The sequence below is a fragment of the Salmo salar genome, chromosome 03 (assembly GCF_965601325.2).
Source record: "Salmo salar chromosome 03, fSalSal1, whole genome shotgun sequence".
NCBI lineage: Eukaryota > Metazoa > Chordata > Actinopteri > Salmoniformes > Salmonidae > Salmo > Salmo salar.
Genome location: NC_138293.1, coordinates 14,660,583 through 14,712,073, shown reverse-complemented (window position 1 = coordinate 14,712,073; position 51,491 = coordinate 14,660,583). Strand labels below are relative to the sequence as shown.

General features: G+C 42.4%; 3 protein-coding genes and 1 pseudogene across 4 annotated transcripts; 1 reads left to right on the top strand and 3 right to left on the bottom strand.

Moving 5' to 3' along the window:
• Positions 1–2,849: 2,849 nt before the first annotated feature.
• Positions 2,850–28,620, bottom strand: hs2st1a (heparan sulfate 2-O-sulfotransferase 1a). Its single transcript, XM_014189918.3, has 7 exons — positions 28,171–28,620; positions 9,450–9,694; positions 9,003–9,088; positions 8,125–8,263; positions 7,799–7,896; positions 5,369–5,526; positions 2,850–4,929 (listed from the first exon to the last, which is right to left on the bottom strand). The coding sequence occupies exons 1-7, from the start codon at positions 28,292–28,294 to the stop codon at positions 4,703–4,705; spliced, it is 1,077 nt and encodes a 358-aa protein (XP_014045393.1). The 5' UTR covers positions 28,295–28,620; the 3' UTR covers positions 2,850–4,702.
• A 184-nt stretch (positions 28,621–28,804) lies between these two features.
• LOC106598901 (selenoprotein F-like) lies at positions 28,805–43,879 on the top strand (annotated as a pseudogene). Its single transcript, XR_014391843.1, has 5 exons — positions 28,805–29,104; positions 32,132–32,299; positions 41,967–42,030; positions 42,779–42,828; positions 43,139–43,879. The product of XR_014391843.1 is annotated as a selenoprotein F-like (transcript).
• Positions 43,880–44,688: 809 nt separating this feature from the next.
• Positions 44,689–47,469, bottom strand: cldn18 (claudin 18). Its single transcript, XM_014189917.3, has 5 exons — positions 46,902–47,469; positions 45,853–46,017; positions 45,402–45,546; positions 45,193–45,303; positions 44,689–45,049 (listed from the first exon to the last, which is right to left on the bottom strand). The coding sequence occupies exons 1-5, from the start codon at positions 47,461–47,463 to the stop codon at positions 44,947–44,949; spliced, it is 1,086 nt and encodes a 361-aa protein (XP_014045392.1). The 5' UTR covers positions 47,464–47,469; the 3' UTR covers positions 44,689–44,946.
• Positions 47,470–49,263: 1,794 nt separating this feature from the next.
• LOC106598900 (transcription factor Sox-14) lies at positions 49,264–50,309 on the bottom strand. Its single transcript, XM_014189919.3, has one exon. The coding sequence runs from the start codon at positions 50,005–50,007 to the stop codon at positions 49,273–49,275; it is 735 nt and encodes a 244-aa protein (XP_014045394.1). The 5' UTR covers positions 50,008–50,309; the 3' UTR covers positions 49,264–49,272.
• Between the last annotated feature and the right edge of the window lie 1,182 nt (positions 50,310–51,491).

Sequence of the window (51,491 nt, the reverse complement as noted above, 5' to 3'; positions counted from 1 at the left end):
GACTGGGAGGGATTTACCTGAATTTGTCCAAGAGAAACTCCAAACAGTTGCAAAACGTTCCATTGTGAAACAGAATTGTTGGAATGAATACACCCCAGGGCATTACCTGTTGAGACAGTTATGGGAAAAACAGACAAGTAACTCTTAGAAATAAAGATGCTATCTAGAACCCTAAAGCTTCCAGGCAGAACCTTTCCACCCTACGAAGAACCCTCAAAGAACCTTTTACAAAAGAATAAGGGGTTCTACAAGAATTCCATCAGGACTAATTGTGGCTTGGACAGAGGGTAGGGAAACCCTTTTTTATTGTGTCACATGGGCAAATCCAGGAATCTGTTGTAGGCTACCTAACGATGGGATTACTGGGAGATTGGTTCAGTAACTGATGACTAGCATAAGATTACCTGGGCCTGGCTAGGTAGAGTTTATTGGAACCCTGGGCCTGGCTGGGTAGAGTTTATTGGAACCCTGGGCCAGGCTAGGTAGAGTTTATTGGAACCCTGGGCCTGGCTGGGTAGAGTTTATTGGAACCCTGGGCCAGGCTGGGTAGAGTTTATTGGAACCCTGGGCCTGGCTGGGTAGAGTTTATTGGAACCCTGGGCCTGGCTGGGTAGAGTTTATTGGAACCCTGGGCCTGGCTGGGTAGAGGGTATTGGAACCCTGGGCCAGGCTGGGTAGAGGGTATTGGAACCCTGGGCCAGGCTGGGTAGAGTTTATTGGAACCCTGGGCCAGGCTGGGTAGAGTTTAGTGGCACACTGCTACGACCATAGAAACATTAATTAATTATATGGCTTCAACAGTGTGTACCAGCAGCCCTGGGTTGGTGCCATTATTTTCCCTAGTTTGGAAACCCCTGTGTCTCGATTATGGATTTGAACCATGGATTGCATTTTATTTGATTTATTTTTACATATTTGGACATATATTTGATCTCCATTGCAACACTGACAGATAAAGGTAACCTAATTTAACAAATAACAACACTAAACAATTATATTTGCAATCATCTATTCAACAAAAATCAACAGAAATGCAATTTCCTTGTGCAGAAAAAGATAAATACACCCCTAGCATGAAATATCGTCATGTAGGCGTTTCTTGTAACTGTCTATCAGTCTCTTCCTTTGACTGGGAGGAATTTTTGGTCACTGTTCCTTACAGAATTGCTTCAACTGTGATGTTTGAGGGATGTATTGCATGTACAGACCGCTTCTAGTCCCCCCACAGCATTTCAATAGGATTGAGATCTGGGCTTTGATTCGGCCATTCCATAACCCTCCATTTCTTATTTTTGAGCCATTCAATTAAGGATTTGCTGGAGTGTTTTGGATCAATTGTCCTATTGCAAGATCCATTTTCAGTTCAGCTTCAGCCTTTTGACAGATGGCCTCACATTCTCCTCAAGTATTCTCTGGTCCAATGCGAATTGATGGGTGACTCAATGATGGTAAGTTGGCCAGGCCCTGAAGCAGCAAAGCAGCCTTAAACCATAATGCCCGCTCCACCATGCTTTACGGTTGGTATAAGGTTCTTCTGTTCAAAGGCAGTGTTTTGTTTTCGCCAAACATGACGTCTGGCATTGCGCCCAAACAACTCCACCGTTGACTTGTCTGTCCAGAGCACATTGTTCCAGTAGTCTTGTTCTTCACCCAGGTGTGGTCTGGTAAACTTCAGTCGTCCATTTTATATCATTTTTTTGAAAGCAGAGGCTTCTTCCTTCCTGACCTCCCATGTAGGCCAAGTTTGTGCAGTCTCTTTCTGACAGTTGACTCATGCACTTAGACATTGATTGTTGCAAGATGCCTGTAGATCCCTTGATGTTGCCCTGGGGTTCTTAGACTTCTTTGAGCATCTTTCAGTCGGCTCTTGGGCTGAATGTGGTGGGACGGCCTGTCCTAGCTAGACTGCCAGTGGTCTGGAATTTTCTCCATTTGTAGATGATCTGTCGGACAGTGGAATGATTGACTTCAAATTGCTTGGAACAGGCTTTGTAACTCCTCCCAGACTCTAGTCATCAACAATCTTTCTTCGGAGGGCCTCAGAGAGCTCTTTTGATCTTGGCCTATTTATTTAATTAGGCAAGTCTATCACACACCTGTATGGTTAAGACCAAAACAGACCATGTTTCTGATCTTTATGTCCCCTCCAAGTTACTCTGATGGGGTTCTAATCATTTGCACCTGTTTTGGTGCACCGGATTCTAATTTTTTGCCATTTGATGGGATGATACTGGTAGGGGTGGACTAACATTTTCCACACAAGGAAAATTGGATTTCTGTTTATTTTAATTTCATAAATGATTGCAAAGTGTTATTTGTCACTGTTAAATGTTCATTTAGGTTACCTCCATTTGTCAATAGTTTGAAATTAACATTAACTATCCATATGTCCAAATATATCAAAGACATACTTTTTCACAGCACTGTACATACACAATTGCATGCATACCTCATAACACTATTGGCAGTTGCCAGTGATGTTATAGGGAGGGTTGGATCTGGTCTACACTAACAATACAAGCGTTGCAGTGGTGCAGTCATATGACCTCAACCTATGGAACAAAGATTTGAGGCTAAAGCTATTTTGAGTAGCTGTTTTTTTTGTAAGGGGAAGCACCTAGCCTGATTCATCTCTTTTAACTTACAGTATCCAAGTGTTAATTTGCTGTTTCCATCACACACACCACATCACCATGGACTGGATAATGTCTCCAGTAGATGTCTTCACTCCAGGCATGGTGAAGACACAATAGCTAATGAGCTCCCTCTACAGTATGCAGCAAGAACAGCAGCCTTTAACATTTCCATCGATCAATGTACTAATGAAGAATGACATTAAAAGCACGCAGTTATGGGCATTTCAGTTTTTAAGTGTGTGTGTGTGATATAACAATAAAAACATGAGAACGACAGAATAACAAAAACATTGAGGTTGACATTCCAGCAGATAAATCTGCAACAGACAGAGGGAGAAACAATGTTTTGGGGTGTCTAGGGAGGAATACACAATATGCCATGTAACAAAAACTACAAGACTTTCTGTTTAACAGACCTTAAAAAGGGACGCTTCACCACTTTTGAACCTCACATATTCATTACCTCTAGCACCGTACAGTAACAGCGTTCTGTAGTAAAACAAAAAAAGATGACTCCTGATGTCACATGGTGAAGTGCCTCTTTTAATGACATGAGAACACAAGCAATGTGTCCGACAGGATCTCAATGTTTGGTTTTTACTGCCTGCCTACCATCCCAACTCACCTCGGGGACTCGACCTCTCTTTTATATAGTCCCCTGTGAACAAAATCCCTTTGCTTTTAGTACTTCTGCTGCCTCAATGTCTGGGCTAGGGCTTGATTAGTTGGGAAAGTCACTTCTTCACAACACTTTTGTAGGCTGTTCTAGTGCTCCAGCACTGCAGTCACTGTTGCAGGCTGAGTCACAGAGATGATCTGATCAGTGTCTGTATTAAGGCCATCAACAGACGAACCGAAATTGGCATTAGCAGTGTCAGCAGTTAGCAGTGCACGCATGGGTAAGGTTATAGTCTTACATAATAACCATACACATTTAATGAAAATGGATTGCAAGTTATGATCCTACGGGAAATAGCAAAATAACATCTAAATTCAGTCATCAAATATCGTGTCAAGAAATTCAGCAAGTTCATGAGTTTAAAGCAGCAAAACAACAGCTTTGGGAGATCTTTGGGTTATGACAGTAAAAGCACAAAAATTAAATGGTATCTTGCCAATATAGAGAAAATAACAAAAGCTGAGAGAAAAATCTCTAAATGGCTCATTAACTAAATGTGTTATACCAGAGCTGAAATAAGTGAATAATAGTAAGTCCTCTTGATATAGAATAACTGTTTGAAATTAGTATTATGTACAGCAGCTAAATGGTCGGTGTCTGTCTTCTTCCATAGTTTAATGAAATCATGTGTAAACACTTCACATTCCACCTAGCAATAATCCAACTGGGTGAAAGAGTCAGAAAAACAACTAAATAAGTATAGTATAGTATAAAATACTGAATAGTAGTACCACAGTCTGCCACTCAAGTCTATGGAGGTCACAGGATTTAGATTTTGGAAAAACGTCTGCAGTTCATATAGGTAAACTCCAAGGTAACATAGTAGTCAACTTTTAAGTTATTAGTGGGAGGGTTACAACATAAAAAAAATGACACCCTCTTAACGTATAAAACTAGGTCGACAATGTTCCCATAGACGATGATAGTAAAGTAGAATAAACCACAAAAACTAAACAGAACAGAACACGGCCAATAAAACCCCTCCCCCTGGACGTAAAATATAAATCATGTGATCAGAAAAAAGAGAACATGGGCAGCTGCCAAGTAGACTCGTCTCCTGTCGTGTCTGTCGACAACTCCTGTGACCTTTCACCAGGAAGTATAAAGGGAGTCCTGGACCTGGGATGCTGGTGGGAACATGACCTATTGGCATTATCTCACACCAGGAAGAGGCCACTTCCTAGTTCTGTCGGCTACTATGGAGACGAGGAGGAGGAGTCAGTTAAGTGGGTGACATTCAGAAACTGCTGACTAACGTCCAAATAACGTCCAACACAGACAGTTCCACAGACCCACTGATTATATTAGTCTTCCTCTTCTCCTCTGTCCAGTGTATGTGACTACGGGATGAAGCCTAGATGAATGGTCCATCTTCCATGTGCATTAGTTAGTTCGTTTTGGGGTAGATCTTCTCGTAGAAGAAGTTCTGAGCCAGCAGGTAGAGTTCCCCGTCCTTCTCCCGGACAGCGTGAGCCCGGACAAACTGGAACTGCTCCAGGGCAAACTCGTAGAACTCGTTCTCCATCTTCCAGATGGCCGACTGCTGCAGCTTGGCGATGGACTCCTTGGTGGGCGGCTTCTTCTCACTCGTCTTCCTCAGATGGGATTTCTTCCCTGTGGGGGAAAGGGCATATGGCATCACTACCAATCCAGGTGGCCCTTGGATTTTCGTTTTTAGTTAAAAATGGTATATAAAAAATATGTAATAAATGTAGAGGCACTTGCATATTTTTAGAGCTGTTAAAAAGGTGAGAATTGCTCTAAGGGGAATAACAAGTGAAAGTGTTGTTTTGTTTGCACAGCAAATCACCTTTCATGTGGCAAAGTTACAGCTAAGTGCACGTTCAGAAATAGGTATGTAATCATTCCACATACGATTTACAAAGACTCAAAATACATATTAATCTATTTGAGTATGCTGACACTATAATTAAAAAAAAAGCTTTAAAAAGACAGAAAACAAATAAATCATTTTCTGCTTGGTTGACAAAGTAATGAATAAAGTCGATGTAAAAGGTCATCAAGAGGCATGGTGGTGTCTCTGGTACAGTACCTGTTCTGTAGAGCTCTGTGGCGCCCCTGAAGAAGCGTGGCAGCGCCGCCTCCAGCATCATAACAAAGTCCTCCAGCTCCTCTGTCACCCCCACCAACAGGTACTCATTGACCAGGTTATACTTGGCCTGCTCCAGAGCCCAGTGACTGCCCACGTTCCTACAAGAGATGTCATTCAATCATGTAATCAATTAAATGCATTTATAAAGTCATTTTTTCATCAGCTGTACATCAGATGTTGTTTAGATCGAGCAAAAATAGGCTAGTCTCGCATTCTCAACGGATGAGATGGAGAGAGGAGGATGATACATATCACAAGAGAGAAAAATCATTTCACCTTTATTTAACCAGGTAGGCAAGTTGAGAACAAGTTCTCATTTACAATTGCGACCTGGCCAAGATAAAGCAAAGCAGTATGACACATACAACAACACAGTTACACATGGAGTAAAACAAACATACAGTCAATAATACAGTAGAAAAATAAGTCTATATACAAAGTGAGCAAATGAGGTGAGATAAGGGAGGTAAAGGCAAAAAAGGCCATGGTGGCAAAGTAAATACAATATAGCAAGTAAAACACTGGAATGGTAGATTTGCAGTGGAAGAAAGTGCAAAGTAGAAATAGAAATAATGGGGTGCAAAGGAGCTAAATAAATAAATAAATAAATAAATAAATACAGTAGGGGAAGAGGTAGTTGTTTGGGCTAAATTATAGATGGGCTATGTACAGGTGCATTAATCTGTGAGCTGCTCTGACAGCTGGTGCTTAAAGCTAGTGAGGGAGATAAGTGTTTCCAGTTTTAGAGATTTTTGTAGTTCGTTCCAGTCATTGGCAGCAGAGAACTGGAAGGAGAGGCGGCCGAAGGAGGAATTGGCTTTGGGGGTGACCAGAGAGATATACCTGCTGGAGCGCGTGCTACAGGTGGGTGCTGCTATGGTGACCAGCGAGCTGAGATAAGGGGGAACTTTACCTAGCAGGGTCTTGTAGATGACCTGGAGCCAGTGGGATTGGCGACGAGTATGAAGCGAGGGCCAGCCAACGAGAGCGTACAGGTTGCAGTGGTGGGTAGTATATGGGGCTTTGGTGACAAAACGGATGGCACTGTGATAGACTGCATCCAGTTTGTTGAGTAGGGTATTGGAGGCTATTTTGTAAATGACATCGCCGAAGTCGAGGATCGGTAGGATGGTCAGTTTTACGAGGGTATGTTTGGCAGCATGAGTGAAAGATGCTTTGTTGCGAAATCGGAAGCCAATTCTAGATTTAACTTTGGATTGGAGATGTTTGATGTGAGTCTGGAAGGAGAGTTTACAGTCTAACCAGACACCTAGGTATTTGTAGTTGTCCACATATTCTAAGTCAGAACCGTCCAGAGTAGTGATGCTAGTCGGGCGGGCAGGTGCGGGCAGCGATCGGTTGAAGAGCATGCATTTAGTTTTACTTGTATTTAAGAGCAGTTGGAGGCCACGGAAGGAGAGTTGTATGGCATTGAAGCTCGTCTGGAGGGTAGTTAACACAGTGTCCAAAGAAGGGCCAAAAGTATACAGAATGGTGTCGTCTGCGTAGAGGTGGATCAGAGACTCATCAGCAGCAAGAGTGACATCATTGATGTATACAGAGAAAAGAGTCGGCCCAAGAATTGAACCCTGTGGCACCCCCATAGAGACTGCCAGAGGCCCGGACAACAGGCCATCCGATTTGACACACTGAACTCTATCAGAGAAGTAGTTGGTGAACCAGGCGAGGCAATCATTTGAGAAACCAAGGCTGTGGAGTCTGCTGATGAGGATGTGGTGATTGACAGAGTTGAAAGCCTTGGCCAGGTCGATGAATACGGCTGCACAGTATTGTTTCTTATTGATGGCGGTTAAGATAACGTTTAGGACCTTGAGCGTGCCTGAGGTGCACCCATGACCAGCTCTGAAACCAGATTGCATAGCGGAGAAGGTGCGGTGGGATTCGAAATGGTCGGTAATCTGTTTGTTGACTTGGCTTTCGAAGACTTTAGAGAGGCAGGGTAGGATAGATATAGGTCTGTAGCAGTTTGGGTCAAGAGTGTCCCCCCCTTTGAAGAGGGATCACCCCAGCTGCTTTCCAATCTTTGGGAATCTCAGACGACACGAAAGAGAGGTTGAACAGGCTAGTAATAGGGGTTGCAACAATTTCGGCAGATAATTTTAGAAAGAAAGGGTCCAGATTGTCTAGCCCGGCTGATTTGTAGGGGTCCAGATTTTGCAGCTCTTTCAGAATAAAGGCCTCTAGAAAAGAAAGACATGCAATATAGCATGTCTAATGGAGGTAAGTTATATTTGAAAGGGGTTCATGTTTGGTGTTCTACTGTTCATATATAAGCCCATTAAGAAGTGTGTAATGGGGTTATAGATTAAGAATGCTTGGTGTGGATGAAACGTAAAGAGGGGTACATACCAGCACTCAGAGTAGTGACCACAGAAGAAGGGGATCTGCAGCCACAGCTTTTCCGGGGCGCAGTCTGAGCCTCCCGCCGACACACACTCATCAAAGGTCTGAAACACAATGACAATCAAAGACAGAATTACCTATGGAAGCGTGTTCTACTGTTCAAATACATTGTATATATAATAATAGTTTGCTGGGATTTTTTTTCTCACAGATTGTAGCTTTAGTGTAGGCAGCAACGGCCATCTTATTTACAATAATTTTAACAATATTTTACAGTGTTAATCACTAATACACTAGTTGGTACAAAATAATCAGGAGGATTGCAGACTGACCTTCTTATCCCCCTGTTTCCGGCGCCGCAGGCCGGGCCGGTAGTCGTCTCCAAAACGCAGGAAGTAGTAGTAGGACACCAGGCGCTCGATGGGGTCACGGATCACATTGATGTAGATAGGCTTCTTCTTTACTCCAAACCTGGGTCAAAACAGAGAGCTAGCGTAAGAATAGACGGTATAATGAAACGCCACCCGCCCGTTACGATGCGCCACCCGCCCGTTACGATGCGCCACCCGCCCGTTACGATGCGCCACCCGCCCGTTACGATGCGCCACCCGCCCGTTACGATGCGCCACCCGCCCGTTACGCATATCACAAAAATCATGTGTCATTAAATCTAAGATCTATGAATACACAAGATGTTAATCTGGGGCCTGTTCAATAGGACCTGGATCAAAAGAGAGAGATAAGAATACAGTACATTTTATTTAACCTAGAGATCCTTTAATGACATTATATCAAGATGTGAATCTGGGCCCTGTTCAAGAGGGCAGTGTTGCAGATGTAAAGCTTCAACCTGCCATGACACCACCTCTTTTCACATGATTTAAAGACATATTCCTTGTATAGAGAGTTGCATTCTCTCTGTTCTGAATGTTGCACTCTGATGTTGCCTTCCCTGTAGCTCAGTTGGTAGAGCATGGTGTTTGCAACGCCAGGGTTGTGGGTTCGATTCCCACGGGGGCCAGCACAGAAAAAAAATGTATGAAATGAAATGTATGCATTCACTACTGTAAGTCGCACTGGATAAGAGCGTCTGCTAAATGACTAAAATGTAAATGTTGTATTAATGTAGTATTCTATAAGACCACAAGGGGGAGACAGCAGCAAAAGTCTCTCTGGTAAGATATGTTCTGCAGTGGAGGAAGCCACTCACTTTGTAAAGTCCAGGAAAGAAACATGACCGTGGTAGAACGCCGGCTTCATCTCCCTCCACTCTGTCACGTTTTTCACAAACCGCACCTGAGCAGGTAGACAAGACAATTAATACATGATATGTGCCAATGCAATCCCTTCTTCAATATCACCCTCCCACTCGCTATCTCTCCCTGTCTCTCTCCCTCTTCCACAGAGGTCAAACATTGCCACAGTGTGCGATCAGTGACGGCTGGTGTGACATTAAAACAGAGGACTGGCTCATTTTAATGGCTGGAATGGAAGAAACCCATTGTTTGACATCTTTATATTCATTCCATTCCTGCCATTTCAATGAGCCTGTCCTACAATTTCTCCACCCACCAGCCTCCACTGTGTGCAGTATTTTCTCTAATCAGCTACGAGTGCCATTGACCGTTGAGATTTGCCTCTGGCCTACCCCTCTCACCTGGTCCTGCATGGACATGACCGGGTTGTTCTTGGTGGTGTTGATGTGCAGCACGTGGTAGTGGTTCTTGCCACACAGGTCGTAGGCGATGTTGGTGAAGGAGGTGCTGGCCGTCTTCGGCACGCGGTTGTAGATAACCACCACGTCCTCGCTGTCGGCCGCCGAGGGGGCCTCCCGCTCCCGTAGGCCGTCCTGTGTGTGCCGCTGCTCGATCTCACGCACCTCGTGCCTCGCGATGGCCCGCTCTGCACAGAGGAAGAAGAGTTAAAGGGATAGTTCACCCACATGAGGACCTATATTCTGTTAGCAACAGTGTGCTAACAGGGGCCTTACAGCTTCCATTGTCTCAGGCTCAACTTTGCCAATACCACAGTGGCAAAAAAAAAACATATCTTGGGTATATACTGTAAATAGGCCACTTTAGATCTATAAAATGGGGTGCACTTGTAATTTAGGCAAATTATCCTTTTACCAGCCTCCTGAACATAATATAAAGAACAGAAAAAAATAAACAATCACCAAATTCACTGAGAATACATTACATTGTATGAATAATACTCCAAAGCTTCAATATACCTATCAAACATAGAGAACTGATACTGTGTACTGGCCTTTGGGGTGCGCTTGGTGTGGGGTTTGACCATTTATTTAGATCCCTCATGTCTTAATCATTGTTAAAGAGATTCTCCGGTACTTTTGTATACATTTTAGCCAGTAGTTTTAAAAGTAGAGCTCATGAGCCAAAAGTGGTCCCCAACCTCATCAAAATAGCATTTCAGGAATGCTAATCTTATGTTTCTAACTACAGAAAAGATTTCAGAGCAATCAGAGATGGTGGGTGTCAGACTCCACTTTCTTGTGGTTTTTGGAGGTGGAGTCCTTTGTGTCACACCACAGCCTGGAGTCTATCCCTGTTAAATCTCACCTCAGTGTAACTTAACAGATGTGTCTGAGCACGAGGCCTGTCCTCTCTATATATATCATTTAGATTCCAGTCATTTAGCAGACGCTCTTAACCAGAGCGACTTACAGCAGCAATTTGGGTTAAGTGCCTTGCTGAAGGTCACATTGACAGATTTTTCACCTGAACGGCTTGGGGATTCGAACCAGCGACCTTTAGGTTACTGGCCCAATGCTCTTAAACACTAGGCTACCTGCTGGCCTTACAGTAGCTGTATCAGATAGAAATGTATGTGACTAACTGTGAATAAACAGACAACGCTGTAGGCCTGAGCCATTTCCGTTTGGCTTTCCTATCCCAGGTCTAAATCAGTCTCAGATTGACTAGTGGTGACATCAAATCACATTTTTTGTCACATACACATGGTTAGCAGATGTTAATGCGAGTGTAGCGAAATGCTTGTGCTTCTAGTTCCGACAATGCAGTAATAACCAACGAGTAATCTAACCTAACAATTTCACAACAACTACCTTATACACACACAAGTGTAAAGGAATGACGAATATGTACATACAAATATATGAATGAGTGATGGTATAGAATGGCATAGGCAAGATGCAGTAGATGGTATCGAGTACAGTATATGAGATGAGTAATGTAGGGTATTTAAACATATAAAAGTGGCATTGTTTAAAGTGGCTAGTGATACATTTTTCATCAATTTTTCCATTATTAAAGTGGCTGGAGTTGAGTCAGTATGTTAGCAGCAGCCACTCAATGTTTAGTGGTGGCTGTTTAACAGTCTGATGGCCTTGAGACTGAAAAACAGCTTCTCTCGGTCCCTGCTTTGATGCACCTGTACTGACCTCGCCTTCTGGATGATAGCGGGGTGAACAGGCAGTGGCTCGGGTGGTTGTTGTCCTTGATGATCTTTAAGGCCTTCCTGTGACATCGGGTGGTGTAGGTGTCCTGGAGGGCAGGTAGTTTGCACCCAGTGATGTGTTGTGCAGACCTCACTACCCTCTGGAGAGTCTTACGGTTGTGGGCGGAGCAGTTGCCGTACCAGGTGGTGATACAGCCCGACAGGATGCTCTTGATTGTGCATCTGTAAAAGTTTGAGTGCTTTTGGTGACAAGCCAAATTTCTTCAGCCTCTTGAGGTTGAAGAGGCGCTGCTGCGCCTTCTTCACCACGCTGTCTGTGTGGGTGGACCATTTCAGTTTGTCCGTGATGTGTACGCCGAGGAACTTTCCACCTTCTCCACTACTGTCCAGTCGATGTGGATAGGGGGTTGCTCCCTCTGCTGTTTCCTGAAGTCCACGATCATCTCCTTTGTTTTGTTGACATTGAGTGTGAGGTTATTTTCCTGGCACCACACTCCGAGGACCCTCACCTCCTCCCTGTAGGCTGTCTAGTCGTTGTTGGTAATCAAGCCCACTACTGTTGTGTCGTCTGCAAACTTGATGATTGAGTTGGAGGCGTGCATGGCCACACAGTCGTGGGTGAACAGGGAGTACAGGAGAGGGCTGAGAACGCACCCTTGTGGGGACCCAGTGTTGAGGATCAGCGGGGTGGAGATGTTGTTAACTACCCTCACCACCTGGGGGCGGCCCGTCAGGAAGTCCAGGACCCAGTTGCACAGGGCGGGGTCAAGACCCAAGGTCTCAAGCTTGATGACAAGTTTGGAGGGTACTATGGTGTTAAATGCTGAGCTGTAGTCGATGAACAGCATTCTCACATAGGTATTCCTCTTGTCCAGATGGGTTAGGGCAGTGTGCAGTGTGGTTGCGATTGCGTCATCTGTGGACCAATTGGGGCGGTAAGCAAATTGGAGTGGGTCTAGGGTGTCAGGTAGGGTGGAGGTGATATGGTCCTTGACTAGTCTCTCAAACCACTTCATGATGATGGAAGTGAGTGCTACGGGGCGGTAGTCATTTAGCTCAGTTACCTTAGCTTTCTTGGGAACAAGAACAATGGTGGCCCTCTTGAAGCATGTGGGAACAGCAGACTGGGATAAGGATTGATTGAATATGTCTGTAAACACGCCAGCCAGCTGGTCTGTGCATGCTCTGAGGACGCGGCCGGGGATGCCGTCTGGGCCTGCAGCCTTGCGAGGGTTAACACTTTTAAATGTTTTAAATGTCGTGGTCAGCTTTTCCGAAAGGAGGGCGGGGGAGGGCCTTATATGCGTCGCGGAAGTTAGAATAACAATGATCCAGGGTTTAACCAGCCCAGGTAGCGCAATCGATATGCTGATAGAATTTAGGGAGCCTTGTTTTCAGATTAGCCTTGTTAAAATCCCCAGCTACAATGAATGCAGCCTCAGGATGTGGTTTCCAGTTTACAGAGTGTCAAATGAAGTTCGTTCAGGGCCATCGATGTCTGCTTGGGGGGGAATATATGCGGCTGTGATTATAATCGAAGAGAATTCTCTTGGTAGATAATGCGGTCGACATTTGATTGTAAGGAATTCTAAGTCAGGTGAACGAAAGGACTTGAGTTCCTGTATGTTGTTATGATCACACCCTGTCTCGTTAATTATAAGGCATACACCCCCGCCCTTCTTCTTACCAGAAAGATGCTTGTTTCTGTCGGCGCGATGAGTGAAGAAACCAGGTGGCTGTACTGACTCAGATAGCATGTCTCGAGTGAGCCATGTTTCCGTGAAGCAAAGAACGTTAGTCTGTTATGTCTCTCTGGAATGCTACCCTTGCTCGGATTTCATCTACCTTGTTGTCAAGAGACTGGACATTGGCGAGTAGTATGCTCGGGAGCGGTGCGCGATGTGCCCGTCTCCGGAGCCTGACCAGAAGACCGCTCCGTCTGCCCCTTCTGCGGCGCCGTTGTTTTGGGTCGCCGGCTGGGATCTGATCCATTGTCCTGGGTGGTGGACCAAACAGAGGATCCGCTTCGGGAAAGTCGTATTCCTGGTCGTAATGTTGGTGAGTTGACGTTGCTCTTATATCCAATAGTTCCTCCCAACTGTATGTAATAAAACCTAAGATTACCTGGGGTAACAATGGAAGAAATAACACATAAAAAAAACTAAATAGTACATAGTTTCCTAGGAACGCGAAGCGAGGCGGCCATCTCTGTCGGCGCCTAACACTAACATTGGCTCAGATCTGTGCTGGAACAGATCAACACTCCAGCATATAATACTCATGGGAACGCCAAGCCAAGCCAGGCCAGGCCATGCCTAGCCATGCTGGCAGCTTGTACAGAGAATAAGATGTCATCTGTGATCACACTGCACTCCCAACCCCCCTTTGCCATCCCCACATACACAGCCCCCCCCCCCCCCCCCCCCTTCCATTTTTACACCCTCCCAGGCAGCTGCTAATGTCCCACTAATCAAAGCTAGCGCTAACCAACCGTGCTAGCAACTGGTGCTAGCCACGATACTGGGCTGTGACAGGTGGCAGTCTATGGTCGTCTGTCGTCATGATGAACATAGATAAATATGGTCATAAGTAACACCCAGAATGTATAGCTAGGAGAGACATCTATCCACACGTCACCTAAAGCACAAAGCCATAAAAGAGCAGTTATCATTTTCATATCAGTGTTGATCTAGGATCGGTTTCACCTTTTAGATCATAATGAATTAGATTATATAGACAGTTGGAGACCTGTTCCTAGATCAGCACTCCCACTCAGATGCTAAGGCTGCGTTCAGACAGGCAGCCAAATTCAGATTTTTTTCACCAATCAGATCAGCTCTGAAAATGTTCAACTAAAAATTGGGATGCTTGTCTGAACGCAGCCTTATGTTGAGCCCAGATGTCTAGGCCTAGACCTTAGCGTATTCCCACAGCGTGTCCTAACATTGGAGACAGTAGTCACGGTCTGTAACAACTGAATCAGGATCAGCACTCCCTAGCCCTAAAACATAATGAGCTGAACTTAAACAGGCCCCAAGCCACTAGTTCAGGGCATTGTGTTCAGTGCCAACAATGAACAGGGAGGTACAGTTTATTGTAGTCCATTGTGTTGAACAAGCTTAGTTAAAACCCCACTGTGTCCGAGCAGAGGGCGCCACACACACACACACACACACACACACACACACACACACACACACACACACACACACACACACACACACACTTAAGCTAATGGTCGAGTCTGAGGTCATTTAATTAGTGGACAAAGACCCGCTCTGTATTGATGAATCACTCTGGCCACACAGTGTGCTTCCATTCAGTCACCATTTCCGTTGGTTCCCCCTCGCCATTTCCAGCTAATTATGACCTATGGTGGAACTAGCAACACAGTCTTAAACACTACAACAACTAAGCCAATGCCTATTGTTCTGAATACATATTTTAAAACGCCAGCCGAGATAGCAATATTTACTAAAACAATTTCACGCTAGATTAGAATTGCCCATTTCCAATCATCATTCGTCTTCGGCGGGAAATCCGAGAATATGACAGTTTGTTGTGTGTCATGGTGTCTCATACGATCTTATGGGATAATAAAAACAGGGGAGAGATGATCCTTTCTCCAGGCAGCTCATACATCCATCATACTCTGCAGCTCTTCATCCCTGAGCGGGTTAGCCCCTCCAGCACAAGCCTAGGCTGAGGGGTAATAGAGAGCCTGAGAGCTAGAAGCCTTGTATGGTTCTGCTTCAGTAGCACTGGATTGCAAAATCAATGGAGTACGACAGGGAGGAGATCTAGGTTGCTGCTGGAAAAAAATAAATATGAAGTGGTATTTTTTATTTATATACAGTAAGCTTCGATGCGGCCTGTGGCACCTGCAATATTTGTTTACCAGAGTGCATACACAGCCAGGTGGTAATAGGAGTGTGTGATTAGTAATTTCAAGCATATTGTACAAGGGACCCTTGGGCTAACCTTTCACAGCTGCAGCAACTGGGAATTCAAAAGGAGCCTGTTCAACTAAATGCTTCATCAACGACTGTACAGAACTACTGTTTCAAACAAGTGTATGACACAGACACCTCATCACAATCTGCTGTGTTTGCAAATAAATGACGGAGGCACCATGAGTTACAACTTAATTCCTTAAGTGCTCTTTTTAGGACAGATTACCGTAGCTGGGGGGATTTTCCTGGCTTGGAGACAACGGCTGCATTGATGGTCCATGAAAGCTCTCATTCACGTCTAGCCTGGCGGCTAAGGTGTAGACAGCTGGGAGAGAGACGGCTGGACCGAGCCGGGTGAGGACACAAGGCAGAAAATGAGAAACGGCACTCGGATGGCTAGTACAGCTTAGCCCAAGCAAGTGGAGATATTTCGCTGGCATCAACAGAGGTGCAGTGGAAACTGAGTAACTAAGCACTCACATGCTCTATTTCCACATGCCAATCAATATAAATCTGTATGTGGAAGCAGGCCATTTCTAAAAGACAAGGTATCTTGTTAAGTAGCCTATTTTCCTCATGGGAGAATACACAAGCCTCTATGGTCAGTGAAACCAGACCAAAAATCTTGTCAGCAGACAAAACTTGCCATCTGCAGTCAGTTTTTAGGGAGGTTCTTGATTGGGACTGACTACCTTATTACAGCATCAATACGAGTATCACAATAGAGTGCCATTGGTCACACCCCGTGGTAGTGGACCTGACCAATGGCACGGTATTAGAAGCCCTCTTGGCTGAAGAGACAAAATGTTGGGGTTTTTAAAGCAAATTTCCTGCAATTCTACACATTTTGCCATGGCTTATGCCAGTGGTCACCAACCGGTCGAGCGATCGACTGGTCGATCTTCTGGGCACTCCTAGTCGATCACCAAAATGTCTGTAGAAAAGCAAACGATAAAGGCTCCTTTATTTTTATTTGACTTTGTGCTTTTGGCAGAAGGTGCACTTGATTCAGAAGCCCTGCGCGCCGGAAAGGCAGTGTTCCTATTTTTAACCATTTCATTTGTCTGAAGGGACAAACTCCACCTACCCGGCGGACCAGGAGAGCTGTAGTTAAATCAAGTGCGCCTACTGCACTGGCCAATCGGATGGCTCCAATCACCATGCCTATAGCTTCCAAGAACCCACAGTTTGATACTAGCCCGCATGAGATCTCATAACTTTTAAAACCATGACCAGAGAGAAACTGTCAAAGAAAAAAGCATAGAGCTGCTGTTTTTATGAGTGAGTTATTTGTTTTTATTCAGCACTGTCAACACTTTTTTCCCCCCAACACTTTCAAAGTATAACACTCGCTTCTCACTACCTCTTCTTGCACCGCAGCTGCAAGTAATTAGTAGCCAAGTGTATTGATAGGCTTGTGTTTTTAATATCAAGGAATATTTCACTTTCTCTAGTCAAAGGAACAACATGAATTTGTGTATGAGGCAGAAGTAATGTGGTGCAATTCGAGTTGCCATCAGGAGGAGGAAGGTGTCCCCTCGCTGGTCAGTCTCACCGGAGGAAAGGAGAGAACAGGGACAGTGAGAGGCAGACCCTCTCTCCCGCCACTGAGACTGACCATCAGCTGCAGGTACCATCATTCCAGTAATATAAAAAAGCTGTGCATCGCAAGTGATACACCAACTGATATATTCTGTTATCAAAGCTTGAGTTATGAAATATAATATGGTGTTAGCAGAACAATATTAGCAGGCCAAACACAAAGCCAATATGCTGTGACAACTAAGTTTATTCATGTTGCATAGGCTTACATTATTTTAAGTCTGTTTTTTTGTATCTATTTTTTTAATCTGAGTGGTAAATCTCTGCTTGCTTTTTGACTGTGAAAGTGATCTTGACTCAGAAAAGGTTGGCGACCACAGCTTATGCCATCTGAGTGACTCAAACATAACAGAAATCAATGGGGTCCCCATGCCATGGCATTTTTGGAACTGTAGATTCTCCCGTCTAGTGGTGATTGTTAGTTCTCAAAGATGATCTTAATAAAACAAATATATTGTTCTATTATAATTTCTGCATACTTTACATCTGGTTTTTAGTTTTTACCATCCCAAAAATTATTAGGGTTAGTTTATGCTACACTGAACAAAAATATAAAACACAACATGCAACAATTTTAAAAAGAGTTACAGTTCATATAAGGAAATCAGTCAATTTAAATAAATTCATTAGGCCCTAATCTATGGATTTCACATGACTGGGAATTCAGATATGCGTCTATTGGTCACAGAAACCTTAATAAACAAAAAGTAGGGGCATGGATCAGAAAACCATTCAGTATCTGGCATGACCACCATTTGCCTCATGCAGCGAGACACATCTTCGCATAAAGTTGATCAGGCTGTTGATTGTGGCCTGTAGAATGTTGTCTCACTCCTCTTCAACAGCTGTGTGAAGTTGCTGGATATTGACGGGAACTGAAACATGCTGTCATACACGTCAATCCAGAGCATCCCAAACATGGTCAATGGGTCTAGTGAGCATGCAGGCCATGAAAGAACTGGGACATTTTCAGCTTCCAGGAATTGTGTACAGATTCTTGGGACATTATCATGCTGAAACATGAGGTGATGGCGGCGGATGAATGGCCTGACAATGGGCCTCAGGATCTCATTACGGTATCGCTTTGCATTCAAATTGTCATTGATAAAAAGCAAACGCGTTTGTTGTCCTTAGCTTATGCCTGCCCATTCCATAACCCCACCGCCACCATGGGGCACTCTGTTCACAACGTTGAAATTAGCAACCCGCTCGCCCACACGACGCCATAAACACCGTCTGCCATCTGACCGGTACAGTTGAAACCAGGATTCAGATGAGGTTCCCTGAGACGGTTTCTGATAGTTCGTGCAGAGATTCTTCAATTGTGCAAACCCACAGTTTCATCAGCTGTCCGGCTGGCGGGTCTCAGATGATCCCGCAGGTGAAGAAGCCGGATGTGGAGGTCCTGGGCTGACGTGGTTACACATTGTCCGTAGTTGTGAGGCCGGTCGGACGTACGGCCAAATTCTCTAAAATAACATTGGAGGCGGCTTATGCTGGAGAACTGAACATTCAATTCTCTGGCAACAGCTGTGGTGGACATTCCTGCAGTCAGCGTGCCAATTGCACACTCCCTCAAAACTTGAGACATCTGTGGCATTGTGTTGTGTGACAAAACTGCACATTTTAGAGTGGCTTTTTATTGGTGCACCGGTGTAATGATCATGCTGTTTAATCAGCTTCTTGATATGCTACACCTGTTAGGTGGATGGATTATCTTGGCAAAAGAGAAATGCTCACTAACTGGGATGTAAACACATTTGCGCACAAAATCTGAGACATAAGCTTTTTGTGAATATGGAACATTTCTGGGATCTTTTATTTCAGCTCATGAAACCTGGGACCAACACTTTACATGATGCGTTTATATATTTTTTCAGTGTGCATGAATATAGGGGAAAGACTGCCAGTCCCTGGTACAGAAAAGGTTGAGAAGTGCTGGTGTAGGTAGTATGTCTAGTGTCAATAGTAGGATTACATTAAGTATGGTACCAGGCTACTGTATCACTGCAAGCTTAGCACAGACACTGGTACCTTAATGCTAACATAAGGTAATAATCATAGTTAACTTAACCCCGCAATTTTTCTCCGCAATCAAAGCTCATTTTATCTGACAAGGTGAGCTTATACGATATCGAAAAAAAAGACCGCTTCAGTTCCGCCCATCAAAAACGGGCAGTTATTTGAGATGATAATTTACACAGATGGCAGGCTTTTTTACAGGCTAATCATTCTATGCCTTGGCAAGGGCTGCTCTGTGGGGTGGACAATTGATTTGTCTGGATCTCTTGGCAGAACTTGTCATTGACTAAGCAGGGCAATTAGCCTACTGCTTGAAATAGGGGGAAAATATCAGGTTCTGTCAATAACACCATCTATCCAGAATCACAGGATGAGAGACAGCAGCCATTTCTCCATGTCCACCACCACTTAAGAAATGGTACGGCAAACTGTTCATGTGAGAAACTGTATTACTGTCCAAATGTAAAAAAATAACATCACAGAAATAAACAGCTTACATAACAATGCAGGTGTAGGCTAGTTATTGTACAACACAGAAATGTGATTCTCTCCTCCATAAGTGTTAATAATGCATAGACAGGAGTCCAGGGAAAACTCCACAAATGTTCGAGCAATGCTGAGGGCAGCTATTTATAGGACAGATGAGGAGTGGCTAATAGGTTAATAGGACCCAAAGCTCCACAGAGGAAGCCCAACAGAGAACTCCTGTGTCGTTGATGTGAGATCAGATCCATCATCGGCTGTCATAGCAACCAAGTAGGAAGAAGGAAACGGACACCAAAAATGTTCCTCTATGGTTACAAGCGGTTCTCAATACTACTCCTCAAGAACTATAGCCTGGTTAAACGAGACTGAACAATGGAGAGCGCAGCGTTCAGTCTGGTTTAACCAGGCTACATGAACTATGGCAGCAGCTAATGAATTGATTGAGATCATTCACGAACAAGAACATCTCGAGTGTTCCAACTGGCCTTTCTGTGACACACCACTTCTGTGGTGAGAGGCTGTCCCCACTCCCCAGAGTCTCGGCACACTGTGTGCGACACTGCCAGCACTCACAGTGCCTTGCAATGCTGAAGAGAAAGTCTGACAAGGAGAGCGGGCCACAGCAGCAGTTCTCCCCCAGAGCTGATCGTACAAGATGCACTGTACCACAGCAGATGAAAGCCAAGCCAGGATAGAGTACCATAGTATGAGTCATAATACCCATAAAACCTAGCGATCAAACAGGAAATGGTTCCAATCTTTTTCCCACTGTACATTTTTTCCCACAGGGGATTTTAGAAACACTTAAAATAAGGGCTGTGTTTCATGTAGGCTTCATGTAGGCATGACGTTTTGACAAGGTGACTTTTATCAATATATTCGTCTGTATTTACCCCCCAAAAATGAAACGCTAATCATCTGCTAATGTGGCTACCATAAAGAACTACAAATGCCATGATGATCTGGACGAGACTGCCGAATCGAGGCAAAAGTAAGAATCTCTGGATTAACTATCTAATGTTAGCTAAATGTAGTACTGAATAAATTGGCTACATTTCTTTAGAATGACAATTCTGTGAACTGTCTTGTGTAAGTTTTAAATGGACACAATGCCTGTTAGCAAAAGTGTCAGCTAGCGATGACGTGCAGGAGCTTGCAGGGATTTGTAGTTTTGAAAGATGTCTACTTTGATGCAAATTAGCATTTTGGAATCAAAGTAAATAGAGACGAATATATTGATAAAAGTCACCTTTTCTGGTTATTCTGACACCTCCACTGTGAGGCTGTACTCAGCTGCTCTATACAAGATGGAAGTTATATGCAAGACAGGAGGAGCGGAACAGTTCAGCCAGGCGGCCTTATCCCTCTATTCTCTGATGAAATTGGTTTTAAAATGCTGCAGGCATGTTTCTCTCCCCTCCTTTTGTTAAGGCTTAGGATGTGAGCAGCCAGGGGTTTAAATATTTCTGTGTTGAGATGAAAATTAAATCTCACCACCCCCCACCCCTCCCCCCGTAGCTTTGAAGCGGAAGATAGCTTTTGGATGCAAGTTGGAAATTGGGGAAAGGCCTGTTTGGCCACAGGGATTAGCATCTTGCACTACAGTAGCATCCCAGGCTCCAAATAAAGAGGCTGTTTATGGTTATTGATTAGCTAAGGAAGGACTCTGATGAAAAGTAACATGATTATCAGTTATAATGACGCTTGGTATTCTTACAATGCATCTACAGAAGCTCTGTTACAGCTGGGTCTCTCAGAGGGATGTTGATCAGTGTTAGAAAAGCGATAAGTCACCCACCTGCTTTCACGCATGCTTAACCACACCGACCGCATCGTTCGTCAAACCCCTTGGAAACCCGACAAGGGAACACTGCGGCGCGAGGAGAGCGGTCTCAATTACACTCCGGGGTGCGAAACAGTTCATAGCACCGTGATTAGCCTGTCAGTCATCCGCAACTGTCCACGGAAATGTAGCACAGAACTTAACGGGAAAACATTATTCTTTAAAGTGCAAGCCAATGCCCATAAATACACCAATCAGGGCCCTAACTGCTCGCGCTTAGGGCCATTAGTACTCTGCCCACACCAAATCCATTCCTGACACCTGTGTTTCCACAGTGGGATCCAATCCATTAGGCACTCAAATGGCATGTTTCAGAGTGCTGAGACACATAGAGATGTACAGTAACCCCTATTTAGTGAATACCAGCAGACTGTCAGTGTATGAATCCATTTTATATCCCTGGGGAGGCTAAAAACAGCTCCATGGTGTCAAAAGGAGTTCAAAGGCAATCTGAGTGCTCCGGATAATGGTAAAAAAGAGAAAGAGCGAAAGAAAGAGAGTGTAGGAGTTGAAAGTGAGGAGGTGGCTGAGGTGTGAACTAGAGGTCGACCGATTATGATTTTTCAACGCTGATACCGATTATTGGAGGCCCAAAAAAAGCCGATACCGATTAATCGGCCTATTATTTTTTTTTGTGTGTATTTATTTATTTGTAATAATGACAATTACAACAATACTGAATGAACACTTTTATTTTAACTTAATATAATACATCAATAAAATCAATTTAGCCTCAAATAAATAATGAAACATGTTCAATTTGGTTTAAATAATGCAAAAACAAAGTGTTGGAGAAGAAAGTAAAAGTGCAATATGTGCCATGTAAAAAAGCTATTGTTTAAGTTCCTTGCTCAGAACATGAGAACATATGAAAGCTGGTGGTTACTTTTAACATGAGTCTTCAATATTCCCAGTTAAGAGGTTTTAGGTTGTAGTTATTATAGGACTATTTCTCTCTATACCATTTGTATTTCATATACCTTTGACTATTGGATGTTATTATAGGCACTATAGTATTGCCAGCCTAAACTCAGGAGTTGATAGGCTTGAAGTCATAAACAGTGCTGTGCTTCAAGCATTGCGAAAAGCTGCTGGCAAACGGAGGAAAGTGCGGTTTGAATGAATGCTTACGAGCCTGCTGCTGCATACCACCGCTCAGTCAGACTGCTCTATCAAATCATAAACTTAATTATAATAAACACACAGAAATACGAGCCTTAGGTCATTAATATGGTCAAATCCGGAAACTATCATTTCGAAAACAAAACGTTTAATCTTTCAGTGAAATACGGAACCGTTCCCTATTTTATCTAACGGGTGGCATCCCTAAGTCTAAATATTTCTGTTACATTGCACAACCTTCAATGTTATGTCATAATTATGTAAAATTCTGGCAAATTAATTACGGCCTTGTTAGGAAGAAATGGTCTTCACACAGTTCGCAACGAGCCAGGCGGCCCAAACTGCTGCATATACCCTGACTCTGCTTGCACAGAACGCAAGAGAAGTGACACAATTTCAAGCACTGCATTGATTATATGCAACACAGGACAAGCTAGTTAAACTAGTAATATCATCAACCATGTGTAATTAACTAGTGATTATGTTAAGATTGTTTTTTACAAGATAAGTTTATCGCTAGCTAGCAATTTACCTTGGCTCCTTGCTGCACTCGCGTATCAGGTGGTCAGCCTGCCACGCAGTCCCCTCGTGGAATGCAATATAATCGGCCATAATCGGCATCCAAAAATGCCGATTACCGATTGTTATGAAAACTTGAAAAATCGGCCATTCCAATTAAATCGGTCGACCTCTAGTCGAAACATACCAAGACAGTCATAAAGAGGGCATGACAAAATCTTTCCCCCTCAGGAGACTGAAAAGATTTGACATGGGTCCCCAAATCCTCAAAAGGTTCTACAGCTGCACCATCAAGAGCATCCTGACCGGTTGCATCACCGCCTGGTATGGCAACTGCTCGGCATCTGACTGTAAGGCGCTACAGAGGGAAGTGCGAACGGCACAGTACATCACTGAGGCCAAGCTTCCTGCCATCCAGGACCTATATAATAGGCGGTCAGAGGAAAGCCCATAAAATTGTCAGAGACTCCAGTCACCCAAGTTATAGATTGTTTTCTCTGCTACCGCATGGCAAGCGGTACCGGAGGGCCAAGTCTAGGACCAAAAGGCTCCTTAACAGCTTCTACCCCCAAGCCATAAGACTGCTGAACAATTAATAAAATCGCCACTGGACAATTTACATTGACCCCCCCTCCCTTTTGTACACTGCTGCTACTCGCTGTTTATTATCTATGCATAATCACGTCACCCCCACCTACATGTACAATTTACCTCAACTAATCAGTACCCCCGCACACTGACTCAGTACCGGTGACCCCTGTATATAACCGCATTATTGTTATTGTGTTACTTTTTTTATTATTACTTTTTATTTTAGTCTACTTGGTAAATATTATCTTAACTCTTCTTGAACTGCACTGTTGGTTAAGGGCTTGTAAGTAAGCATTTCACGGTGAAGTCTACACTTGTTGTATTCGGCGCATGTGACAAAGAAGGTTTTTGATTTTGATTAGTGTATCAGGATTTCTACTTTTTATAATGTTCAGATTCATTATTATAATTGAAAGCATTCAAACGTCCAAGATGCGAACTAGGAACTTGACCACATCAGCGATGATATACTGGTCCTCCTAGCACTGCACTGAGATGGACTTTTCAAAGCCATGCTCAAGGCTACTGTCAATCACATCAAATAGTATAACTCTTTTCAAAGTACTTGATGTCGGTCTGTGGATGGCAAGGTCTTTTCATGAGCAAATTCCTGTCCAGGGCACTCAGCAAAAATGAGGTTGGTGCCCAGTATGGAAATGGAAGATAATTCGGGTCCGACTCTTTAAGAAGTCGCAGCGCAGGCAATGAATAAATGTTGAGCAGAAGGTATTCCTACATCAGTGTCACTCTCTCCAAACACATTCACAATGCATGTACAGTACCCTTTCTCCTTTGCATTAAAAGGCCTCTCTTTCATGAATTATTAAAGCAGTGTAAGAAATAAAAGACAAAACCTCACTTAGGATGTTTCACTCAGGTACAACGCGAGAAAACAATTCAACCAAGCTCTGGCAAACCAACCACAATCATTGCGCTTGCTGTGACATAGTGGCGAGTTGGAACTTACTTAGCTCATTGCTCCTCATGGAGCGGCAGATAGCCTGGCGGTTAAGCGTGTTGGGCCAGTAACTCAAAAGGTTGCTGGGTGGAATCCCTAGTCAACTAGGTGAAAAATCTGATGTGCCCTTGAGCAAGGCACTTAACCCTAATTGCTCCTGTAAGTCACTCTGGATAAGAGTGTCTGCTAAATGACTAAAATGTAAATGTTGTGGAGACTGGTGTGGTGGTTAAATGTAGATACATAGTTAGTTACATGGGCCATGAGGTGACTGGTTTATAAACAACACTTCAATTTACACTGCGCTTAGCAAGTATAGCATATACTCCCATCTAGAGTTACAGCCAATGAATAAAGCACAACGTCAGCCCCACCTCCACGTGCTAATGTTAAACTTGACGTTTCTACAAAATGTACCTAGCTGGCATAAGAGGACGCTACAGGAAATACAGTGCATTCGGAAAGTATTGAGAACCCTTCCCTTTTTCCACATGTTACGTTGCAGCCTTATTTTAAAATTGATTAAATACAAAATGGTCCTCAACAATATACTCACACACAATACCCCATAGTGACAAAGCAAAAACAGGTTTAGAAATTTTTGGAAATGTATAAATCATTTTTTTTTAAAGATACCTTATTTATAAGTATTCAGACCCTTTGCTATGAGACTCACACACCTGTCCACATAAGATCCCACAGTTGGCAGTGCATGTCAGAGTAAAAACCAAGCCATGAGGTCGAAGGAATTGTCCCTAAAGCTCAGAGCCAGGATTGTGTCGAGGAACAGATTTGGGGAAGGGTACCAAAACATGTATGCAGCATTAAAGGTCCCCAAGAACACAGTGGCCTCCATCATTCTTAAAATGGAATAAGTTTGGAACCACCTAGACTCTTTCAAGAGCTGGCCGCCCGGCCAAACTGAGCAATCGGGGGAGAAGGGCCTTGGAGGTGACCAAGAACGCGATGGTCACTGACAGAGCCCCAGAATTCCTCTGTGGAGATGTGAGAACCTTCCAGAAGGACAACCATCTCTGCAGCACTCCACCAATCAGGCCTTTATGGTAGAGTGGCCAGACAGAAGCCACTCCTCAGTAAAAGGCACATGACAGCCCACTTGGAGTTTGCCAAAAGGCCCCTAAAGGACTCTCAGACCATGACAAACAAGATTCTCTGGTCTGATGAAACCAGGATTGAACTCTTTGGCCTGAATACCAAGCATCACATCTGGAGGAAACCTGGCACCATCCCTACGGTGAAGCATGGTGGTGGCAGCATCATGCTCTGGGGTTTTTCAGAGGCAGGGCCAGGGAGACTAGTCAGGATCGAGGGTAAGATGAACGGAGCAAAGTACAGAGAGATCCGTGATGAAAACCTGCTCCATAGCACTCAGGACCTCAGACTAGGGCGAAGGTTCACCTTTCAACAGGACAATGACCCTAAGCACAAAGCTTCGAGAGAAGTCTCTGAATGTCCTTGAGTGGCCCAGCCAGAATCTGGACTTGAACCCGATCAAACATGACTGGAGAGACCTGAAAATAGCTGTGCAGCGACGCTCCCCATCCAACCTGACAGAGCTTGAGAGGATCTGCAGAGAAGAATGGGAGAAACTCCCCAAATACAGGTGTGCCAAGCATCTAGCGTTATACCCAAGGAGACTCGAGGCTGTAATTGCTGCCAAAGGTGTTTCAACAAAGTACTGAGTGAAGGGTCTGACTACATATATAAAATATGATATGACATTTTTTTTGAAATGTGTAAAATTCAAAAAATCTGTTTTGCTTTGTCATTATGGAGTATTGTGTGTAGATTGACGAGGATAAAAAAACAACAATTTAATCAATTTTTGAATAAGGCTGTATCGTAACAAATTGTGGAAAAAAGTCAAGGGGTCTGAATACTTTCCAAATGCACTGTATGTCAACAGATAACACAGATGATGCTAGCTACAGGACACATGGCTCGTTAAAGTCATGGGGTGATTTCAATCCATGCAGAGACTACCAAACCACTCACAATTAGCCTGGAAGCAAATCACAGTGGCTTCTGTGCTGGAGACTTATAGTAGGAAAAGTGATTCAGCATCTCAAGTAACAAGCAGATAAGAAAATAAGTTGGAAATGGGCAATATTGGAGTGTGCCCACCCCCCAAAAAATTGCTAATAAAATATACAGCTTGCTTTCTCAATGTAGACGGGGAAATGCATCAGCACCTGGTTGGACAGCAAGTGGTGTCCATCATGTTGCCCTGCCTCAAACCTAGGCTATTTGACTATGCAGGATATGATTGACGGGTCCAGTTTACAGAGATGTTTGCCCTCTCCAGGCATCAATCAGACGCATTGTCAAGTCAATCAAATTCTTTGAGTAGGCTGCAATGGAAAAGACAGCTCCCTTTAGGTCTTGTTTCAGCATCTTGTGTTTTCACTCCAAAAGCCTTTAGATATTCCCTGTGTTGTTTCAGCATCTTGTTTTTTCACTCCAAAAGCATTTAGATATTCCCTGTGTTGTTTCAGCATCTTGTGTTTTCACTCCAAAAGCATTTAGATATTCCCTGTGTTGTTTCAGCATCTTGTTTTTTCACTCCAAAAGCATTTAGATATTCCCTGTGTTGTTTCAGCATCTTGTGTTTTCACTCCAAAAGCATTTAGATATTCCCTGTGTTGTTTCAGCATCTTGTGTTTTCACTCCAAAAGCATTTAGATATTCCCTGTGTTGTTTCAGCATCTTGTGTTTTCACTCCAAAAGCATTTAGATATTCCCTGTGTTGTTTCAGCATCTTGTTTTTTCACTCCAAAAGCATTTAGATATTCCCTGTGTTGTTTCAGAAGTTGATATTTGATGTCTACCCAGAACATTCAGATATCCTCCCAATATTTGTTATGGAACCACCATGATAATTAATTCTGATCACAGTTTGTTGAAATTAGCCGGTTGTTTAGAACACATTCTTTTGGAACTCATGTTTTCCATGAATAAAGGTTTCTGTGGCACAGCACACTACAGCAAGGACATTTCTCGGAACGATCCATTCCACCATGCAAATGTACATGGTTGTTGAAAATAATAATGCATACATAGAATACACATTGAATGGGCTGAAATAGTGAACTTTTCTAATCCCCAAGTAGTGCATGTTTACATGAAATCACCTTGGAATGGCCATCATTCAAATCTTAAGTCTCAACACAGCTATTGTTGTCTCCTTGCATGTTCTGTAAAGAGGTATCTGAAGCTTAATGAAATAGGAGGTAGAGCCCTTCTGCCGTAACCACATGGTCTCTGGTCCAAGCCCGGTGGCAGCGGTGGGATAACCATGCAGCTCTACAAGGCGTTATGCACGGGTTGCTCTTTATTGGAAAGTGTAATGACCTCTGCTTTACCAAGAGGTCTGGACCTCCTCACTGGCCAAAAGCTGTACTGCACCAGCCCTAAAACTGCTGGGTTGATGGTTCAAGCCTAATTGTTCCCCCTCAATCACTACACTATCAATCATTAACCCACTGGAGGGACAATGGTGCCACAGGTTCTACTTGCTGTTCACACGTGATCTGGTCAACCATATGGTAAAAGAGGGCAACCTCACTGTATAATAGGTTTGTCAAATCGTTTACTAAACCTGACTGAACATGTAGTTGATGTTCCTGGGTTGCACGTTGTCCGCAAAATGCCAGTTTGTCACTTCCCAAGGGGAGCGCGAATGATGTCGTCACAAGTCAACCCCAAATTGGCAACCAAGCTGACAAGATGTTTAAGAATGATTCAACCAAGCAATGACTGCATCTCACGGACACATTTACCTACGGCATGATGAATAAGGACATCTTGACCGCAGTCTTACCTAGCTTTCCCCGAGACTCCTCCAGCTTCTGGATTTGGTTCTCCAAGAAGAACATGGCCACTGCGAATGCCAACAGCGCCAGAAGCTGAAACTTGGGCGGTATCATGATTCTTAGAAGCCCCATCAAACAATCCAGTAAGAACAGGTCATTCCAGGTTTAGAAAATACTACATAAAAAGGTAATGGAATGGGCAATTACAGAGCGAACGAGTGTCTGTTAAAACCCTGGTTGTGCAGTAGGAAACACACTCAGGTCCAAATTATGTTTCATACTATAATATACTCTCATTAAAGAGAACTGCATGCAACCTCAATGCCGTCTGCTTGATGTTGAGATGTCCCCCCCAAGGGTGTCAACAGAAGCGGGCTTGTGTTCCTCGGTCTCCGCGAGTCTTTCCGTAGAGCTGTCCTGTTCAGTTCACTTAACACGCCTACCTTCGTCGGACGACTTATTACTACAAAACCCCTATTGGTGAAACCAACAATCAACTAAACGGAATAGGCTTTTCATTCGTCAACAGTCAAGTCTGTTAAAATGCGATTGGACATTTTTTAAACAGTTCTTCAATTTGGCCACGGGGGGCACTGTCCACATCCGAATGAAATGTAACTGTGAGTGACCGATAAAAGAAGAGAAGTTAAAGGTGCCCTTCTGTTTGCCATCTGAAAAGAGGAATACAAATTACAAATCATAAGTTTTAGACAAATAACATAAACAACCAGATATTATTTTTGCGAATATATGATCTCGTTTTGTTGAATATAAAGATAATCACTAAACAACGTGTATATTACAATTTACAGGACATTAGGCACTTGCCAGTAGCTACTACTTCCTACTTTTTAAGGGGTCTCAGTTTCCATCCTTAACAAAGCAATCGCCAAAATGTCGGGGGAGGTGTATATTCTGTGGCTTCTTTCTCTCATACAAACGGTAGGTTTATTAACAAAAAATAAGCTAAGCCACATATATGCATTTGCTGCTTTGTTGCCTATTGCTCAGCTTGTATCGGATGGCAGGTTTTCTTTTGCAACACTGGATTTATAACCACTTCTTTGCTGCGACATTCGCAACCGGTATTAAACCGAATGACGTGGCTTAAAACAATTGCACCGGTTTACAAAGTTTAACGTTAGTTAGCAAGCCAGCTAGCCACCTTTGGTAAAACTGATATTTAATTACCTTGTAATAAATCTTAAACTTTACCACTCATACTGTACTTCAAACAAACGGAAACTACTCGCGTTCACTGATGTGACAGGTGACAAAGTAAAGAGCCAATCACGGCGAGACAGCGGCTACGGTTCTTCATACCGTTCAAGTCATGGCGAACATTTTACCAAGCCCGATTGTTCTAGTATTTGAACATGAGTGTATGACGATAAATGAAGTATTAAAAATGGTTACATGTTCACCACTCAATGATAAATAAACAAGATGTGTTTATATACAACTTATTTAATTGTTTCAACTTAAAATTGTATTTTCTAGTCAATGCACAGCTACAGTGAAATCACGTTCTTGCTCATTTAAAAACCAACAATGCAATAATCAATAACAATGTAATACTAGGAAAAAAACGCGATACATTAAAATAATGTGAAGAACACTAAGTAAGCATACAGTTGAAGTCGGAAGTTTACATACACTTAGGTTGGAATCATTAAAACTCGTTTTTCAACCACTTAACACATTTCTTGTTAACCAACTATAGTTTTGGCAAGTCGGTTAGGACATCTACTTTATGCATGGCACAAGTCGTTTTCTAACAATTGTTTACAGACAGATTATTTCACTTATAATTCACTGTATCACAATTCCAGTGGGTCAGAAGTTTACATACACTAAGTTGACTGTGCCTTTAAACAGCTTGGAAAATTCCAGAAAATTATGTCATGGCTTTTTTTTCTGATATAATAATTGACATCATTTGAGTCAATTGGAGGTGTACCTGTTGATGTATTTCAAGGCCTACCTTCAAACTCAGTGCCTCTTTTCTTGACATCATGGGAAAATCAAAAGAAATCAGCCAAGATCTCAGAAAAATAAATTGTAGACCTCCAAAAGTCTGGTTCATCCTTGGGAGCAATTTCCAAACGCCTGAAGGTACCACGTTCATCTGTACAAACAATAGTACGCAAGTATGAACACCATGGGACCATGCAGCTGTCATACCGCTCAGGAAGGAGACTCGTTCTGTCTCCTAGAGATGAACGTACTTTGGTGCGAGAAGTGCAAATAAATCCCAGAACAACAGCAAAGGATCTTGTGAAGATGCTGGAGGAAATGGGTACAAAAGTATCTATATCCACAGTAAAACGAGTCTGATATCGACATAACCTTAAAGGCCGCTCAGCAAGGAAGAAGCCACTGCTCCAAAACCGCCATAAAAAAGCCAGACTTCGGTTTGCAACTGCACATGGGGACAAAGATCGTACTTTTTGGAGAAATGTCCTCTGGTCTGATGAAACAAAAATAGAACCGTTTGGCCATAATGACCATTGTTATGTTTGGAGGAAAAAGGGGGAGGCTTGCAAGCCGAAGAACACCCCAAACGTGAAGCACATGGGTGGCGGCAGCATGTTGTGGGGGTGCTTTGCTGCAGGAGGGACTGGTGCACTTCACAAAACAGATGGCATCATGAGGGAGGAAAAGTATGTGGATATATTGAAGCAACATCTCAAGACATCAGTCAGGAAGTTAAAGCTTGGTCGCAAATGGGTCTTCAAAAATGGACAATGACCCCAAGCATACTTCCAAAGTTGTGGCAAAATGGCTTAAGGACAACAAAGTCAAGGTACTATAGAAAATTTGTGGGCAGAACTGAAAAAGCGTGTGCGAGCAAGGAGGCCTACAAACCTGACTCAGTTACACCAGCTCTGTCAGGAGGAATAGGTCAAAATTCACCCAACTTATTGTGGGAGCTTGTGGAAGGCTACCCGAAACATTTGACCCAAGTTAAACAATTTAAAGGCAATGCTACCAAATACTAGTTGAGTGTATGTAAACTTCTGACCCACTGGGAATGTGATGAAAGAAATAAAAGCTGAAATAAATCACTCTCTACTATTATTCTGACATTTCACATTCTTAAAGTAAAGTGGTGATCCTAACTGACCTAAGACGGAATTTTTACTGGGATTAAATGTCACGAATTATGAAACTGAGTTTAAATGTATTTGGATAAGGTGTATGTAAACTTCTAACTTGAACTGCTCAGTTCCAGTACAATTTTTACAATGTGCAGGGATATGTATAGGGGTAAGGTGACTAGGCAACAGGATATGAGTAGTAGCGGTGTGTGTGTATATATATATATATATATATGTATGTATGTATGTATGTATGTATGTGTGTGTGTGTGTGTATGTGTGTGTGTGTGTGTGTGTGTGTGTGTGTGTATATATATATATATATATATATATGTGTGACTAAGCAGATTATGGAGTGAGTGTTTAGGGCCCTGTTAGTGTGCATAGACAGTGCAAGCAATAAAATAAAAGGTCAATAAAGATACAGGTTACCACCACCCCACATTAATGCGAAGCTCGAGTCGTGCGTCCTCCGAAACATGACCCGCCAAACCTCGCTTCTTAACACCCGCCCGCTTAACCCGGAAGGCAGCCGCACCAATGTGTCGGAGGAAACACCGTTCAACTGACGACTGAGGTCAGCTTACAGGCGCCCGGCCCACCACAAGGAGTCGCTAGAGCACGATGAGCCAAGTTAAGCCCCCCTGGCCAAACCCTCCCCTAACCCGGACGACACTTGGCCAATTGTGCACCACCCTATGGGACTCCAGATGACGGCCGGTTGTGATACAGCCCGGTATCGAACCCGGGTCTATAGTAACGCCTCTAGTACTGTGATGCAGAGCTTTAGACTGCTGCGCCACTCGGGTGGCCCCTGAAAACATTAAGTGACAACCAATCTAATGTCTCTGCGTTCTTTCCTGCTCAGCTTTCGGCCTATGGAGCCGACCTGTCCTCAGAGGCATGCAGGGAGCTGGGCTTCTCCAGCAACCTCCTGTGCAGCTCCTGTGACCTGCTGGGAGAGTTCAGCCTGGGCCAGATCCAGCCTGTCTGTAGACAGTGCTGCCAGCAGGAGGCCCAGATGGAGTCCAGGAAGGTAAGATGTTTGACCGCAGTTAGAGTATCTATAACGGGTGTATCAATTAGAGGTCGACTGATGATGATTTTAACTCCGATACCGATTATTGGAGGACCAAAAAAAGCTGTTTCTGATTAATCGGCCACATTTTTTTTGTATATATATTTGTAATAATGACAATTACAACAATACTGAATGAACACTTATTTTAACTTAATATAATACATAGAAATCTATTTGGGCTCAAATAAATAATGAAACATGTTCAATTTGTTTTAATTAATGTAAAAACACAGTGTTGGAGAAGAAAGTAAAAGTGCAATATGTGCCATGTAAAAAAGCTAACGTTAAGTTCCTTGCTCAGAACAGGAGAACATATGAAAGCTGGTGGTTCCTTTTAACATGAGTCTTCAATATTCCCAGTTAAGAAGTTGTAGGAATTATAGGACTATTTCTCTCTCTACCATTTGTATTTCATATACCTTTGACTATTGGATGTTCTTATAGGCACTATAGTATTGCCAGCCTGATCTCGGGAGTTGATAGGCTAAAGTCATAAACAGTGCTGTGCTTCAAGCATTGAGAAGAGCTGCTGGCAAACGGAGGAAAGTGCGGTTTGAATGAATGCTTACGAGCCTGCTGCTGCTTACCACCGCTCAGTCAGACTGCTCTATCAAATATCAATTACTAGTCTTAATTATAATATAAACACAGAAATACGAGCCTTAGGTCATTTAATATGGTCAAATCCGGAAACTATCATTTAGAAAACAAAACGTTTAATCTTTCAGTGAAATACGGACCCGTTCCCTATTTTATCTAACGGGTGGCATCCATAAGTCTAAATTTGCTGTTACATTGCACAACCTTCAATGTTATGTCATAATTATGTAAAATTCTGGCAAATTAATTACGGCCTTGTTAGGAAGAAATGGTCTTCACACAGTTCGCAACGAGCCAGGCGGCCCAAACTGCTGCATATACCCTGACTCTGCTTGCACAGAACGCAAGAGAAGTGAACAATTTCCCTAGTTAATATTGCCTGATAACATGAATTTCTTTTAACTAAATATGCAGGTTTAAAAAAATATACTTGTATATTGATTTGAAGAAAGGCAATGATTGGCGCAAAGACAGTGCTTTTTTTGCGAAAGAGCTTGTTAAATCATCACCCGTTTGGTGAAGTAGGCTGTGATTCAATGATAAATGAACCGGCACCGCATTGACTAATTTAATCGGTCGACCTCTAATATCAATTATCCTCGTTGTCTCAGTCCATCCATCTGCACTGATTAGAAAGACTTGCCTGGTGAAAATAATGTGCAGGAAGCTCCTCAATAGACTGACTTTCACCCGGTCAGTTCTTCTCAGACCAGTGCAGATGAGATGAGAGGATGTAGTGAGCTGTATGAGCAAGGATCGACTCCGTCACACATGCAAGTCATGTGATCAGCTATGTCAGAATATGATTCCATGGTACCATGTGCATTGACCCTTTGTGGCCAAACAAACATGAACTATTCTCATGTTCAGGCTTTGCAAGAAGATACTGACCCTACTGTTACGCGGAACACAATCATGGGTCCAGCGCGAGATATGGGTCAGAAAACGTAGCTCAATGCAGCTAGCCGTAGCCACCACTGGCATTGTGGAATGGCAGTGTCAGCCAATCAGTTCCTTTGTTGTTCAACGTAATGTGCCATTCTATAATGGCTACTGCTAGCTAGCATGTGGACGAAAAAGGCATTTTTCAGGAAAAAGTAGCAGTATTCCAATCTTCTCGATGGAGCAATGTGGATAAAGGTCAAATTTAGAGCACAGTGGCATATCCCATCCCTGCATTGAGGTACGTTTTCCGATCTATATCTCACTCCGGCTCCACACTGTCTTAATGTAACCATGATTACGTTGCAGCCTAAGTGCATCTCAGTGTGAACGAGCGTAACGGTAAGGTAGGTATCTTCTGGTAAGTTCAGGCTCTACACCAGAGCAAACGTTTGAGTCTCATAGATATTGGTTTTTGTCCATATTGCTCAGCCCTTCTCATGGCTGTGTTAAGTGGGTATTATTCGTTATTAGATATTAGTTGTTATTAGATATAGGTGTTATTGGGTGTTTTTGGTGTTATTGTTAGTAGATGGTGTTAGTGCTATAGATGTTATTAGATATTAGATATTAGTTATTAGATATGGGTGTTATTGGATATTAGTTGTTATTAGATATAGGTGTTATTGGGTGTTAGTGCTATAGATGTTATTAATTGTAATTAGTTATTAGATATTGGGTGTTAGCGCTAAAGATGTTGTTAGATATTAGTGTGTTAGTGTTATTAGATATTAGTGTGTTATTAGATATTGGGTGTTAGCGCTAAAGATGATATTAGTGTGTTATTAGATATTAGTGTGTCAGATGTTGTTAGTGTGTCAGATGTTGTTAGTGTGTCAGATGTTGTTAGTGTGTCAGATGTTGTTAGGTGTTATTAGCAGTCTAAGGCACTGCATCTCAGTGCTAGAGGCGTCACTACAGACCCTGGTTTGATCCCGGGCTGTATCACCAGCGGCCGTGATCGGGAGTCCCATAGGGCGGAGCACAATTGGCCCAGCGTTGTCCGTGTTATGGAAGGGTTTGGCTGGGGTAGGCTGTCATTGTAAAATAAGAATTTGTTCTTAACTGAATTGCGTAGTTAAATAAAGGTCAAATAAAATAACCACCCCATTGTACCCATGCCACACTATCCTTAACATTAGAGCCCTGACGATACCAGTATCGCGATACTCATTAGTATCGTGGCAAGGAAACAAAACACCAAGCGGCTTTAACTTCATTAGGAAAACAGCCCTAATGTTGGAAACCAACATCATTATGTTGTCGTCCAGAGTCACATTTATTTATTTTCCAAGCTACTGTATAGCACACAATATTTTACATACAGCATGTTTTTAAAGTCTGCTTCGTGTAAAAAAAAAAAAAAACATTGAAATAAAAAAAATACATCCATCAAAAACATACTGCAATACTTGTATCGTCCCATCCCTACTTAACATGTGTTCAACTACTCAAATAGATTCAAAGTTGGCTCAAGTGGAGGAGTACAGAACTGTCATTTCTGCTTGATTAAACTAAGCAGCTCCCCATGCCACCCGAGTGCTGTGGTATCCTAGCAACACTACCTAGGAGAGGAAGCCTACAGAGAGAAGTGTGAGCAGCAGCTCATTCCACATGTTGATTATTACCTCCGTCCTGTAATATATCCTAATATGCCACTTAGCATTCCCTTTTTACCAAAGTGACTTACAGTGTGAGTGCTTACATTTATAGTGTGTGTGGTCATTTCCATGTAGAAGGACCCATGAGCATCAATGTGAGAAGTTCATAGGATCGTGACAAATGACACCCACTGTACTCTACTGTGCTGTGCTTTGATATCCAAACTTGTGAAAGACACTTATGATTGGTTCAGATTTGGTCTGGTCTGGACCAACCAAATTAGGTCTCATTTGGGGGCAGAGCTCATTAAAATAATATCCAGTGTGTAGAATAATACCCAAATATGCAAGGCCGGATATTGCATAGGTATGCAATGTCCATTAGTGGATGGAAATTACACAAACATAGAAATTACATGTATCAATCTGACTTCAATATTATGTGAATAAATGCAACAGGCCCTGTACGTCTCTGGAGGAGTCTAGTGAAGACAGCGAGCCTTGCATCACCTCTCACTATGACTATAATGAACATGTCTAACTTGCACCGTTATGCAATTATTGAGAGACTACATACAAATGGCTAATCCTGGCAACCAATGTTCTAGAATTAATTTGAGGCAAGCAGATCAGCAATATCAAGGTGGTACCCAAGAATGTGCTATGTGTATCGTGTTAATAACTACCAATAGGTCTACTCAAGTATAAGTCTGTAGTCAAAGAATTACTCTGTAAAACGAGGAATGCATTTCATGAATTACACTAATAGATTAGTCAAAGAATTAACACTCAAACAATTCCAGTGATGCATGATATACATTAGACTAACAGAGTAAATGACTATCACCAATAGGCTAAGACTTAACGTGGTTTTACACTTTGCTCATTAAAACAGTAGACAGGAAAACTCAGATTCTAATCAACTCAATTTGAAATGAGGTGTGCACTCCTGTGTCTCTCCCTCTTTGAAGTAGACACCATCCAACGAACAAAATAAGTTTTCCTGTAACAAAAAATCCATAGCACTTAGTTAGGCTTGGGCGGTATACTGTATACTGGGGTATTTGGAAATAGCCACAGGTTGTTCCATACATATTTGTAGGGTGTAGGCAGGTAGCCTAGCGTTTAACCTCTCTGGGGTATGTGGGACGCTAGCGTCCCACCCGCGGTAGACACTATTCAACAGCCAGTGAAATAGCAGGGCGGCAAATTCAAAACAACAAAAATCTCATAATTCAAATTTCTCAAACATACAACTATTATATCCCATTTTAAAGATACACTTCTCGTTAATCCAACCACATTGTCCGATTTCAAAAAGGCTTTACGGCGAAAGCATAACATTAGATTATGTTAGGACAGCGCCGAGACAAGAAAAACCACACAGCCATTTTCCATGCAAGGAGAGGCGTCACAAAAACCAGAAATGCAGCTAAAGTTAATCACTAACCTTTGATCTTCATCAGATGGCACTCATAGGACTTCATGTTACATAATACATATATGTTCTGGTCGATAAAGTTCATATTTATATCCCAAAAAAAAACATTTTACATTGGCGTGTAATGTTAAGAAATGTTTTGCCTCCCAAAACTTCCGGTGAATGAGCACATCAATTTACGGAAATACTCATCATAAATGTTGATAAAAATATTCAACAGTTATTCAAAGAATTATAGATGCACTTCTCCTTAATGTAACCGCTGTGTCAGATTTCAAAAAAGCTTTACGGCGAAAGCAAATTTTGCAATAATCTGAGTACAGCGCTCATATCAAATCAAGCCTTACAGATACCCGCCATTTTGGAGTCAACAGAAATTACAAAAATGACATTTATAAATATTCACTTACCTTTGATCTTCATCAGAATGCACTCCCAGGAATCCCAGTTCTACAATAAATGTTTTTGTTCAATAAAGTCCATTTATGTCCAAGTACCTCCTTTTTGTTCACGTGTTTAGTTCACTACTCCAAATGCGGGAAGCGCGCACAAAATGTCACGACAAAGTCAAAAAAAGTTCTATTTACGTTTGTAGAAACATGTCAAACATCAATCTTTAGGATGCTTTTATCATAAATCTTCAGTAATATTCCAACCGGACAATTCCAATGTCTTCAAAAAAGAAAAGGAACACAGCTAACTCTCACGTGAGTGCGCGCCACTGAACTCATGTCATTCTCTCTCATCTGACTCCAGGACCTCTTATTCTCTCCCTATTCACAGTAGAAGCATGAAACAACGTTCTAAAGACTGTTGACATCTAGTGGAAGCCGCAGGAAGTGCAAGATGAACCCTAAGTCACTGTATACTATATAGGCAATCGCTTGAAAAACTACAAACCTCAGATTTCCACACTTCCTGGTTGGATTTCTCTCAGGTTTTTGCCTGCCATATGAGTTCTGTTAAACTCACAGACATCATTCAAACAGTTTTAGAAACTTCAGAGTGTTTTCTATCCAAATCTACTAATAATATGCATATCATACCTTCTGAGCCTGAGTCGCAGGCAGTTTACTACGGCACGCCTTTCATCCGGACGTCAAAATACTGCCCCCTACCCTAGAGAAGTTAAGAGAGTTGGGCCAGTAACCGTAAGATCGCTGGTTCAACTCCCCGAGCCAACTAGGTGAAAAATCTGTTGTGCCGTTGAGCAAGGCACTTAACCCTAATTGCTCCTGTAAGTCGCTCTGGATAAGAGCGTCGGCTAAATGACTAAAATGAAGAGAAAAACAATGTGGTAATTTTTGGGGTAAATAACTGCAGTTAACTTGTGCAATGCGTCAAGAGAAAAAACCGCTTACCTTCTTCATTTTACATGTCACATTATTTTACATTATGAAGCTCATGTAGTTCCCCAGAACAGTAGAGCCAGTCACGTATTTGTTTGTAAATGGCACACAGGGAGACAACAGGAACAGGTTAGTCGAGCAGTGAATGGACAGGGTTTTTTATATATATTGAAAGTCAAGCATTTTTTGCTTCAATAAGGTGATCAGGGACGTGCAGCTTTAGTTTTCCTTCACAGAAAATACAAACATTAGTGCAACACATTCGGCATAAAATAGCTTAATTTTCATCAAACGACAACAAAGTGTGACGCTGCTGGCAGCCACACAAATGTGCTTATAATAAAAAAGCAAAAATGATGCATGGCCATCATATTTCTAATGTTTAGGCCTATCATAGGAATAATGTAGCCAGCTACTTTTCCTTATGTTTTGCTTAAAGTTAATCTGGTGTTTTACTGGAGAAAAATAGGCTTGCTACACTGAGGAAAGTACTAGAGAAAAGTAGCTACACATCAGAGTGCTGTCAGAGCGCTGCCTTCCCTGTTGCTCAGTTGGTAGAGCATGGCGTTTGTAACGCCAGCATGGTGTGTGTGCAACGCCAGGGTTGTGGGTTCGATTCACACGCGGGGCCAGTACACAAAAATAAATACAAAATGTAAAAAAGAAATGAAATGTATGCATTCACTACTGTAAGTCGCTCTGGATAAGAGCGTCTGCTAAATGACTAAAATGTCAACAACAAAAAAATGTAAATGTCTGCTGATACCCGTTCCTGAGTTCTCATCCGAGTTTAAAAGTGCAACTGAAGCACAAAATGTTTCTGATGCCGAGCAGAAATTACAATAAGAAGCATTTTAGATCCGTATACAAAACGCAACAAGATATTTATGCGTTTTTATATATATTTTTCCTGCGTGAAAAACTCTGAATTATGTGTTAACAGACCCCTAGTTTAACTTGCTAAGTGGCTCAATTAATAAGGTGAGGGGCCATCATATTGTGTTATCTTTCTGCCTGTTTGAGAAGTCAAAGGCCTTTGGAGAGTTATTTGTCCAGCTGCCACTGCTATCTTCATTTCCTTGTGTTTCTTTCTCCTCTCTGGTCTTGGCCTGTCTGCTCCTCCCCCCTCTTCTCCAAGCAGAGCAGGCACACCAGTTGCCCTAGCGTCTCCAGATTCCACACACACAGCATGTAGACATGCTGCTGGAGAACCAGTACTGTTCTTCCTTCAGACAAGCATGAGTCAACTTTGTTCATTTGCACAATGTCGCTCGTTCACATTCGCTTGTAAATGTCCAAACGGACCAAAAATGACGTTCCGTAGCTCCAACCTATATATGTAGGCTATAACTTAATGAGCGGGATTGTCTTTCTTTGCAATTTGTTTATTTTTGTTTGCTGCTCATTAGCATATTTAGCTAGCAACTTCGTGGAAATTTGCTATTACTTGTGCTAATTTTGTTAGCATTCTGGTAATAGACGCTGAAGGGCCTTTTTTGTGTTTTTTTGGCACTAAGCCGGTAATAGCGTGAAGGACAGTATGATGATATAAAAATCTGGATACCGCTCAACCCTACTTACAGTACAATGGAACGTATCAACATTCTCTTTATGAACTCTTGAAACATGGCAATTTAATTCACACAGTAACATTCATTTAGTCAATTTCAAGTTTTCATCTGTCTTCACACCTCCAACGGTGTCCGTGCTCCCAGGGTTCTGTGGGAACGCCCCTACCTGGAGAAAGCCAAAGTTAAGGTGTGTTTGACCTTGATAGCCCGCAGATGGTCAGCCATCCAAACAATGTCATAAATCGTGATTGAGTCGTCACGCTGGACCTCAGTGCCAGTCGTGGATATCATATCCATGCATTTCTGTGTAGTACAGATCAGACACACATGATGAAATTCTGTTACCGGGTGTAAATCCACTTCACTTTCTGTTCAATAACCAAAATAGATTTGGTCGATGTTTCATGTTATATCAAAATTCTGTTACCAAACTGCACACTTCTTCCAGTAAATGTGTTTTTGTAAAATGTTCAGTGTACATTGTTATGTAGTCCTTGTGCATAGAGTTCTATGGTTTATTAAACTTTGAAATCCAATTATCTTTGTTTGGCACGTTACCGTGGAATTGCCTTTGGGATCTCTCAAGAGTGCCCCACTCTTACCAACTGTGCCACAAAGGACCACATGTACTGTAAGGCGGCGGCTACTGCCCCTCTTCTTAACCCTTAGGAGACCTGGGAGAGGGCGCTCGCGCTAATGCCTTCACTTCAATAAGCGCAGTCATTTGTCTGACTGTAGAATGTTCTATTCACGCTTGACATTCTGCTGTATAATGAAACATTTGTAAAAATGACTTTTTATAGTTTAATGTGAGTCTCGACGAGCATGGAGGACATTTTGTCAACCATTTCTCTGTGTGTGTCCAGAAATGCTCCTTCAGCTGCACCTCTGGCCCTGCTGCCTCTCTGCAGGCTAATATTACTGTCGCTCAGTAAAGCAAGCCAGCGATGGCCTTTAGGGTTTTGGCCCATTCTAATGAGTCTTTACTCCGAGCGTTTTAGAGAAGCACTGAAACTGGGAACGACATCTTGGTTAGTTCAGAGGATGAAAATAATAAAAATTGCCAAATTATTGTGTGCCAAACTAAAGTTTGCTGTAAGTGTGAGGGATTGATTAACACTTTTTTTTAAAAAGGCTAACATGGTAGGAATCATCGCCACCCCTGCAGTCTTAGAAAAATCCAACTTCCTTCCTGGACAGGTGTCTTTTTATACAGGTAACAAACTGAGATTAGGGGCACTCCCTTTAAGAGTGTGCTCCTAATCTCAGCTCGTTACCTGTATAAAAGACACCTGGGAGCCAGAAATCTTTCTGATTGAGAGGGGGTCAAATACTTATTTCCCTCATTAAAATGCAAATCGATTTATAACATTTTTGACATGCGTTTTTCTGGATTTTTTTGTTGTTATTCTGTCTCTCACTGTTCAAATAAACCTACCATTAAAATTATAGACTGATCATTTCTTTGTCAGTGGGCAAATGTACAAAATCAGCAGGGATCAAATACTTTTTCCCCTCAATGTAGGTGTGGAGCTTTGATTACCTGTGAGCCACAAAGCTGCCTTCCATCAGAGCATATGCAGAGGTTCACAGTTTAATGACCCTGAGGAACAGCCAGTCTACCATGTTCATGAACCAGACTGTCCAGAATCACATCATCGCCAATTCACCGCCAGGAGCTTCTCTGTGTGTGGGCATCAGTGTGTAAAAATGTATAGTCAGGAAGGAAGTTGGATTTTTCTAAGACTGCATATTTTTGTTGGCCAAAGGATTGTCAAGATAAACCTCTGCATTGGTGTACAACTCTCGATGGCCGTAGTCCTGCTGGTTTTCCTTTTTACCTGGCAATTAATTAATCAATTAAGGTCATTGACTGGCCAGCGATTGCTGACTACCACGCCATAATCAAGTCTGGTAAAAATGTAAGGAGAACCAGCATACCTTGTGGCCCTTGAGACCTGGATTTGTTTTGCTAGTTTCAGTAATGAGCGGCTGTTAGGAGCTGTGTGTTAGTCAATGAGGTGACCTCCAGTAGAACAATGTGGTCATCCTGCGCCGCACCCTGACCGTCTGCTTGTACACACTACAGGACTTAATGCAGTACTTTCCCCTCCACAGCTCTACCCTGGGGCCATCCTGGAAGTGTGTGGATGAAAGTTGGGGAGGTTCCCTCAAGTCCAAGGTGAGTTGTGTGGTAATGTTTTGTGATCACCCATCTTGTAAAGCTAATTGGTGTCAGTTTGTTCTGAGGGGGCTGTTATTGTTGCCGGCTTGTTGGGGTTGAACAGGGATCATCAACGAGATTCAGCCACGGGCCAATTTTTTTTCTTTTGAGGATGGATGGGGGGCCAGAACATAATTACAATAAATTTACCACAAGAAGCCCAAACGGATAACATTTGTCTAAAACAATCATTTCAAATCTTGCTAACATGTGTATATGATCATGTATCTCTATTAGTATGCGTGGGAATACTTGGAACAGATTTTCCCAATTGAAATCACATGAAGCTGATTTTTCCTGGTATAAAAAAACAAAACAATTATATCCAACAATAAATTTGAACCAAAAAATAATAATTTTGCTCAGAAAACTTGGGGTTGGCAAATAAATCCAGTTGGGAAACCCTGGGGAAGGGCCTTGGAGCTCTGTGGCACTGTTTGTGTTTAGGACAGCTGTATGGTTGCCTTGGAGCTCTGTGGCACTGTTGTGTTTAGGACAGCTGTACGGTTGCCTTGGAGCTCTGTGGCCCTGTTGTGTTTAGGACAGCTGTACAGTTGCGTTCACAACTGTGGTCCCGTTAACTTGATTACCGAGGAATGTTTTCCAACTGTTTGTGTTTACTACCTTTGTGGAAAAAAAAAATACTGTCCAGTTGACAGATTCAGTAGAGCTGCGATAATGAGTTAACCTTGTTTTCTGTCCACAGCTTTTGTCAGGTCTGACAAGCCGAAGATGTTCAAGGGTCTTCAAATTAAGGTACAAATGAATTGTAGATCATCTTGCCTGTTGCGTACAATGAATTAGTTAAGTGTCAAATGCTGTGAAGAAGTTGTTTCTCTCAGCTTTTATACAACTTTGGAATTATAATAACCAGATTGTCTTGGAACATAATCTTCTGTCGGTATGGAAAATCATCAAGCCCACGCACCACCATAAAGTCTCAATATCACACAGGATATAGTTTTTATAATCTTATAGCCATTGAAATGGCTATGTTGAATTGAAAGGGATTACTGGCTTGGCCCCGTAGTCCTGATAGTCCTCTTGTCTGTGTGGTTGGTTTCAGTATGTGAGAGGCGCAGACCCTATACTAAAGCTGCTGGACGATAACGGGAACATCGCTGAAGAACTCAGCATCCTCAAGTGGAACACTGATAGCGTGGAGGAATTCCTGAGCGAGAAGTTGGAAGTATATAATACTGATTCATAGTGCATCATAAAATTTTTCCCTGCTACAAATCTGTACACCATTTGGATTTGATTGTCTAATTGTGTTGGAAGTACTGCTCTGTTTGATTTTCAGGTTTAAAAAAAAGAAATTCTATCTGTAGATTTTCCCAAATACATTTTGTGCCAGGATGTAAAACGTCTGTTTTGTAGATTTGTGAAGATATCAAAATACTTAAACTTACATGCAAAATACCTGCTGTTAACTTTAAAATGATTGGAATGAATTATCCAAAGAGAGTGTAAAGAAGATTTTCAGTGCTTGTTACTTTTTATTTTTGAATGTTTGTTTTCCTCCTTCCGTCAGTGGTCCCTGTATAGTTTTTTAATATTGCTAATGGTGTCAGCAGGGGGATCTTAGGGTGGGGGATCTAAGTGTCTCACCTCATGAGAATGTTCTGGGGAGGCACACATTAATGAAGGCCTCACAGTAAACCACATTTTGGGATGTGAGACCTGATGTCCCTGTGTGTCTCTCTGGGTGTCTTGCTGTGGAGAGGGACTGGATTCCCCAGTGTGTGAATGAGTATGGGGAGGAGGAAAAACGCTGCAATTAATAAAATGTCTTTCATGGTATTTATTTCTAATGGTATCGGTCTTCTCTTTGTGCGTACACTTAATTTAATCATTTGTGCTGTGGTGCATACTTCTGAGTCTACCACTTTCACTAAAAGCAAAAAGGGACAGGTAAACACTGAGTGCACAAAACATTAGGAACACCTTCCTAATATTGAGTTACGCCCTTTTTTGCCCTCAGAACAGCCTCAATTTGTCAGGGCGTTGACTCTACAAGGTGTCGAAAGTGTTCCACAGGGATGCTGGCCCATGTTGACTCCAATGCTTCCCTCAGTTGTCAAGTTGGCTGGATGTCATTTGGGTGGTGGACCATTCTTGATACACACGAGAAACACTTGAGTGTGATAAACCCAGCAGCGTTGCAGTTATTGACATGCTCAAAGAATTGAGAATCCTTCTTTAACCCTTCTCCCCTTCATCTACACTGATTGAAGTGGATTTAACAAGTGACATCAATAAAGGATTCACCTGGTCACTCTGTCATGGCAGGAGCAGGTGTTAAATGTTTTGTACACTCAGTGTAGGTCCAACATGGAGGGGAGTTTTTGTAAGTCGCTCTGGATAAGAGCGTCTGCTAAATGACTTAAATGTAAATGAGTTTTGATTTGCCGAAGAGTGTAGCGTTCTTGCCACCTAGTGGAATAAAATGTCAGTTTCCAGGTATGTACCACAGAGTTTTCAAATATAGGCTCTGTGTATTGTGTACTCTGACTGAATGTTATGGTAGGACATTTGAATTGTATAACATATGCTTTCCAGAAATGGAGAACATTTTAAATGTATTTGGTGCATTTTCATTGTACAAATGAAAGCTTTACATTAATGGTTTATTGACAAAAGAGCAATAACACATTACCCAAGACCACGTGAAACTAAAACAGTTACTGGCAGTATAAAATGGAGCCCACTATCAACCACAACAGAATACACATTTTTAAATAACATGCAGTAAAATGTTTTGAAACTCTTCAAATGAATCTAGGAAGCGTATATGAAAATGGAGCACTATATTCTGAAGCAACATTTAAATACATGCTTCTTAATGCAGAATCAAATTTATTGATACAGAAATTATACATATTTTTGGTTGTCTCTCTTCCCATCCTCTGCATGGTGGTCATCATAGACTGGCCTGTTCTGGGTTTGGGGGACTTTGTAAGCAACTCCTGTGTAGCTGGGGGAACAAATGCAAGAAAATTACAATTTTGCATATTCACTTTCATTTACATATGTAAACAAAATATTGCCTTCATCACATTGTTCATTTTTGGGCCTACCTGAATATAGCTAGAAAATTATGTAAAAATGATAACCTACGTTGACTTGTCTGGTTGTAGTCCCCTGAAGGCAACACACTTCAGAATCCCGCCCAATAAGAGCAAAGCTGCTCCTATCCAGGCAACAAATAGGGCGGGGCCAAACGTGTACCTGTCACAGAGAAAAAGCACAGTCAGTAACTGACTCGCCTGTCTATAGCGATACCATGACCAAATATGGAAATACAGATACATGAAGTTCACTCTTACCTCGGCATCATATTTCCTCCTCCCATACCACCAATCCCCATGCCCTGTCCCATCCCTCCTCCATAATTGGGGTTGTAGGTGGTCATCATGAAACTAGCCACGATTTGGTTAGCATAGATTGAAGCTCCAGCAATAGCACAAATCCCTGACAGAGAGGAAGGAAATTCATTGCTCAGTGGCCATAAGAGTGTAACAAAAGCAAGCCGCTGAAACTGGAATTGTACGTTTATTTTAACAATTCATTGATTGAGGACTTGGGTGGTTACACATTATCACCAAAAGACATACGTTCAGAGAGAGACATGTAGAAATAAGTGATTGAAATGCTGTTCTCCAAGCAACATGCAAGTAGGCCGTCATTGTAAATAAAAATGTGTTCTTAACTGACTTGCCTAGTTAAATAAAGGCTACATTTTCAAATGTGTAAATATAAACCTTTTCGTCCCTATACCTGCAATGATGAACATGACCCCCGCTGTAAGGGTCATCTTGGCTTTGGAGGAATCTTCCATGCTGCCCATTTTAAGGCACTTGAGGGAGAACAGGGCTATCATGGCCCCTATTACACCCAGAACAATGCCCACAATCATCAGTGCTCTCACTGCCTGAAAGGTACCTGGAAGACAACACAAATCATTATGTATATTCCTGACGTATGAGCCACTCATTGTTTTAGTACCCATGCGTTTACAAGTCAAATTGACCGGGGATAGAGGTTCCAATGTGAATAACAAGCTTCAATGTATTCTGTTGGTATTTGAATTTTGAATCTGATTCTTTGTAATTTTTTTGCCTGTGATAATGGTGTTGACCTAACATGAGCCTGGCTATGGAACCATAATGCACTGGGGCTAAAGTCAATACTGATAGGAGCAGGCCAGGGAAACGGGCGGGAGTTCATTTGGGGAGAGGAGAGGACTGAAACTTAAAAGCAGAAAGACTCCAAAATGCCCTGTCAAATAAGTAAAAAACCTTTTAGCTTCCCTTTTTTTCTTCTTCAAATGTCGCTAATGATTGAGCCTATTCTGCAAGTAAATAAGTATAGATTTTTTCTTAAACCGTGATCCATTGTTGTTATACAGGCCAACTGTTCCATGTTCCATTCCTTGAGAATTAAAATGAGAGGAATCTACTTGATTATTTTGACAATATCAAGGTCAGAAATGTTCAAGTGATGCCCTGTTTCAAGTCCAACCCAGGTGTCAGTGTGAGTTTGGACACAAAAGACCACTAGGCTACTACAGAGTGGAAATAGAACTACAACTCTTGCTCTAGTTTAGTGGTACATTTAATAAGAACCTTGACACAATTTGGTGATACAGGTAATTACTTTCGGTGAAAACACATTGTTGATCAACCTTTTGAGGAACTAATGGCCACACCAATTCTTCTCTAACTCCCCATACAAGTCAATCTGTAATTTGAACCCTGAACCAGTATCTTCGAAACCTTCAATGTAAAGCACTTGGAAAAGAGTTTCATAAATTCCACATTATTTACCTGAGAAGCCCAGGAGGCCGTAGAGGGGCCGGCACTCAGTGAAGCCTGAGGTGCCCACCTCACAGTTCTGCCACAGGCCCTTATAGGTGTACACCGAGGTCACCACGTCCCCCTGACGGTCCTTGACGCTCCAGTTGTTCATCCCCGTGGCGACGATGATGGCAGCCGCACCGAGCAGGCCCAGGACGAATCCACCCGTCTGGAGTGCAGTGGCCATACTTTCCTGAGTGTGAAGTGTGAGTGAAATGTGTGTGTGTAGGACAGGGATGTAGAAGGGTGAGAGAGGGGGAAGGCGAAAGGGCGGTGGTGGAACTAATGTGGAGTAGGGTGGGGTTGCTGAGGTTTCGCCCCGCCGTGTGATGTGGCGTGGGCGGTTGACCATGTGCACGTTCACGCTCACATGCACGCTCCTGTTTGGTTTCTCATCAGAGATGTGGGCACAGTGGAGACAGGTGCACCAGGTACCTTTCATCTGAGCCAACCGTTGTTGGGCAGGAGTAAATAAAGAGGTCTGAATCACTTTAGCTAAGACAACCCCATTATAGCACGGCATGGCGAGCATTTGTAATGTCTATATACCCTGACAGGGACACACTCACTAATACATACCAACATGCACAAAGAAAGCTAGTGAGACAGAGATGGATTAAGAGAACACGGACAGGCAGACAGACAGACAGACACAGACAGTCAGGTAGGTGGATAGATAGACAGGACGGCATATTAAGAGGCACACACTTCACAGATAGGTGATGGAGATGATTTATAGACGTGATTTTAGGTGAGACTCGAATGATTCAGAGTGAGCAGCAACCTGTAATGACATCAGGTAAGTCCCAGAGTGTATAGGCACCCAGACGTTAGTGTTGATGATTTGTTGATGTAACCGTATCAATACTTTTAATATGATGCTTAGTAAGACTCATTCCTTTTCACACTCAGAACAAGCAGAAACTCATTTTAATCACATGATCATTTTGTCAACAGTTCAACTGTGCAGGAGAGGCTTTCCATTCTTCTCTTATCGCCAGCCTCTCTCAAGCACACACACACACACACACACACACACACACACACACACACACACACACACACACACGAATACACACTGAAAGTTGTACAGGGTATGTTTTTATACAGTGAAACCAAACAGTCTGGATTTCATCAAGCAATACTGGTAGACCATTATGGACCAATAACATTATTGATAAAAATACCATGGTAACACAATCTTGAGAGCTTTTGCTAATCGTCGTTGGTGGGCAGGGAATTAAAATTTGATAAGTGGTTTAACAAATAACTTCCTTTGCTTCAGAATTTGAATGTAAATGCGGTCCAATGGAAATCATCAACAAACTAAAAGCTAGAAGAGAAGTTGACCTCAAACGCTGTTCTAAGATCAGTTAACTCAACCCCAATCCTCCTTAACCATTAAGGAGGTCAAATGTGAAACTGAATATAAATCAGCTTCAACTAGATGAATTTGAATGCAGATGAACATATCCATGTCAACCATCACCTTAACAAAACACAGTAGCAGTGGTCATCGTGGTATTAATTGATTATATTGTAATAAACTGCTCATTTATGTTGCAGATACTTGTTTAATGAGTAATCATAGAGGCGTCGATTGACTGCTTTATTCTTTTGTATTAGAGTTTAAAATAAAGCATCCATTTTACATCACTAAGAGTCTGTTTCTGTTAGAAATCATCACTGATTCACAGGTCTATCCTGCCCTCCTCTGGCCACTGGTTGAACATGTGAGATGACGTTTGCAAAATTATACTTTGATAGAGTCTTATTTATGTGGTCATTTCATAAGACAAAAATGTACCTCATTGGTGTCTATCTGACTTGGTATGTTTACTATGTATCTTCTGATAAACTGACTTATTGGTAGCTGGCTAGGAACAGCTGCCAAGGAATATGGTCTGATCTGTTAAAAACAACTATTTTAATTGACAATAGACAAATCCAGATTTTTTAAGGCATATTGACAATTGAGATTTAAAGTTTGTTAACAGCCTTTTTTTAAATGCCAAAATAACCTAAATCATATTCCCCCAAAATATTGTCATATCATCATCAAGTTAACGAAGTAAATACAACATAAATACAGAACGAAAAATCCATATAAATAAGGAAAACCAATCAAGAATGAAAATGTAAATTCATTTAGACCTATCTACAGTAAATAAATAGATATATTCAGTTTTACCATGATCAGAATCGGTCCTCGTTGCGCGTGCGTGGTAGATATAGCCCATTGCTCACCTTGATGTGAGACAACAGCAAAACTATTTTGACAGTTATGATGTGAACATTCATGTATTTTATTCACATGCGTTTTTCTTTTTTCTTTATGTGGTCACACACTTGAATGTGGTGAACAGGAGTACGGGTCTATGCCGGCCATACCTGGAAAAAGGATGTATGCAACCTGAGGCTGTAAACCCGTCGCCGACCAAGTGCCACAGTTACAGGGCAAGGCGTACCCCGGGTTCGTGGGGGACGGGTGAGTATGAGTGTGCTGGCTGGGGCATCCCAAACTTCCAAACGCGCCAGTCTGGTATCCCAAAGAGGGCGCATAGGACAAGCCGTTGGCAGCCAGCGCGTGGGGAATTTCTGAGATCCTCTGGACAGCACCGGTGCTGAATTGACCTGGGTCAAGGAGCGAGTATGGTGACGACGTCGGCGGCAAAAGGGCTCTAGCTTTCTCAGCGGAAGCCAAAATGGACTCGGTGGAAAATCCTTTCAAATGTTCTGCGTCCCCGAGGAAGGGAAAGGGGAAAAGGAACCGGTCCTTCTTTAGCAAGCTCTTGGGTTTGCGCCGAGGTCTGTACTTGTAGTTGGGGTGATCTTTCATGTGTTGCGCGCGCAATCTCTTGGCTTCATCAATGTATGGTCGCTTCTCTGATTCGGAAAGCAACTTCCATTCCGCGCCAAGTCTTTTACTGATTTCAGAATTGTGCATTTTGGGATTCTCCAGTGACATCTTTCGTCTCTGACCGCGAGACCACACCATGAAAGCGTTCATGGGCCTCTTTATGTGATCCAAAGGTTTTGCCATCTCAATAGCGCACGGTGAAATGCGCATCAACATCAACCAAAGTTATAAAGATCTATAGATTTAGTTGTTGGTATTCAGCTCACCAACTGCTCATGCTCCTTTAGTGTGGAGATGTGGCACAGGAGAGAAAACGCAGCCTATCCAAATTGGGAAGGCTAATTAACAGAGTTTAAAGATAAAAGTTCATACAAATGCCTCTGTTAAAAAAACACGACTACACCCGGTGGCAACTGGTGCTCCAATGCGAGTTGAATCTCTTGTGTGTTTCTCAAGAAAAGAAAGCTGCCTGCAATGCAAACTCAAGAATGTGAAGAGGCGCGTGAATGGGAGCCAAACGTAGCCAAGTTCAAAGGTATGGATAGAGCTGTGTAGGTCTGCGCGCAACCTGACAACATCATAGAAGTGTCATACTCAGGCAAGCCAATCCGAGGGTAGAAAGCATTGTAATCCCGTTCCTAAAAATTGAACCTATGCAATCGGCAATTTGGGAGGAGGAAAGCACTCTCTTTTTTTGTAGCCTTTTTTTGCGTTCCTTGAGTTTTAGGGCGCCGTTCGTTTTTCACCACCAGCAGATAATTTATTCAGAATTTGGAAATGTATCTGGAGTTAATCTCTCGTGGCCATTTTCCTGGAGTGGACAAGTATTACCTACTTGTCCATGGTCCTGAAATGCCAACTAGAAGCAAGAGGTGTTATGACATCTCCAACTAAAATGTGTAGCAATTACCATGGACTTCTTCACTCAAACAGAGACACTCCGAAAAGAATCAGGAAACACTGTTAAAGAAAGTGTAACCTTGTTTATATATACACAAATAATAACAGTAGGGCCACATTAGTAAAACATTTCATAAAATAAAAGATGTGTTGTCAAAAATATATATTTTCTTGTCACACACACCGGATAGATGCAGTGAAATATGTTGTTTAACAGTAGTACTTCACCACTCCAGTAAATTAGGGTTATAAGTGCCTTGCTCAAGGGCATATCAACAGATTTTTCACCTTGTCAACTCAGGTATTCAAACCAGTGACCTTTCTGTTACTGGCCCAGCATGCTTAACTGCTAGGATACTTGCTGCCCTTAGGTGACTGATAGGCCATGCCAAGTCTTTTCAGGTAGCCTATCAAACCTAATCATTACTTAAGCCCACACTTTCCACAGTTCTCAAACTGCCCTTAAAAGTTGACAAAAGTTGACAGGTTCATAGAAATGCTCAACTGCACCCTCAATGACTTAATATGCGTCAGTGTGTCTCACCTGACCCAGCCATCTTTCCCACCCCAGTGTAATCAATAATAATCACAGAAATAATTCAATAGTCCTGGATGATTCCATTGATTGTGAGGTGCTGGTAATTACTATCCCTTATCTGATCAAATATATATTTAAACTATTTTCCTTGATATTGAAATGACATTGATAAGACAGGGCCAAATGTCTGAATGTCCTTGCCAGAATACTTATATGACAACAAACTGTACAAAGTGTTTTCTTAAATTTGTTCCCTCTTTAG

Bases quoted from the DNA above. Each gene is read 5' to 3' on its own strand.
- hs2st1a (XM_014189918.3), bottom strand. From the start codon at position 28,294: ATGGGGCTTCTAAGAATCATGATACCGCCCAAGTTTCAGCTTCTGGCG. The intron at 8,264-9,002 runs GTGAGTGGCTTC...GTTTTGACCCAG, and splicing joins TCTTTCCTGGACTTTACAAA to GTTTGGAGTAAAGAAGAAGC. The intron at 7,897-8,124 runs GTCAGTCTGCAA...ATTGTGTTTCAG, and splicing joins GGAAACAGGGGGATAAGAAG to ACCTTTGATGAGTGTGTGTC.
- cldn18 (XM_014189917.3), bottom strand. From the start codon at position 47,463: ATGCTCGCCATGCCGTGCTATAATGGGGTTGTCTTAGCTAAAGTGATT. The intron at 46,018-46,901 runs GTAAATAATGTG...GTTGTCTTCCAG, and splicing joins CGGCCTCCTGGGCTTCTCAG to GTACCTTTCAGGCAGTGAGA. The intron at 45,304-45,401 runs GTAAGAGTGAAC...TCTCTGTGACAG, and splicing joins GGAGGAAATATGATGCCGAG to GTACACGTTTGGCCCCGCCC.
- LOC106598900 (XM_014189919.3), bottom strand. From the start codon at position 50,007: ATGTTGATGCGCATTTCACCGTGCGCTATTGAGATGGCAAAACCTTTG.